Below are 72,089 nucleotides of genomic sequence, written 5' to 3' on the forward strand. Positions count from 1 at the left end.
TCGATAATTATTGTTGCAAGATACACACAAAATTGCAGGGATACTGCAATCATATACAGCTAATTACAACAAAAACACCGAAACAAAAATATTGTTTTTAATAAGAGTTATTTTTACCATAAACTGTGCAAATGTTTTTGAAAACTTTCACAGGATTGGTTAGAATGTGCAGGTGCTTTCTACTGCGCAAACGTCAACTGCCGACAACGTCAACTAAAACCTCATTGTAACGTGCAGATGTATCTTTTCACTACTTTAGAAGTACTAAATTCTGTTCAAGAGAGAGGTGGTGGTTGAATACAATAGAATGAGGTGCAAATGCACACTGATGAAACCACTAGCCGTTCGTCTTCTACTGATGTTGCTCTTGAAATACTGTAAGTAGTATTTCATTAGATCATTTCCTATGGTTGTTCTTAAAACGTTGAGAAACTGTATACGTAAATGGTGTTTTAATATATACATCAGTCGCGCATTATATACTATTATAAGACGATAAATACTATATGTGTTTGTAGCTGCACAATGGGTTATGTTTGTTATTCCGTCCACCACAGCTATCGAAACCCATTTCTAGCGTTGTAAGTCCGCAGATATACCGTTGTGCCACTGGGAAGAGTGGGGGGGGGGGGTAGGTGATAAATATTGTAACTTTCATGAGCTCTTTTTCACTTGTACGATAGATTAAGATATAATTTGATTATTATAAAAGTGGCGTCTGTACATACAAATGTAGATATTATCACCCACAAGATTACCCACAAAAAATTGAACTAAGGCAATTTAAGGATGTTTGCGGTCTTAAGGTTGAAACAGCGTTTGAATCTTAGGACTTATGCAGTAACGTAAAAATATGTGTTGATACAAATTAATGTTGACATAATAACGAAATATTATGTAAATGGCAAAACCAGAAATCTTTTGAGACTTCTGTAGAAATATTTCCTTACATATTCCTTTACAATCCACAATAACTAATATTTCTTTGTAAAATCACAACTAAACATCTAAAGGTTTTTATTCTGACTACAGGAAGACTGGAGTAACGTTTCATGACTGTATGTACAGATTCTAGCTTTTGACAAAATTCGGGATATTACCGCAGGTGTAATAAATGGTGTAATGCCACTGTTATTTTTTTTATGAATAGATATAAACATTCTTACGTTACATTTAAAATAGAAGCTTCATATCTTCTTTAAGTTAACAGAAACAAGGAGACAAAAATATCTTAGATAAAATTACTTATTTTCAATCTTACTTTTAAGGGTTTTTATTGATTTGTACTCACTATAATATTCCCCACTGGGACATTGGTAGGTTTTCGGATTTACAATGCTAAAATCAGAGGTTCGATTCCCTTCGGTGGCCACAGCAGATAGCCTGATGTAGCTTTGTTATAAGAAAAACACGCATACATTATAATAAGTTTAAAGTATATGTTTACGTGTGCTCATCTGTAGGTTTAAAGTACATGTTTACGTATGCTCATCTATAGGTTTAAAGTACATGTTTACGTATGCTCATCTATAGGTTTAAAGTACATGTTTACGTGTGCTCATCTATAGGTTTAAAGTACATGTTTACGTATGCTCATCTGTAGGTTTAAAGTACATGTTTACGTAAGCTCATCTATAGGTTTAAAGTACATGTTTACGTAAGCTCATCTATAGGTTTAAAGTACATGTTTACGTAAGCTCATCTATAGGTTTAAAGTACATGTTTACGTATGCTCATCTGTAGGTTTAAAGTACATGTTTACGTATGCTCATGCTCATCTCTAGGTTTAAAGTACATGTTTACGTAAGCTCATCTATAGGTTTAAAGTACATGTTTACGTTACGTAAGCTCATCTATAGGTTTAAAGTACATGTTTACGTAAGCTCATCTGTAGGTTTAAAGTACATGTTTACGTTGCTCATCTATAGGTTTAAAGTACATCTATATCTATAGGTTTAAAGTACATGTTTACATATGCTCATCTATAGGTTTAAAGTACATGTTTACGTAAGCTCATCTATAGGTTTAAAGTACATGTTTACGTAAGCTCATCTATAGGTTTAAAGTACATGTTTACGTATGCTCATCTATAGGTTTAAAGTACATGTTTACATATGCTCATCTATAGGTTTAAAGTACATGTTTACGTATGCTCATCTATAGGTTTAAAGTACATGTTTACGTAAGCTCATCTATAGGTTTAAAGTACATGTTTACGTAAGCTCATCTATAGGTTTAAAGTACATGTTTACGTAAGCTCATCTATAGGTTTAAAGTACATGTTTACGTATGCTCATCTATAGGTTTAAAGTACATGTTTACGTATGCTCATCTATAGGTTTAAAGTACATGTTTACGTATGCTCATCTGTAGGTTTAAAGTACATGTTTACGTATGCTCATCTATAGGTTTAAAGTACATGTTTACGTATGCTCATCTATAGGTTTAAAGTATATGTTTACGTGTGCTCATCTATAGGTTTAAAGTACATGTTTACGTATGCTCATCTATATTCTCTACTTTTTCTTCTGTCATGTTATGTGTGAAAATTTTTGCGTTTTTGTCACATGTTTTCTGTTTTATCGCAAAGCTGTTTAAAAAGTGGGATATATGAGTTTTTTCTGTAGCGAGGAATCGAACACCAGATTTTAGCATTGTAAGACAGGAAAGTTACTGATGACTTAGCGGGAAACATGTCTGACGTACGTAAGACTGAAGTTAGTAAGTAAGATATTTTTACAGTTATGTTCATTGTAATCACATAGACGATTATTTACCAATTGACTACTGAACACTGACTGGTACTTTAACTCGTAATAACGTAAGCAAGCAGCCATACTTTCGTCTGATGTGTGATTCGCCCACAGGTCAAATCAGAAAGGACAAAAGTCTATAAATTATAAAGAAGATTGAGAATAGGTAAAATACATCTGCAAACAGGCTACAGAAAGAACTATAGTGTAAAACTGAACAAAGATGAAAATATCTTCCATGTTTCAAGTTATGCATATAAATCATTAATATGTGATATGACGAAACAAATGTTTAAGATGCGTAAGTAATAGATGTATTATGTAGTTTCAGGAGATAGAATCCAGTTGTAGTCTTACTACTGGTATGATACAACTAGAATTGTTTTATACAAATCACTAGAGAAATGGTGATGAAACATTCGATCACAGTTAGCTTGATTCGTGTTTTATAAGAGGTCATAATGTAACATATTTTAGTGTTATTTGATAGCTTGAGAAGATGAACGTTTATTTTTGTAATTCTCTTTTACTGTAAAAATCTTTTATTTATTTATTACCAAAATTGTAGCTTATGCGAACTCTTTGTTTCCTTGCGTCTATACGTTATTAAGCAAACACTGTTTCCTTGAGTCTATAAGGTGTTAAGCGAACCCTCTGCTTCCTTAGGTCTATACGCTATCATGCGAACTCTCTGTTTTCTGTAGTCTACAAGGTCTTATGCGATCCTTCTGTTTCCTTGAGTCTATATGGTACTAAGCGAACCCTCTGTTTCCTTGAGTCTATACGATGTTCAGCGAACCCTCTGTTTCCTTGAGTCTAAACGATGTTTAGCGAACTCTCTGTTTCCTTGAGTCCATACGGTATTCAGCGAACCCTCTGTTTTCTTGAGCCTATACAGTGTTCAGCGAACACTCTGTTTCCTTGAGGCTATACGGTGTTCAGCGAACACTCTGTTTCCTGGAGTCTATACGGTGTTCAGTGAACACTCTGTTTCCTTGAGCCTATACAGTGTTATGCTGTTGAAAGATTAGAGAATATTCCAACAAGATACATTCATAAATGTCAACATTTAATCTCAAAATTATTTACGAAGAAGTTTGAAAAGTTTAAAAATTTTAAAGGCGAATTAACCTCAACTACCTCTCCAGTAACTCATTGGTAAGCCTGAGAGTTTATAAATACAAAAATCGTATTTCGAGGACAGATTTTCAACTATGGTTTCATTCTCTTAGGGACAAGAACTAGTAAGTAGGAGTCCTTCTTCCAGCTGCAGTAAATGTGGTGAAGAGGTGCCTGAAAGTAAATTTAAAACCTGAGAGAATGCTCTCAACCATGGTTGTACAAAGTCTTGGTATGATGATCAATCGTCAACAAAACAACGCAGATGAAAAGACATTTGATAGTTACACATTGATAAACTTAACTTAGGATAGAAACAGACGTACTGATCTCATTGAAGCAAATAATCCATAAATTTCTGTTTTTGTTTGTATATATTCTGTAATGATGTACTGTATTAATGGTCACTAAGTTGCAGTCAACAATCGTTTATGAGTTCTTTATGCGTTTCGCCTGTGTATTACCATAACTATTTCGAATAATGCATGTCTGTTTTTTCAAGGTGTCTTATAACACATCATTTATGTCTTGTTTAATTGAATCGTTCAAAGAAAAACTCACAAAATAAGACGAAAGATTGTAACATGAGATTAAAATCCAGCAGTCGTCGTTTCCACTTTCACGGTGAAAGACGTGAAGCTGAGTTATTACTTTTTGTCTTATTTTGTTGTGTTGTTGGCAGGGGCTAATCTTCATTGTACTTTTTATCGTAAGTTTGAGTGGAAGATGAAACATATAAAAGCGTACGTAAATTTTAGAGGTTTTCATTTTTTTTCCATGTTTCACTCTTAAGGTTAATAATTGTTCCATTTCTCCTTATTTCCAGCATCTCTGGTGGAATTGAAAGAAGGCAAAGAATGTGCTGAAGGCTACACATACCATAATAAATACTGCTACAAAATGGCGTTTACTGATATTTTGCCCTGGCTAGAAGCTGTAGAGATCTGTCAGAAAGAAGGGGCTCAACTTGTTGAGATTGACTTTTCAATCGAACAAGAACAAACGTTTCTCTTTTCCAAACTTCAGAAAGCACATTTCACAGATTACTGGATCGGTCTACGCGAGGTCAGATTATATAAAAGTAGTCTTAATTTTTTGAACTAAGTATCAAATTAAAATAATTGAACATAAATGAAACTAGAAGAAAAGTGTGATTGACTTTTGACTTATAAATTTCATGATGTATTAATTCGCTTCGAAAAGTTATTTTGGGTCCAAGTAAGCTAATTGCATTACTTTCCAATAAGCCAGTAAAATTTCTTGCCGAATTAGAGTTTTATAATTCAAAGAATTTTCCTAACTCTTAAGAACAAATATAAATATTGAAAGACACACATACACATATGTCCCCCGCTAGTAGAGCGGTAAGTCTGCGGATTTAAAACACTAAAATTAAAGGTTGGATTCCATTCGGTGGGCTTAGCAGATAGCCCGATGTGGCTTTTCTGTAAGTTTTTTTGTTTTTTTTAATTTCGCACAAAGCTACTCGAGGGCTATCTGTGCTAGCCGTCCCTAATTTAGCAGTGTAAGACTAGAGGGAAGGCAGCTAGTTATCACCACCAACCGCCAACTCTTGGGCTACTCTTTTACCAACGAATAGTGGGATTGACCGTAATATTATAACGCCCCCACGGCTGAAAGGGCGAGCATGTTTGGCGCGAAGGGGATGCGACCCCGCGACCCTCAGATTATGAGTCGCACGCCTTAACACGCTTGGCCATGTCGGGCCTTTTTGTAAGAAAACACACACACATATATTGCTTAATTTTCGCAGAATATAATAGTTTGTTGCACATTACAAATTCTCGTCATTATTTAGATAAACAATATAGTCATAACAACAGAGAAGTGTTCGCAGGAAGCTTTAATTATGGTTATTTTTACTTAATTGTACAGCATCAGAGTAAAGGAAATTGGATGTATAGTGATTCTTCGATACTTCCTAAAGACTTCAATCTGTGGGGTGAAGGTGAACCGAACAGTTTGTTTCTCCTCGAATGTGCACGAATATCAACAAAGTTTAACCTCTATATCGGGGACATGATTTGCTCTTCTGACTACCACGCCATCTGTGAACGGTCTCTAAACAATTCGCTAGGTGAGTGTTTCAACCAATGCAGGTGTGCAGTTTAACAGAATTTATCACATACTCAATATTGTCCTTTTAGCTCACAGCCGCCTTCAGTTATAACGATATGTTAAATTGACTTTTTGTTAATTTGTAGTTCTGATCTTTTTTTTGTATCCAATGTTTTTTAGCTGTTATGTGAGATGTGAAAATGAACTTATCATTATTCCAACAGAATAAATGTAATGTAGAAAAAATAAACGAGTGACAACAGGAGAAAGAATGATACAATGTTCACAGCTGTTTCACGATTACACCACTTATATACGAATGAGTTTGAATGAGTATGCTAATTGCTGAAAAATATTAAAAAATGTAGCTTGTCTTTCTGGATATTGTATTTAGCTGAAATAAACTTCTATAAACGATAAAATGATTTTTCAGGGTATAAACAATACTTTGAAGTATTTCTTTAAAATATCAATTACGATTTTGAATACTTGTGGATATTGAAGAATCAACACTGTCATATTCAATGACGTCAAATCTATCAAGATGGCGTTCCCAGTTGACCTCTAATGAGACATCTGGTGAAGGTTTGACATTGACCTAACCTTGTTCCTAGAATGTTATATCCGTCAAAATAGCTTCGTCTATTTGGTAGAGAGGCCCGGCATGACCAGGTGGATTATGGGGTTCGACTCGTAATCTGAAAACCGCGGGTTCGAATCCCGGTTGCACCAAACATGCTCGCCCTTTCAGCCGCGGGGCGTTATAATGTGACGGTCAATCCCACTATTCGTTGGTAAAAGAGTAGCCCAAGAGTTGGCGGTTGGTGGTGATGCCTAGCTGCCTTTCCTCTAGCCTTACACTGCTAAATTCATCACAAGAAGTAGAAAAATGTTGGATGACCACATAGTACTGACAGAATGCACAGTTTTAACTGATTAATCAGAATTATACGTTAATCACCTATCGTAGTTAACTTGCCAGCACCAGTATTTCATTCAAAGGTCATCTTGGACTCAGTGGATTTGAAAGACCCCTTCAATGGCTGTTGGAAGAGTAGTTTAAAGTCATAGCTTTTGTAACAGATTTAATGTTATACATTCGTTTTAATACCTAAGTTTTTTTTTTCAGTATCGTTGTTTTTATGCATGTGATGTATATTGTCGGAAGTATATTGCGTAAGTCCCGCCTGTTCTCTAATTTTGTAGAAGATTCTCAAGAGCAAGAATTAATAACATGTGGTTTACGAAAATACAAGTGTGTCTTCGAACGTTCGAGGATCTCGTGTGATTGATATATAAAAGCAAGCCATCACAGACGTCACGAGACAGTTTTATATTCTTAGCGTACTATAAGCCTCGGAAGCTATAAATGTGATTAATACTTATTAATCAGAATATTATAATAATTTAACCAGTAGCTTTTATAGGTTTGAACATTGCAAACCGTTCAAATCAAAGATTTAACATCGGACGTTACACTTCCAAGAGAACATTAGATATGTAGCTTCCTGTGTAGAAAGTAAACTTGTAAACCGCGTTCGGCCAAACAAGAATAGAACTAGCTAGCATTCCTGACAAGTGAAGTATATCTGTGTATCAAAATAAAAGTAATTTGCGCCTCGTGAACCTGGACCGTTGGTAAACTATTCAGTTCCAGACTAGATAGAAGACTGAATATTGTTTGAGGGTTTGTAGCTTTTTGTATATAAATAATTATTTGTATTAACTATTTGTAAAAACCCTTATTGTAAATTAAATTGTTGTCTGTATATTAAAATGTTTTTGTGATGAGAAAGAAAATTATATGTATCAATCTTGTTGGCAAAGATCATAAACTTAATGCATATTAACACTCAATTAACTTCTAAATTAAAATTAATATTTTCGGTTAATTGAAATCGTAATACGTAACATAATAAATTTGAGACTTGTCCGAGATAAATTTTAATACGTGACAGTCTAGAGAAAGCTTATTATTTTCATCTACCATTTGTTTATTTAAAGTCGGTTTAAAAGCAAAAATGCTTTGGGTAAAAAATAATCACCAAAGTATACAATGCAACGTAACGAGACCGTTACCTGCGGCAGGACACTTAAATATCCCTATTTCTTTATTAAATTTTTTAACAAGAGAATATTCGTATTTTTATTTTATTCATAACTTACTGAGCGTAACGTCGTTAATTACGTTATCGCTTCAACAAACGACTCAGCAAATGTTTTCTTCTCTTCATAACTGGAACAGCTTCCAGCGCACCATATACACCTACAAACATTAAATATCGTTCAGCTTCTTAGACCGATTTGTGAATGTGTCGCGTTTGAACATTTCTTTATAGAATTTTCACTTTCGTAGGTTTTCTTTTTTTTCACTACTTGGCAAAAATCCTTCGTTTATCAAGCATTCAGTTTTACTCAGCATTTCTTCTTTGTATACCAGCTTGTCAATTTTTATTCCTACTTCTGTTTCGATGTCATAAGCTAAAACCCGGTAACAAGTTTAAAACAAAGGACTATTTTCTAGCTGCTTTTGCATTAGAATTATTATCTTTAGAGAATATATCTTTATTAATTTATTTGGAACTGGCATTACTCAGAGCATTATAAGCAAAACTCTCTTCACGGATTAGCTGCCACTTAAAGCATCAACCTTATCAAAAACAGTTTCATCAGTCTTGACAAAGATGTCTATTTTAGTAGAATTATTTACATTCTGAGTGCCATCCTCAATGGATGTTTATTTCAATCCATGTATCATTAACATTATATATTGTTTATTTAAAGGCTCGTCTTGCAGTCTTGGGATCGTAATAATGTTAGATCAATCCAACGTTTGTAAGAACGTAGCCCAAGAGTTGGCGGTGGACGGTGTTGACTAGTTGCCTTTCCTGTAGTCTTGCACTGCTAAATGAGGTACGGCTAGCACAGATAACCCTCGTGTAGCTTTGCGCGAAATGCAAACCAAACTAACCCTTTCGCTTAAATTTCTGTCTAAAACACTTCATACATACGTATTCAACACTTGGTATGGTTGCAAGATGCCCAATTATTAAGAACAACACCAGATTACTTTTATAGATATGGCATTTATAAGCATGAGCAATTCAATTACAAATGACTAGTATGGATCACATTTATCAAATTAATGTGCTACTCACAACAATCGTTAGTTACTCATAAAAACACACTAAAGTAGGGCTGTTTACCTAGCAGCAACTCCAAAATAGTGTGGAATATATTACTCATCAATAATAACACAAAAAATCACCAACGAATCAATGAAATTATTTTTATTTTTACATTTACGTTAAACAAAATAAAAACTGGATTTCTATACCAAAGAACGATGCCTTTTTATGGCAATATGGTTTTAAACCAGTCTTGCCCAACAGTTTATCCTAATTCGTTGTTTATTAAAATCCAACAAACCTACGATAACATTTTCAGGAAACACAAATACGGGTGTGTAATTAAATAATCATTCTGATTGGTTAACTGACTTAACCTTTTCTGTTACTTGAAAACGTTACTACCCTATAATTACCGATGTCGAGGCAGGTTTGAACTTCTTCTATTGCGAGGTTGTAGTGAAACATTAATAAGTTAGATTTTTGTTAATTAATAACGAATCTTTAATAATATTATGAGTGGCATAACGAAAAAACTGTATAAGGAATAATTAGAAAATTAATGACGTCATTCAACATGGTTGCACTCACTTGGGCCGCCATATTGTGGGGCTTTGCTCCGCTCATTATCTATTAAAATTTACCTTTTCTCCGGAAATAAATATTACTTTCGTTTTGGATCTTACCCATATAAGACATTACTTAACTAACATATTTCAATGCTTTCAAGAGAGAAATTCAGGTTTTGATAACTTCTAGACTGAATGAAGTATCATCAGTTAGGTGGATCTAAACGGCTTTGTTCGTCTTTCTTTTTCTCACGTGTGGTTCATATCCTCTTATTTAGTATTATTCCAGTTCAATGCGTAGTCTTCTTTCCATGGATGATGGACCATTGCTGATAGGTAGGTATTACAGAGACTTGTGTGTTCGTTATGTTCCTGGATTACTTAGTCGTCAACTAATATGTGACTGTATAGGACTATAGGCTATTAAAACCGTGGTAACCTTGCTATAAAAGTTAACTATATGATCTAGTATTTAAAACAATCATTTGACAAAAATGTGTGACAATAGATCAATTGTCACCAAACATGGCATATACCATTAGCGCCTCCAGAGAGTGACATGAAAATATCGGATTGGGGTAAAAGGTCGGCGTTAGGCTCAGACTCATCTATATATTCCAATCATGTTCCTACGTCTTTCCCACGTGTTGAGAGTATACGTCACCTAGTGTAATAATAATTCAAGCCAATTGGGTGTGAATTTATGGCGGGTTTGCAGAGACGATGTAAAACGAAGTATGTCAGACATACTAAATTAACTTCCCATTTAAGCTAAAACATGTCGATCTAATAAAGAATATTTCTAAATGAACTGAACAGTGCATAGTAGGGTCATCTTTGGTAAGTTTTTTTAAGAGATACGAAAGAGAAAACCGAAGTCAGAAGCAGAGGGAGTGAACTGTTTGTTTATTTTCAAGCACAAAACTACACTATGGGTTATCTGAGCTGAGCCCTGAGTTGTAAGTAAAAGGTGTGAATAGATGTGGTTCGAGAACATCACTGCGCAAAAACAAATCAAAACGAGACAGGTGCTAGAAATCCCTAATTTAGCAGTGTGAGACTAGAGGGAAAACAGCTAGTCATCACCACCCACCGTCAACTCTTGGGCCACTCTTTTACTAACAAATAGTGGGACGGAATTTTACGTTATAACGTCCCCACAGTTGAAAGGGCGAGCGTGTTTGGTATGACGAGGATTCGAACCAGCGACCGTCTGATTGCGAGTCCAGTGCCTTAATCACCTGGTTATGCCGGTCCGAGACAGAAATAGATAGACTGAAATATAAGATTTTGATGTTAGACGTATAGATGGACAAACGAAAATAAGGAAATGTAGGCTGATAAATAAGCAAGCAGATACAACATTCTAGTTTTTAACCAGTTAAAAAATCTAGCATTGATAAATTTCAGATGTCCAGCTGTTTGTCTGTTCGAATTTAGTGGCAAAACAAGCAACATAATTCTCTGAAAAACCAAGCTAAGAACTATTTTATCATTTATAGTTTATACTAAAGAAAAAAGAAAAATTTAATTTACTGTCTTTCTTCTTTACATTGATTCTTTAGTTTGTCATTATAATTCTGTTTACTATCGTAAGTTCCTTATTGAAAAGTAATTTCAATATTTGTTATAAAATGTTAACTCGTAATATTGTCCTAGAGTAAATACTTGATTGTATTGTTTCACTTGAAACGTAAACAATTGCTTCTATGTCAGTCTGAAAACCTCTCCGTACTTGCATATTAATCTACAGTATGTTAAACCCCTTTTGTTTAAAAGCTCTATTCTAAATACCAATAAATAATTTTCTCAGTCTCGTTAATGTATTTTTTATTTCAGAATGTTTAGATGGATATGCGGTGGAAAATATGTGTTATACGTTTTGGGACAATGGTATGACATATGACGATGCTGTTCTGTCTTGCGAACAAACGCACTCGATACTTGCCGTGGTAAAGAATAATGAAACACTTCAACTTCTTCAAAATTTAATTAAATATCGACCACCAGGCGGTGGATTGTGGGTAAAGAGAACTCAAACCGATACGTTAGAAGAAATCTGCGAATTTTACATTCCTGGCCTGAAGGAACTGAAAACTGATCATTGTAACGCTAAGAAGGGATACATTTGTCGGTATAGTGTAGGGATTCCTTCAGGTAAGTAAACGTGTTTTTAGTTTCAATGAATGTTTTAAGTTAGGATTAATAAAATTATTAAAACGATTGAAGCTTTGTACGTTTAATTTAAACCAATTTACTAAAATACAGGTTCGACCTTATTTAAACTAAGAAAAAGTAAAACACACACTACTGAACAGACTTATATCTGTATATAATTCTTCTGCTATGACTTACCATACAGTGCACTGATCTATTTTATTTGTCCTATTTTTAAAAACTCATTACCTTTGACCTGGTTATAAGAAATATACATCTGTGTTTGTGTGTTTCATTTTTCAAAATTATCATATATATGTGTATACATTGTGCCGGTTCTCTCCCTTAGCTGCGTAATATTCTGATACATTGAATTTTACTTTAATGTTTACGTACTATTCTAATGTCACACACACCCGTTATTTGTCTTGACTGAACATTTATGGGTTTGACTGCAACCTTTATAATGCTTTGGATATGACTATGTTGTCCACACAGTAAACGTTGAGAAGGGTGTCCGGTGTTTTGTTTGTTTTACCTGGGTAGACTTGGTCCACTGTATGGCTTTTTTTGTATTAAAGTATCCTTGATAATACTGTATTGTTCAGACAGATCACATACTTAAAGCAAAACTTTACCTACTGAGTATTGATTTGAGATAAATAAAAACTCCGAATCTTACTTGGTTGATCTGGAACTCCAACTTGAAGTTTTCTGTTATGCTTTGAACACTCTTAGAACATCGTCTTAGGAACATAAAGGCCGTGATACAAAAACCGATTGGAACTACTTGGCAAACTAAACGGTGACTCATTATAAAATGTTTACAATCAGCTGTTGCAAGTGTTAGTAAAATAAAAATGCACAGGTTGTAAATACTGATAAACAAAGGCTCACTTTTTATTAAATGTGAGCCCCTGAAGTGAAACACGACTTCCCCATTTCTCAAGATGTCCTTTTCTGAGGTTTTTAATTATGAATATGTACATTAATTATGATAAGTAATTTTAATTACTTATGATGCTGTTTAATATAAACTATTTTCTTATTCTTTTAAAATTTTAACATATATTATATATTCAGTTTGGGATTTAATACGAAAACAGTTTTCAAGACCACAATTGAACCAGGTTCCGTAAAACTAGGCTATATTATGCTAATACTATACTATATGTACGTATAGTTTAACTGTTGTTTTTAAAACAGTTTTTCGTCTAGCTATATATATATAAACGCAGCAGTACAGCTTTTAAACAATATTTTCAAATATGTAAAAATTACATTAACAGCTATTAATTGTTCAACTACAACAAATGTATATATGCTTATATAACTTCCAGTTAATTTTTCAATTTGCCATTGAATAATAATAATTAGTGTTATTTGAATGTTTGTTTTTGACTTAGCAATATTAATAAAACGTCTTTAATAATATCTTTTTAATCATTTTACTCAATAAAAATATTATTAGCCACGATAGATAAGAAAAATCAAAGTTGTTCTAGAAGAGACCAAAGGTAAGATGGAACTTACACGAACTGTTTACCACACCAAATGGTCCAAGGTAAGTGTAGAGCATGTTTTGTGAGCAAAGATGTGTATGTGTTTTCTTATAACAAAGCCACATCGGGCTATGGCTGCATACTTATTCTGATAGAAACTGGATTTCTTTCTATACCTGTGGTGGAGAGAGCACAGATAGACCTGACCTTTGTGTAGCTTTGTGCTTAACAGCAAAACCAAATCTAACAACTCTGAGGGGAATCACACCCCTGATTTTAGCGTTGTAACTCCGTAGACTTACCGCTATACCAGCGGGAGACAATGTGACCAAAGAAAAAAGGTATATGTATAATAACTTCATTGAAAAAAATGATAACAGTATGAGCTGAATATGGAAAAAATGAATTCCAAAAGTTATTGTGTGTAAATAGTTCCATATGGTGCCGTGAAGCATATATATATAAAATATAGTTTAATATTAAAAAAGATAAAGTAAGACTATTAATACGAGCTTCTGATCAAGCAAGCTACCTATATTTAGAACTATAATTCTAAACCTAATGACGAGCACACCTAATTAGATATACGAAATATATTAATTATAATAATTAAAATACAATATTTCATCAATTGAATATCCTCTCTGTTAACGATATCTTCAGCCGGGCTCTCCAGTAGCACAACGGTATGTTTACGGACTTACAAAGCTAGAACACGATACTCGTGGTGGGTAAAGCACAGATAGCCCAATCTGTATCTTTGTGCTTAATTACAAATAAATTAACAACGAATTTTCAGCCGCAAACCCAATATCGCACGATGTTTGACAAGCTCCAAAGGTTCACGTTAGTCCTAAATCCCTATACTGAGCTAACAGACTCCCCCCATCCTCTAGTAACACAGCAGTATGGCTGCATACTTATACTGATAGAAACTGGATTTCTTTCTATACCTGTGGTGGGGAGAGCACAGATAGACCTGACCTATGTGTAGCTTTGTGCTTAACAGCAAAACCAAATCTAACAACTCTGAGTAATAATTATGATAAAAATAATAAACATAAACTTAGAGTGGAAATAATAAAAAGGCAAAAGTAGAGGCACTAAATTTACTAATGAAATATCAGAATGTTTGTCAAACCATGAACCTGAGAAAAGACCTTTAATCGGACACTTTTTGCTCAAAGTCGTCCTTTTAAGTATAGTTACATATAATATATATAGTTTAAAATTTTTGTTGTGTGACATATGTTAGACTTATATTGGTTTAGCTTCCTTTGTTTGAGAGCAAAGCTACATTATACTATCTGTTGTATCCACATCAGGGAATCAAACCTTGGATTTTAGCTTTCCAGTTGCACAGACTTACCGCTATCCCACCGGGGAACGATTTGTATTGAAGTATATAAGGTTAGAATAGAGAAAGAAAGTTATATATATAGTTTTTACATATTGAATATATTCATTATGTTATCTGTATTAATATCAATGGTAAACGTTGACCCTGCATAGCTTTTGTTGGAGGTGGATAAAATTATAAAAGTGAAAGGTTAAATGCTTTTGGGCTTATGTATATACACTTACCATGAAGAAAGTTGTTTATATTATGTATTGAATGTGTCAATCACGTGAGTGTGTTCCTTTTTTCTTTTTTTTAATAGTCATCGCCAACATGGCACAACTTAAGTTACTAACGAATAAAATTATAACTTTCACAGTTGCAGTGTTTAGGTTTGTGTTAGATTATTTAACACTAAGATAAATAAAGCTATGCGTAATTTGCAGTTATTGTGCTATTTATAAAATCAGTTTTCTTAATATTGAGAATCGTATATAAAGCTATACATTTTTGTAAGAAATAACGTATTGCTAAACAAATGTAAAAATACGAAAACAACTTAACTTTATGTCATACGCTCAGCACTTGAGTATATACCAAATATATTATCATCTAGCAAACTGCAACACATGTATTACTCTCGTCAGTGAAATTCCAGTCATGAAAACTGCATAATTCGCGTTTGCTTGTAATTTAAAAGTATACAACTAACTCAGTGTGCGATTTCGCCTGTTTGAGCAAATAACTAGCAATCACACGAAAATTACACTACGTAACAAAATTTTTACTTTTTCTTGTTCCTGGGCAAAAAGCGTTATTTCCCAATTGCTTATGCCTAAAGTAAATGAAAAAGACCTATTTTTCTCTTCTAACTTTGCTTTTGTGACCTGGGTAATGAAATTTTCAAATTTACCCATTTTCCAGAACATTCCAGATAGATTCAGTGCTGAGTAGCTGATAAAGAATTTTCTCGAACTTACAAGAATTTTCTAAACGTTGTAGAACTTACGAAAATTTTCTAGAACTTCCCATAGTAATATATCTACAGGAGCTCACCACTCACCACTTCAGTTTAGTTCTAGCTGCCTAAGTGAACACAAAAACCTATATGATTTTATCAGAGATGGCATCAAGAAGCGACAAGCATTCTTCAGACGCATACTGCTATGTATATTGCCAATTTATCAAGACAAGAGTGACAAAGTACACTGTGACAGCATCTGCCACAATGTGTGAAGCCTACATGACATATTTCAACATGCCTGTCAGGGATCAAAACAAACCCTGGGCACCTCACTTTACCTACGAGCACTGTAAAAAAACTCTAGAAGGTAAGATGGACAATTTTTGCTTGCTTGAATAGTAAGATTTTATATTATACAAATTTTAGACCTTATCAAATTTAAATATGTTTTAATTTTATTTAATTTCCAATAGTATGGAAAAAATATCACATATAAAATACTTTGCATGAACCTCTTACACATTAGTTGTGGATGAAATAAATTCATTCTTCATATTAACAATTTTATTTTGCTTTTTTACAGGATGGTACAGAGGGAAAAAGAGAGCCATGAAGTTCGCTGTTCCAAGAATTTGGAGTGAACCCACTGACCACTCAAGCAATTGCTACTTCTAAATGGTAGACCCTTCCTAACATCGGGCTGGCAAAAATGTATCTGCTATCGTGTATCCGGACCTCTTGATAAGGAGTCTGCAGCCTTCAAGTACCTTCAAGACTTCCTCCCTAAGCTGTCTGAGGCAAAGGTCAAAGCTGGTGTCCTCGTTGGACCACAAATAAAGAAGATTCTGGAGTGCACAGAATTCCCCAGGAAGCTTAGTAGGAAGGGAAAGAAAAGCTTGGGACAGCTTTGTCGCAGTAATTTGGGGCTTCTTGGGCAATCACAAGACCAAAAACTGAGGCTCTTGTGAAGAACTACAGCAAAATGGGCTGCAAGATTTCCCTGACGCTCATCTTAATAAATTCAAGAAGAACATGGGAGCATACTTAGAGGAGTAAGGCGAGTGCTTCCCTCAAGATATACTAGACTTTGAACACCGCTACCAAGGAGCGTGTAACGAAAACATGATGGGAGACTATATTTGGGGGCTGATACGTGAAATTGATTTACATTAAAGTCGCAAATCTCGAAAAACTACTCACTTCTAAACATTTTTGTATAACTTTAATATAAATACATGTAACTCTTGATTCATATATTTTATTCAGACCTTATGTAAATGAAAATGTGCAAATTTGCGTTTTTACATAGAAAATAAGTTGATTTCTAAATTTCATTATCCAGGTCGCAAAAGCAAAGTTTGGAGGGAATAATAGCCGTTTTCTGTACTTTTACAACATAAGCAATTAATAAATAACACACACAATCCAGGAACAAAAATTGTGTTGTATTGAGTTATCACTGTCTCCGTGACCCATGTGATTGGAAAACTCTTTTCTAGATGTAAATACCACTGAAAACTAGATTAATCCAGGCTTTTAAAGTTGGTAGATGAAATTGCACATCTCACGATCCTTTGTGGATGTATATTAATGTTATATGTTCTTTATTATTTTTCGAATTTCGACACACGTACCTTCGAACCTTTGAAATTGCAACAAAGTAACAGCTTCTTATGGTGTAATATTCTACGTCACTGTATTCTCAAGACGGTTGGTATGGGTATTAAAACTTTCATAAAAATAAAGTACAGAATAACGTTTCGTCCTTCTTAGGTCATCTTTAGGTTAACCAAGAGGGCACATGTCATAGGGACGAAAGTGTAAACGGGTACGGAATTGTAGGGGGCGTTGCGGTTGAATGTTGGGTTGTTAATTAGTATAGGTATAAAAGTGTTCCTTTATATTGGTTTAATTATGGTTTTATTTCCTGTATAAATAGGGCTTCTTTGATTTTGCGTTTGTTTACATTTTCCCTAATCAGTATCTGAATGTTTTCTCTGGTCATGTTGCGTTTATTTGATTTGCAGTGTTCAAAAACGTGTGAAGGTGTTTTTTGTGTTCTTTGAACCTAGTTTCTATTTTTCTGCTTGCTTCTCCAATACAGAAGTCGTGGCAGTTGTTAAATTGTATTTTATAAATTATGTTGGTGTTGTGTTTGTCAGTGTAGTTTTTACATAGTATAAACTTTAGTTTTATACTTGTTTTCTGAATAAATTTGGTGTTTTCTGGAATGTTCTGTTTTGTTTTAAGTTTTTTCCAAATGCTGGTTATTTTTTCACTGATGTCTGAAACATATGGTATGCAGCAGTATAAGGTTTTGTAGTTTGTTGCATCTTGGGGTTTATTGTTGCTTGTTTGTTGTTGGTCTAGGTGTGTACGAATAATTTTTCCACGGTTTTTTGCGGAAATTTGTTGATGTTGATGAAGTATTGTTTTATTTTGTTAATTTGATCGTTAATTTTATAGGGTGAGCACAGTTTTGTGATTGTGTTTATTTGATTTATTAATATGTTGTGTTTTTATTTTGTTTCATGTGCTGAGTCCCAGAGAAAGTATATTCCAGTATGGATGATATATTTAATATAAACCGATACTAACTAATAACTTAACATCTAACTACAACGCCCCCTACAACCCGTACCCATTTACACTCTCGTCCATAAGACATGAGCCCGGCAACGGTCACTTGCAAACTCTCTTCGTTAACCTGAAAATGACCTAACAAGGTCGAAATGTTGCTCTGCACTTTATTTTAATTAAAGTTTTAATAGTCGTACCAGCCGTTTTAAGAATACAATTTTACTTCAAGTGGGTTTCTAGTCATCACGAATTCCCCGTTACTATCAACTGTTAACTCTATAAAGACTATTCCAAATCAGGTGGAATCACTTTCTCAACACTTTATTTATTATAGCACAACTTTGGAGCTTTTAACGACCAACATGATGTGATCAATATGAGGTTTTGTCATTTTTCATGACAAAGAACAAGCTGAAGATTGCTAACAGCAAATAAGACCACATTCCAATCTCATTTCTTTATTCTCAGGCCCGGCATGGCCAAGCGTGTTAAGGCGTGCGACTCGTAATCTGAGGGTTGCGGGTTCGCATCCCCGTCGCGCCAAACATACTCGCATTTTCAGCCGTGAGGGCGTTATAATATGACGATCAATCCCACTATTCATTGGTAAAAGAGTAGCCCACGAGTTAGCGGTGGGTGGTGATGACTAGCTGCCTTTCCTCTAGTCTTACACTGCTAAATTAGGGACGGCCAGCACAGATAGTCTTCGAGTAGCTTTGTGCGAAATTCAAAAGCAAACAAACAAATCTTTGTTCTATAAACCACTGATCGATATTTAGGCCTATACTTTGATACTACACTTTGAGTTAACTGGAGGACAATATTCTCATATGTACAATTAACACAGATTTTGTTTGTACTATATGTAAAATGAAGAAGGACGTGTTTGAACGTGAATGTAACACTTACATAGGTTTGCGTGAGTGCGTTTTTGAATAATATATGTGCATGTGTCAGCACAGTTACGTGATTGAATTATATATAACCGGACAAAACAAGAGCAGCTGAAAATTTAATTATCATAAATGAAAGATGTGATCATTTATTACCTGTGTGTATTGAATAGTATTGAATATAACTTTAGTATAAATACATATGAATCAAGATTTACATGTATTTATAATAAAGTATAGATTCAACCTAAATTTTTCTTTGACCTGCCCTTAGAAATAGGCCTCTAACAGCACATGTTTGGATGGCTTAAGAAACTGGTGAACTGTTATTATAAATTATCATAAACGAAAGAGGTGATCATTTATTACTCCAGTGTATTGAATAGTTCTTTGAATACAAGATAATACATTTCAAATCTGATTTCCTTTTTTTTATAACTGTGGCTATGTTGTAAATACACAAGTGATCTTCAATACATTCCACGTTCTTTGTTTCTTTTCTTGTACACTGCCATCGGAGAGTAATTTCACAAGTTTCTTCTCCCGACAAAAAAGGAAAATGCTTGTTTTAAATTACGATAATAAACGTTTGCTTGAAACATAAGGGCCTGGCATGGCCAAGCGCGTAACGCGTGCGACTCGTAATCCGAGGGTCGCGGGTTCGCGCCCGCGTTGCGCCAAACATGCTCGCCCTCCCAGCCGTAGAGGCATCATAATGTGACGGTCAATCCCACTATTCGTTGGTAAAAGAGTAGCCCAAGAGTTGGCGGTGGGTGGTGATGACTAGCTGCCTTCCCTCTAGTTTTACACTGCAAAATTAGGGACGGCTAGCACAGATAGCCCTCAAGTAATTTTGTGCGAAATTCCAAAAACCAAACCAAACCAAACCTTAAAACAGGGCCCGGCAAGGCCAAGTGTGTTAAGGCGTGCGACTCGTAATCTGAAGGTCGCGGGTTCGCATCCCCGTCGCGCCAAACATGCTCGCCCTTTCAGCCGTGGAGGCGTTATAATGTGACGGTCAATCCCACTATTCGTTGGTAAAAGAGTAGCCCAAGAGTTGGCGGTGGGTGGTGATGACTAGCTGCCTTCCCTCTAGTCTTACAGTGCAAAATTAGGGATGGCCAGCACAGATAGTCCTCGAGTAGCTTTGTGCGAAATTCCAAAAAACAAACAAACAAACTTGAAACAGCGCAATTTTTTTTTTTTCATTTTAACATAAAAGACAACAATATAAATGTGTAATTAATATTTTTGGCATATATACACATGTATTTGTTTGTATGATTTAGTTATTTTGACGTAATACCTGAAGATTGGTTCAACGGGAGTAAACTGTGCAAATAACTAAACGTTAATGCTCGAAACAATTCGTGGTAGTCTGACTACGCGATTTTTGAATTACACCAAGTGTAAGACATGTGTTGTGTGAATGTGTTTTCAGGAAAATACAGTTATAAAGCAGACAGAAAAGGTGAAGAAATATACACATGTCCATACCGGAGTAAAGGTCGCTCAAGAAAGAAGACAGAAGACATCATGAAGAAAATGACTCATTCAGAGGGGAAACTGTACTCGTCATTGATGTTTTGACATTTACGCTCATCCACACAAGATAACATATGTATGTACATACACACACACACACAAACTCATTTCAAGCCGTCTATATTAACTTCAGAGATGTAATATACAAGAATATATATATTACATACTAGATAGGCGACAGTGAACTATAAAACTATTTAAGATACTTGTTCTGATGTTTTTAAGTCGATGTTTTCATGTGAAGGAATGTTCTCAGAGTCAGGTGTGACATTGAACGATTCATTTATCACGTACGTGAAGCTTACTCGTGAATAAAATATTTTATTGGTACTTGGCAATTCGTTTTTCCCTTACTGAATCTCAAAATAATGTCATTGAAAAGTGAATGTAATTACTGTAACATATCGGAGAAAAGGTCTTGTCGAGAATAGAAACCCCAATGTTGCCCGTCTTCATCAAAGAAAATATTCACACAGTTTAAATAAAACATAAGAGTTGATCCCATAAAAGTTAAAGTTTAAGAATTACATTGGAAAACATAACAGTATAAAATGTAAAAAAATACACAAGTGTCTTGGTATAATCTATATTTAAATAAAAATAAAAACATTACAAACATACCAATAAATTTACTATAAAACTAGCAGAATTAAAAATATACAAATATAACATTTCTAAATTACGTACTACATTTTATTTAACTATCCTTATAAAAAAATTTAAAAAATTAACACTTGTGTAAGTTATATGTTATTACATTGAGTATTAACAGCTAGACCCGGCATGACCAGGTGATTTACATTGAGTATTTTCAGCTAGGCCCGGCATGACCATGTGATTAGTTATTACATTGAGTATTTACAGCTAGGCCCGGCATGACCAGGTGATTTACATTGAGTATTTACAGCTAGGCCCGGCATGACCAAGTGGTTATGGCAATTGACTCGTTATCTGAGGGTCGCGGATTCGAATTCCCGTCACACCAAACGTGCTCACCCATTCAGCCGTGGGGACGTTGTAAGGTGACGGCCAATCCCACTATTCGTTGGTAAAAGTTGGCGGGGGGTGGTGATGACTAGCTGCCTTCCGTCTAGTCTTACATCGCTAAATTAGAGACGACTGGAGCAGATATCCCTCGTGTGGCTCTGCGCAAAATTAAAACCAAAAAAACAAATCAGAATAATAATAATTTTACCACTTTGTGGCTGTTTATTTCTTATAATCTGATGCACATACGAACCTTTCGTTCCTAATTTTTGTAAGAGTATTTAAGTGCTTTCAGAAACATAAGAACAGTGCAGTTGCACCACTATTACCTCTGTGGTAATACCCCGTATTTGGGGGAAAAAAATGGTTAATTGTGTAGTTTTGTGTTTAATAACAAATTAGACTCGCATGATGCGTCCAATGCTAAACCATCTGCCAGTAGACGAAACGAATCAGTTGTTGACCAGCACTGATTGTGTAATTAAAAGGAAATCAAATAACCGTTCAAAACATTTCATGAAATTAATGGAAAAACAACAACGTAATAATCCTTAAGATAACAGTAAAGTGACAATTTTGACAAAGTCAGGGAATTATATTTGATATGATAAATTCTAATGGAAAACTTTTAAAAGTTAAATAAATACGTTGGAGATAACATATGTCCGGATTAGTCTGATACAGAAAAATCGTAGTTGCAATGTATATATAAAGGAAAAATAAAAATATTTTATTGTAATAAAAACTATTTAGGACCGTAATAATCTCCACTGAGCTTTTACAGGGCTAATACTATGGTAGAGTCCGCCCTAGTACAGTGGTAAGTCTACGGATTTACAACGCTAAAATTAGAGGTTCGATTCCCCTCGGTGGGCTCAGCAAGTAGTCCGATGTGGCTTTGCGGTAAGAAAATACACACACATATGATATGGTAGTTATGCATTTATATTTACACGTAATTAAGTTTTATTGTCAGTACTGTTAGTATCTGTAAGGATATAAGACATGGTGGTGCCAGTTAAAACCTTCATCGTGAGACAGTATGTGATGCTCTCCAGCTTTCCATGCTGTCATGTATTGTAAGTTATTGTTATCAACTCTTTCAGGAAGCTCATACTTTCCTATTTTTGCTAAATGCCTCTCTTCAGACGTCTAGAACATACTTTGAATATCGGTTCATAATTCATAGCAAAAGGAATGCATTTTCTGGAATTATATTGTGCAATGTGAAATAGCGTGTGTTATAACTGTGATAAAAGGTAACTAAATTACTCATATAAAAATAATTTAAGTTTAAATGGTAACTGATTATCTAATGTTTAATTCAAGTTTTAAAAATTATATTGGTTAAATTTCTCTTAGACTCTTGTATTTGGTATGTTTGGTGTTTCAAACCTTAACTACGCTTTATACGATACACAGATTAAACTGCCAGGTCGTCAATTCCAAAGTTCAAACATGGCGATTCTTAATTTAAAACTGAAGACGGAAGTATTCATCTTAGAATCCAATAAAAATAAACTTGAATCATCACTTTGTTTTGAGAAATTCTGTATTAGGATGTTGACAAGACACTCTGAGGAAACAGAAGACTGGAACAAGTGTAATATTGAAGCTTACTGATGCCCGCCAGATAAAAACGCAAATTCCGGAAATGAACTACTGAAAATAATTTCGAACTCAGGTAATAAAAGAAACAAACACAAGCAAACAAATAAACAAATCATTCCCAATAACTGTCATTCTGTTAGTTTGTTCTTAGTAGCTGATTTATTATTAATTTGTGCACAAACTGGATGTTAGGGCTAAACAGCTTTTTCTTCGTATACATGAGGTAGATACACAAATGATACCGATTTATTCGATCAAATTCAAACAGAAACGTTAAAGTGTGATATACCAGAATCTAATGATGCATAGTCATCTATTACCACTAGTGCTTCAAATATCATTGATTAAACCATTAACTCATATCAATATGTAAATGTACTTATATAAACACTTCAGATGAGCTCGCCCTTCTCCAGAGGAGATAAACACGTGGCTAAAGTGAGAATAGTTTATTAACGTCGGTAAATGCAACCTTTACCTCTATAAAAGGATTAGTAGACTTTTCAACATTCTGTAACACAAATGAAGAAAACCTGCACTGAAATGTAGCAAAATTAGATAATTATACGTCTGACTGAAAGTATATATATGTATATTCTAAGTTAGTTATGGAAGTAACTGTGAATGATCATCATGTTTAAAATTTAATAAATAATTAAATTCGGCGTTCTATACTTACACAATTAAAAAAAATAAACTTTATTGAAGCCATCAATGGTGTTTACGTTAAAAGAACATTCCACGTGTATATGTTTCGACATTTTCTTCGTTGTCTTCAGGAGTTACTTGTTAGACACAATAATTTACAGTATCGTGCCAAAGTGTTAGGACAAGATAATAGTTTGCCACTTTTTTTCCATTTGATGGTACTAATTTTTCCACGCTCTTACAGAATTAAATTTCAACACTACGGTAATACTTCACTGATCCTGTTGATAAATGAGTGAGCCAGAGTGAGAATACTTATCATTCTTCATAATTCCCATAAGGATTCTGCTTGAATGAACATATTGAGCAACTTTAGGGTCTGAAGTAACTGTATTGGTATCTCATACAGTGTTTTAGTTATCCTAAAAAAAGCTAGCATACGGTACCAGTATATGCTAGAAGAAAGCAATTAAAAAGCACTCCAGAAATAAAACTTTATAAAAAACAGTGTTTAACGCTATATGCTGAGTTTGTTGTCATGTCACTGCACCAAAGGCGTGTAGAATTGTTAGGAGAGCAGCGAGTTCACATAAAAGTTTAATGTGATACTGGTTGGACTTTCCGAGAAACTGCTGCAGACTTGAAATGCTCCCCAAACACTATCAAGTACAAAAAATATCATGAGACCGAGACAGATAAGTTTAAAAATTGGCAAGGAAGGGGCAAAACACTTGAACTCAATTATACTGAGGGACGGAAGGAAAACTCCCAGTGACCTCAAACATGAGATAAACGACCATGTACCAAATGACAGAAAGGTGTCCAGATCTACAGTATTGATAACATTAAACGATAATAGAATATTTAGTCATGTAACAGTTAAAAATCATTTACTTCGATCTCCAAATAGTGTCAAGTGATTGAAATCTGTTAAAAAAGTACAAGAAGTGAACTGTTGATGATTGGAAAAGGGTTATGGACGGTTGAGTCAAAATTTGAAATATTTGGTTCAAAGCATAGGTTGTATGTCTGACAGGGGAATGGTGAAAGATACTCCAATGCATAGCACCTACCATGAAGCATGAGGAAGGTGGTATGATGGTTTGGGTTTTTTTTCTGCTGAAGTGAAAAAAAGATATTTGTAAAATGGGTGTAATAATGGATCAGAGCGAGTACCATTAAATACTAATCAGTCATGGTATACAAAAGTGATTTGCGTGTTCTTCGTAAAGGATTCTACTATCAAGAAAATAATGACCCCCAAACTCTCATCCAACCTATGCAGAGATTACTTAACTAAAAAAAGGTGCTAGAGTCATTCAAATAATGAAAGGCCCCCACAGAGCCCTGATCTTATCCCAACTGACCAAATCTAGGATTCGATAGATCAGAATGTTGGCAAATCAAAGGTTAATTCCAAAGAAAATTTTGACAGTATATTAGAGACATTTGGAGTAACATTCCAAAGGACACTTTGATTAAATATGTTTCAAGAATACCTGAAAGACGGTCTGCAGTTATTGAAGCGAAAGAGGGACACATCACACAAAATATGAACTAGTTACTTAACTCAAACATATCAATTGAGTTTCTGTTGTAATAAATATAAATAAAAATAAAAAGTTGATGTTGTACCTGTGATTTACTTTCCATTGTTCTTTGAAAGTAGCCTGAATTTATTTTTTACTTTGCCTTAACAATATTTCACAGTACTGTATATTTGTTTCCCACATCATGTGATATTACATCTTTATTTGGTTAAACCTATGGTCAAACTTTATAATACATCACATCAAATATCATTGCGCTAACTTGACGGGTTCTGTACCTTTGTTTAAGAGTTGTCGTTGTTTGTTTTTTAGGTTTTATTATTTCTGGTGATTTTCTGATATTTAAAGTTGTAATATTGTGAGGTGGAGCTGAAACTGGATTTTGTTTTCCAATAAAAGTGTCTTATGTTGTTTTTACTTATTCCACTAGAGCCAACTTTTATTATTTCTTATATAACACTTATGTTCCTGTAATCTGAATATTAAACTTATTTCAATTACTCACACGATCACGTTGTCTTATCTAAATCTAAGAATTATCTTCTAATGCCAGTTTTATCGCCGGTATTCCCTAACATTTATCTAATCTCATTTATAAGTTTAAAGATGGGATAAAAGTTTTGTTGTTTCTTAAACGTTTTAAATAATTGATTTGTTAGTTCCTGGAATATAAAGTAAACTTAAACTTTCTTTTCATGTTTTTCATAAATAAATCTTAAAGTAGTATTTTTATCTAACACTGAACCTTTACTAAATTTTGTAAACGCTCTTTTTACCAAACCTGGTTCAAATCCTTATAAAATAATGTTTCCAAGTTATCACATATTCATTTTTTAACTAGTTGGTCTAGAAAATGTAAGCTGTTATTCACTTCAGTTTCATACGTGAATTGTATTGTTTGTGTTTTACTTTTTACATAACTAGAAAATTATTGTAGGTTACTGTCGCCACATGAGGACCCCATGGATAAACCCTCTTTCTGTTTATAATAATTTTAATTTGCTTGTAAAAGTGTGTTTTATACACACACTGTTGTTACATTCAATATATCCATAATTACGACTGCTGGAGATCTGCTTCCTATTCATTTATTTTCAAGGCATCTGATTGCTTCTTCTCCTGGAGCTTAGTAAATAATGATGTTAGATCAAATAACACGCGTAGATCTTTCCTTTTCTAATCGTCTTTGGCCTTACAATGCTACATACTGTGTTTCGATACCTGTGTTGAGCAGATCATATGTAGTCCTTTGTGTAGCTTTGTGCTTAACTACAAAGACACGTTTTCTAACCTTACGTCTTTAATTCACTCTATAAATTCTATTGAATATTTAGCTGTCTATTTGTTCTTATCTCTCAAAAAAAAAACTTTCGTGTTATAACTTTTGCTATTTCATAAGATGATGTACTTACACTTGACTCTACGGATCTAAAATCTATTGTCTCTGCATATTTTGTTATTGCATGAAGCTTTCTCTATTGATAAGCTACAAATAAATCGGCCAGGTGGTAAGGGCGCTCGATTTGTAATTTGACGGTCACGCGTTCGAATCTCTGTCACACAAAACATGTTCGCCATTTTAGCTGTGGGAGCGTTATAATATACAGTCAATCCCACTATTCCTTGGTAAAATAATAGTACAAGAGTGGGCAGCAGATAGTGATGACTAGCTACCTTCCTTCTAGTCTTACACTGCTAAATTAGGGATGGATAGGGCAGATAGCTCTCGTATATCTGTGCGCAAAATTAAAAAACAATTAAAGAAACTATTTTCACTTATATTCGCCCAATTTTCGCTCCAAAACTTAAACTAAGTGTCTGAAAGGCAAGGATTGTAAAGCTGTTTCAGTTTATTTATCACAATGTCTATTCCCCCAATGACACAGTGGTATGTCATTGGACTTACAACGCTAGAAACCGGGCTTCTATACCCGTGGTAGGCAGAGCATAAATAACCCATTGTGTAGCTTTGTGTTTAATTTCAAACAAACACAATCTCTAGTCATTATTAAAAGATTATTATAACCCTAACTTTCTCTAGGAATTTCTTTTACCAGTATTAACTATCCTAGTTCTGTATCTAGCGAGTTTCTTGCAGGCTTCTGGGTGGAAATCGAGTGAGCATCACGAAACACTTGACAAACATCTTGCTACTAAGTATCAGCCCATAGCTTGAAAATGGTCGCAGTACCATTTAAAGTATCAATTGTTCAAACAAAAAACTGTTCTAACTGTAAAATAATCAAGTGGCTATCAATGCAGAATGTATTGAACATACAGAGAATCATCGTCAGACCAGACATTAAAATTTCAGATTATTCACAATCTGATTAGTTTATTCACATATACGAATCTTCAAAATAAAAAATGTAATCACTTACATATATATATATATATATAGTTTACGATCAGAACAGCTGTTTCTTAGAACAAATATGCTCTATGAATACATGATTTAGTAACTTAAACATACCTGACTCCAAGAGAGTCAAGTAGAGGTCGATCAGAAAAGGAAACGTGGAATAACCACTGAGCACAAAACACCTGCACTCGTAGTAGGAACTGGTTTAAAACATTTTTCTGAGAACAACGTTCAATCACAGAGAATACTGGTTTACAGCAGTTTTTCTGAGAACAACTTTCACAGTAGGGATGTAGTATAAGTTGTAACCCGTAACAAGAGGTTATTATATGTTTTAATGCTGTAGTCATCTAGACACAGAATTGAAAAAAAAAGACAGAAATATCAGCATTACTGAAATGTAATGCTTTTTTATGCAAGAAAACAATGCATATTCTGTGTATTTTGTATTCTATAAACAAGTCAACAAAGTGATGATTTATGTGAAGATGGTATAAACAACATAAGTTGTGCAGCCTGTATAGATATTGACTACATATAAAATAATGGACTGAAAGTGTATTGCAGATACACTTGTCTTGTTGTTGTTGTTGACTAGTTGCATGTCCATCCTTTCTAGTTTGCACTATTATAATTTTTCAATTACTCAAGCGTGCTATTAATAGAATGATCATTGTATTCAAAGTAACTTCTTCAATTACACAGATGTCTCAGTAATCTTTGGTCCCAGCATGGCCAGAAGGTCAGGGCGCTCGATTCGTAATCTGAAAGTTGCGGGTTCGAATCCTTGTCACACCAAACATGCTCACCCTTTCAGCAGTGGGGGCGTTATAGTGTGACACTTAGTCCCGCTATTCGAGGGTAAAAGAGTAGCCCAAGAGTTGGCGGTGGTTGGTGATGACTAACTGCTTTCCCTGTAGTCTTATACTGGTAAATAAGGAACGGCTAGCGCAGATAATTCTGGTGTAGCTTTGCGCGATATTCAAAAACAAATAAACAAACAATAATCTAGAGGAACTGCTACGTTAGAAATGCATTTGAATTAATAACATTTCAATATACATCCTGTTGCGAAACATCGTTTGAAAGATTGTAAAGCATAGAATGACATTTCCTTCTGCCATTATCTAATCTTCTGACTTTTATAATTGCTGATTAAACAGTTAATTTAAACCCTCACAATTAGGACGCCAGGTGTCGTGTCTTAGCTGGTCATTAGAAGAAAATGAATCGTTTTTCTGGTTGGATTTTCTTATTTAAGTATGGCTCTTCACAAACAGCTAGATATGCACTAGAAACGTTTTTCTCCTCAGTAACTGAGGTCAGCTCATATAACACAGTACTCTTGTCATCAGAGTCAACTTTCTTTCTCGACTGTCTTTGATTTCAGTTTTCAAAATGTTGTCAATGATGCAGAATTTTAGCTTGTCGACATGATTGATGCGCGTTTATTCACCGTGCAGTTGCTACAACCCATAATTCACTTTATTGAATATCCTATAAACAAGATATGAGCCTGCCTAGTCCGAACTGAATTGTTTTCATACTGCATGTACATGTAATTTTTCTTTATTGTTTTGTCATAACATCACTTTTAACAACTGGTGGCGTTAACCATTTGCTGACATGTGATTTCTCATGTACTGGCTATTACAGAATGCAACCATTCCACATATTCCTGTGATGGGAAATGTACTTCTCATCTGAACATCAGAAGATTTCGAGAACAGCCTGTAGACTTTTATTTCAGTTGTATGGTATGTTGTCATGACATACAGAAGGGGTCATCTCAATTAGTTCAGTTAAGTTTAACAAACTTATCACAAATGTGCTTGGCAATTTGAACCATTTTTAGTCAAACCATCGGAATGAAGGTGATATGGTGAAGCGGATGTTTTCAACACATCCAACATTTAACACAACTCTTCAAGCAATGCTAAATCCTTGATCTGTGTAGATTTATCCAAGGGCACGAAAGTTAACACTTTCTTGACAAACTGTACCAGCACATTCCAGTTATCTCTTCAATGATTTGAAAGAGGATTAGCAATATCCCAAGTGATTCTTTCGAGAGAAGAGTTCATAACTACCTAAAAGAAGTTCCACTGATATGTTCTGTTTTTTCTTCTGGGTAGCACAAATGATATAATGTATATAACATTGCTCAACGTCTTGATATGAATGCAGCCAGAACCACACTTTTAGAAATTAGCAATAATGCGCAACATTTCCTGGTGCCTTCTAATCCTTGCATTATACAAGACTCAAAGTAGTTTTTTGTCTTTGGTTCATCGCAGGCAAGGTACCACATGTAGATAGTTCACAATGCTGGTACAACTTCACTCATACTTAAGCATAAAAATACCAGATACTATTCACATTAGTATTGTGCTTATCGGTTTGTGATGGACATGTGTTACCTTGTCCAATTATATCTGAGCTCTTCACTTTTTCTTTCAAAAGTGCATAACAGATCATTTTTGGTGTCCATTAAAATACAAATTTGTTACTGTTGTTGCTATGATTTTAACTGTTACACAGTGTCCAGCGTCCAGAGATTCAATGAATGGACATGATTCCACACTTCGGCGAGATAATTTGTTGGCATTTCTGTTGGTGTTTTATGAGCAATTATAAATTCGGGTTGTTAAAGTTCATCAGGTGTATTACTGATTGATGAAAGTCATTTCATGCAAGTAATAATAGCAACGATTGACATATATAGCAGTTACTTCTTTGTTGTACAGTAACGACTTTCAAGAGCAATAGGGTACAACTCTTATGCATGACTATGTGCTTCATGCTATCCTGTACTTGTGTCAAAACTGTCTCAATTACTCTAACACTGAAGTCTTTACGCAAGATTAATGGACAATACTGAACAAAGATAGAGAGAAGAGATTAGATGCTGCTGAAATGTGGTTCCTTAGAAGGATGCTAAACATATCATGGACTGAAAGAAAAACAAATGTGGAAGTCATGGAACTGGCAGGATACAAAAGGTCACTCATGAAAACTATAAGAAAGAGACAAATGGAATTTCTAGGACACATCTATAGAAAGAATGGGATAGAGAAACAGATGCTTTGTGGAAAAATATAAGGGAGGAAAAGCAGAAGGTATCAAAGAACTAAATATATCGACAGCCTCAATAACTATGTCACCAAGAACTCAATGAGCAACATCGAGTTGATAAGGAGGATTGACAACAGAGAAGTCTGGCATGCCATGGTCGTCGATGTCTGCCGCAGATTTGACACATGAAGAAGAAGAAGAATGGACAATATTGGCAAGGATAAGATAGCACTGGTGTTTTTACTGAGGCATGTCTCAAGAAATGTAATGCATTTTCACTTCATGCTTCCATACAAGTGCACAGCAACTTTAGCTAGAAAAGACAGTGGTGCAGCTGTTTTGGAGGAGTTAGTACGAACTGATAATAATATAAAATGGAGCTTAAAACCTTTGCTAAGTTGTCGTTTTCTATAAGGATAGCGTTAGGCCTTAACTGTTACGGTATCTTCAGGATCACTGGACACTCGATTTTTATCAGCTTTTTTGACTGAGAAACTGCACTTCTACATTCAAAGTTGTAAACTTTCCCAGTTTAACCTTTACGTCTGCATTCACTCATCGAAGTTCTTAAAATTTAAGTTTGTTTTAATCAGTCAAAAGTGACAGGCAAATTATACAGACTTGCCAATATCTGTAAACCATCACTAATGAACTGAACCAGTAGAAACCTTCCAAAGAATCCAGATATCTAACTGTGCATAGTAAACAAAAAGGCATTGATGTGTGATTCTGTGTTCATTTATTTAAAATCTACATCAAACATAGCACTCTTTCCATCATCTTTTAGACAAACACTACTGGAGACAACAATAATGTTTCCAAGGTTGTATTATTTCTTCCTTTAACATCCACTCGGGCTTTGTTTGAAATGTCCCTAGTACGAGGGCTGTTCAAAAAATACGCGGACTGTTTGAATTGCGCGGCTCCAGTTGGTTCCAGGGGAATCCGCTTGGTGTCGCTAGGTTCGCACAGATCAGCTGATTACGACGCCATTTCCCTATTGCAGATATCTTCATTTGTGTATTAGTTACGCGGTTAAGGGGGAAGTGCGATTTTTTTCGTTTGGCGGATTTCAGAATGAATGACCTGAAGGAGCAACGACTTGCTGTGAAATTTTGTGTTAAACTTGGAAAATCTGCGACTGAAACTTTTGCTATGCTTAACACGGCTTACGGTGATGTTGCTATGAAGCGTACGGCATGTTTCAAGTGGCATGAACGTTTTAAGGATGGTCGACAGTCCATTGAAGATGATGAGCGTCCTGGACGTCCTTCCACGTCAACTGACGACCCACACGTCGACAAAATCAACACCCTGGTGCGGGCAAATCGACGTCTGACTGTCAGGGAGCTTGCTGAAGATTGTGGGATATCAGTTGGATCTTGTTACGAGATTTTGACCGAAAAATTGAAGATGCACCGCGTTGCTGCGAAATTCAGCCCTCAGAACTCGTGAGATTTTGGCCAAACACTCGATCACTGTTCTTCCCCACCCACCCACCCCCTGCTCACCTGACCTTGCTCCTTGCGATTTTTTTTTTGTTCCCCAAACTCAAAAGACCCTTGTAAAAAAGAAGATTTGAGACGATTCCCGAGATTAAGGCAAATGCGACGAAGGAGCTGGAGGACATTACAAAAGAAGCGTACCAGGACTGTTTCAACAATTGGAAACACCGTTGGGATAAGTGTGTGCGTTGGGGAGGAGAGTACTTTGAAGAGGTCCCAGACCTGTAACTTCTAAATAAATTACATTTTGTTTTATGACGTGAGTCCGCGTATTTTTTGAACAGACCTCGTGTTTCAATAAAGCCTGTACAATGGTTGTTTTGTAAGACAACCATCACTTGCATATATATGTGTGTGTGTGTGTGATAATGTATCATTATTATCTAAACGAATTAGTCATCTCGTTCTATAAACTCACCAGGAAACTTTCACTCAAAATACAAAGTTGCCAAGACAAAGTTGGAGACATACTTTCCCACTGATGTCAAGTTTGTCATCTTTTGTCAGAACAAAATTTGCACTAAGTGGCTGAAGTGGTAGAATAATAACAAGCCATTGATGCACAATGTCTTTTACAATGTCAGAATCCATTAAAAGTTCAACCTGGTGTCTAAGTAACATCATTAAAAGTTCATACCATGTAACATCTAATTCATGGTTATTTCAACTAGTTACCATGATGCTTTTATACTAAGTTATATTCTACCGTACAGAAAGTGACTCCCAGAAAAGACATTTATGACAAAGACATCCAGGAAACCCTTAACTTTTAGCAACTTATACAAGTACGTATGTTGCCCCTTGAGATTGGCTCACTTTTTTTTCTAGGTTTGGAAACACAGGACCAAAGTATTAGCTCGTTCGTATATAAGCATAAATCTAAACATTGAGCTCTCTGTCCTGATTTTTACATATCAGCCTCAAGGCACTGTAAGCCTATAGACATACAACTGTGAGACTGGGAGTCAAAAGCAGAAATAAAATAGATAAATAAATTTAAAACTTATTAGCAGAAGAGAGTTGAAGAATACTGGATTTTTTTATAGGATCATTATCTGTTGTTATTTTGCTTTCCAGTATTTTCTTATACACTAACTAAATGACCTTCTTCATCCTTACTTCACCGGTTTCAAATTACTGCTGCAGCAGAAACCCTAAGCACACACCTACACGTGCTTATGATATTTAATGTTTTCTACACTGTATACATTATTCTGCTGAAATATTAGTATTTTGTGGTTTTAAATAGACTCGTACAATGACTTCTGTTGACACTTTGTAATTGGAAATCTGAAACCGTAATGTTACTATCAGGTTTTGTAGGCCGGATTCTTTACAATAGGTGCCTGTTTTTCACAAAATATAAGCGAGCCACACCCTAGCCAGACGTGCATCCACATATTACCTGGCCTTGTGGACGCTTTATAGTGGAATTTAAACATGTTCAAAATGCTTCCCACCAGACCCGTGCAGGTGAAAATGTGATTTATCTAAGAAGATCGGGCCTGGCATGGCCTAGCGCGTTAAGGCGTGCGCTTCGTAATCTGAGGGTGGCGGGTTCGCGCCCGAGTCGCGCCAAACATGTTCGCCCTCCTAGCCGTGGGGGTGTTATAATGTGACGGTCAATCCCACTATTCGTTGGTAAAAGAGTAACCCAAGAGTTGGCGGTGGGTGGTAATGACTAGCTGCCTTCCCTCTAGTCTTACACTGCAAAATTAGGGACGGCTAGCACAGATATCTCTCGAGTAGCTTTGTGCGAAATTCCAAAACAACCAACCAACTCTAAGAAGATCACTTTGCTCCACATTGCTTCACTCCAAGTCAGCATGACCTTTGACCTACTTGAGCCTCATCTTGCTCATCTTGTTGGTGAGAAGTAATGTCTTTCTTGAGCGTCTTACTGAGAGAGTAGCTGAACACAGGCAAGACTAGATGGTGATTGTGGTAACAGTGACACCCCTGAAGTTTCTTTCCATGGTATTTTGAGATTTGTGGACAACAGCCAACTATTCGGTAGGTTTATAGATTTCAGAACATGATCGTTCTTTCTACCTCTTTCCGTCAGTCACTATACACAGCTTGTTTCTCTATATATCTGCATCTAGTAGTTCACAAAGGGATGTCCTTTTTTCTCAAAGAAACAAAGACTGTTTTGCCGTGAAGTTAATTAATTTACGTCCATTGGCCATCGCGAAACCACATACACATTGCAGCAGATAGATTTCTAAACTGATTTTCAGTAAGAACCGATATTTGTAGCCTAGAAATGGCTGATGCGCTAAACAGAATACCGATATGCTGCTGATATAATAAACGTAGTTTGGTATTACTGCATAATCGGTGTAATACATCTACATCCATTAGAACCTCAAAACAGACGATGATTTCGAAGTGTGGAAAAATTGGATGATGCAATACATTTTTCCACAACTATAAAATGTATCGTTTAACCAGTATATCTCAGTTTATTACAACTGACAAATTTTGGAATGAACTATAATGTTTCATTTGATACCATTTCTAAATTCAGTCAGCTTCGAACCAATATCTGTACATACAGATATTGTATGTACAACGCTAACAAAAGAGGTTCAATTCTATTTGGTGAACAAAGCAGATAGCCGGGAAAGGTTCTTCGACCTAATATTAATTGAGAGTTATTAAAACATCGACAATCATTGTATTAGTTTTGGTAATGATGCCTATGTTATTATTATGAAAAAATAAATGATAATTTAAAATTAAGCTTGAATAAGAATGACACATTTAAAAGTCAACTCACACGTTAAGCTGTAGCAATGTTTCTAAGCTAGAAAATAGCTAAAAATTACAGAAGAACATTACATGCGAAAGTACTTTCAAACGTCCAACGGAATATTGTTATTGTGCTATCTAAAGATAAGTGATAAATAAATCGAATTCTTCAGAAAAGTTCGCCCTGGATTAGTAAAATATGCGTTGGGATGTGTGTGTGTGTTTATAGTGAAAACATTACCTTAATTTTGATTTTAAAAAATAATGCCTTTATGATCGTGAAAAACGTAATTTATTAAAATGTATTAAGTGTACTTTCCAAATTTCATTAAAGATGTTCCAGAAAAGCTTTTGAACTGAAAATTACATCGTTTATACGCAATTATGAGCAGATGTGCCCCTTAGCGGGTCAGTGATAAGTCTGAAGGCTCATATCGTAAAAATCGGGGTTTGATACCTATTGTGGCCACAATACAAATATTCTGTTATGTAGTTTTACTCTTAACAATATACGAAAAAGCAAACAAAAACAGTATACTCAACTTGGAGCTTGTTTATTCTTCTTTAAACTAATAGATGGCGCCTAAAGACGTTTAAAGTAACTCAATACTGGAAACATCCAGGCAAAAGTACCATGGTAGATTATTAGGTTCTACCAACCCACAAAATTACCGACTCTTCTAAGTAGCTCTTCGTTTCGTGGAATTACAAAACTGGTTGAAAACAAAATCAGGTTAAAAATAATAAATAGTTACAAAATAAAATCAGTTTGTGAACAAATTACGAGATCAAACGTTGTCAAAGGGCACATCGACAATGTTTTATACACTTAAGAAATTAAGTGTGTTAATCTGTGATATATAATTTGAAAAAGTGTTAAGCATAATGGATTGGCAATAAGTTCAATTAACGCATATACAGTTAATACAAACATAAATTCAATTAATTTATATGTGATTAATACACATACAATTTAAAACAATAGAAAAGATAATAAGCGAAACAATAATTAGGTCTCAAGAAACATTGTATCGTACAATACATTTTAAGTAATACTTCAACTCGTAAATTTCTTTTTACAATAATATATCCAGGTTTAAATGATATTAAAACAATACTGTAATAGTAAGCTATTGACAGCCATATATAGGAATGAGTTACGTTATTTACTGTTTTTATTCACTCAGCTGCTAGTGGACTTCACAAGGTTTGAATCTTTGAATAAGCTTATGAGTTAGTATATATGTGCGCCTCTTACAAAGAACTTAAAACTGTTCATCAATATGTGAAAGACACACAACCTATCTATAGACGCTTACATCATATTGACTGAAAGACACCTAGCTAATCTTATGAATTAATCATAAAGATAAGTTTTGATCACACTGTATGTTTATTACATTTCAACCTTAGCATTTTATCCTCAGCTTTACAACACTCATTCTATACCTTTTATAGGCATGAATCCAGAACCTCAATTAATTAAATAAGGAGCTCTTGATAAGGAGGGGCGAGTAAGTTGCTATGGATGTATGTGTTGAAACGTGTATCTTTGTTATGCATGTTCTTTTGGATTATATGGTGAAAATAATACGAAGTCGATTTCCCTTATAATACGAATTATTTTATTTCTTCAATAATGTTTGCTACAGACTACACTTACTGGTAGGCCTAACTTCACAAACAATATTTCAAACTCTGAAACTGATGTATGTTTAAATCACAAATAACATTAAATTTTCATGAATGTTTTTCTTAATATGCTAATTTTAGTTGTTTTTTGTTTAGAAATAAAGACACCCATTCTGTAGCTTTGTGTTCAACAGCAAACAAATAAAACAAATATTAATATTTAATAGGTTTTGTCTTCAAAAGATTAATTTTTTTGCGTAGAAATTAGCTAGTGATTTTTTTCAAATGTACATCATCAAATTCTTTATCAGGGTTATACGTTCCTTGTAGTATTGACCAATATCACTTGTTTTAATTGTGCTAAATATGTCTACTATTTAGCTCCAAGTCTTTTGAGCTGGAATAGTATGTACCAGAAAACACGAACAACATTTTTGTGAGGATTATTAAAATGATGTTTTATAATAGTGTTACACTTTTTAAGAAGGTTATAAAAAGTAAAATATCAACATGGCTAGCTGAAAGACGAATTTCCACGAATATTTCCAGCTTTCCTATCCGCACAATGTATACTATTAAATTCACTCAACCTAACGTTAGATTTTGTACCTAACGGCTCACCTAAAGAAAATAATACCTTTATATTACAAGTTTAGGATTTTTTTATTATATGTTTAAGGTAACTAGCGTTTCACTATTAAACATATGCAAGGTTAGCTAAAATATTAAAGAAAAAGTCTCTTATCTACCAGTCTGTTAGAGACCACATTGAATATAGGAAGGTGTGTGAAGTTTGTGGGCAGGGCGTATTACAGTGATACATGTGTCGAATTGTGAATTTGGATATCTGTGGTTCACGTTCTATTACCGCAAAAGCGCCCTTCATATTTTGGGTTCGTGGGTTCGTTACAGATGGTGGCGATCATATCCCACTACTAGATTGAAGCAGCTATCCGTGCTAGTCTTTTCTAATTTTGAGTCAATAAACTAAAGGAAAGGCAACTAAACGAGCCAGCAACAACACAACACCCTTAACCTGTTGACTGACAAGTATTTCAGCTGCTACAATACAGCTCTAATGATTCTTCATTTTATAACTTTTTGTGACGCCATTTTGGAACGAAAGTGAAACAATTTGTAAGTAGGTCAAATAATGCATGTATGGTGCCGGCATCTATCGTTGAAGTAAGTATTATTGAGAACGAAATAACTCGTCCGTAGCACTGTTTGTTTTTTGAATTTCGCGCAAAGCTACTCGAGGGCTATCTGTGCTAGTCGTCCCCAATTTAGCAGTGTAAGACTAGAAGGAAGGCAGCTAGTCATTACCACCCACCGCTAACTCTTGGGCTACTCTTTTACCAACGAATAGTGGGATTGATCGTAACATTATAACGCCCCCACAGCTGAACGGGCGGGCATGTTTGGTGCGACCAGGATTCGAACTCGCGACTCTCGGATTACGAGTCAAACGCCTTAACACGCCTGGCCAAGCCAAGCCTCCGTGGCACTGTGTTACTGATCGGCTTGGACGAGTTATCTCGTCTACGGCACTGAACAGGTTAAAGTAGTTCAGCGTAAATTTTCAAAACAAACGTGAAGATTGAGAAAAATGGATTAAAACACTCGCTAACTTCAAGTGAAAATCAACAAAACGTCATAATAGTAACATGTTTAGTGTGTGTATCGTTTAGTATATAAAATGCTTATACATGATAAATTTAACTTTCTCTTTGAAAGAAAATATTTACGACTTGTAATTTTAATATACATTTTACTTTTCCTGTTACTGTTTAAGATATTTTTTGAACGAAAGGCCTGACATGTTGAACTTCGCGCAACGCTACTAGGAGGCTATCTGCTCTAGCTATCCCTAATTTTGAAGTGATGGAAAATAGTGAAGGCATCTAGTCAAAACCACCCATCTTCAACTGTTGGGCTGCTTTGTACCAACGAATAGTGGGATTAACTCTAACATTATATCGCTCCCACGTCTGAAAAAACAACTATGTTCGTTAAAGGGTTTCGATCCCGCGACTTACAGATTATTAATTGAACGCCCTAACCACCAGGTCACGCCAAGTTACTGAACGAAAAGACGTTTTCCAGAACCCTTTGGGATCTTCGTGTAATCCTTCGTGAAGAAAAAAAAAAATAGTGTTCACTTTGAATTTTGCTTTGTTCCATTTGTTCATAAGGACATATTATTAAACGTAGCGTCAGAGTAAAGAAAAGAGCAATGTAATAAGTACCAATAATATTGAGGCACTTCGTTTACTTTCATGATATTGATGTCGGCTTTTATGTATTTGTTTACAAGTAGATAATAAGCCTTTTAAAGATAAAACTCAAGGAACTGTGAATATAGAACAAGCTTGAAGCTTTAACGTGTATCGTCTTTCGTATTTTATATTAAATAAAATTAATCTTCTCGTCCGCCAGTGGAAGCTTTTGTACAATAATACAATAGTTTTTTTCATTTTTTGTTTTTTTATTAAAAAAGATACTCGAGGGTTTGTTTGTTTTGAATTTCACGCAAAGCTAAATTAGGGTTATCTGAGCTAGCCCTCGCTGATATAGTCGTGTAAGACTAAAGGGAAGGCTGAAAGAGCGAGCATGTTTGGTGTGACGGAATTCGAACTAGCGACCCTTAGATTACGAATCGAGTTCCCTAATCACCTAGCCACGTCGAACTCACGATGGTTTGTATGATACCGTCATAATACGTACGGATGCATGTGTTATTTCGTCAAATAAGTGGCGGATCTTCAAAGAATGAGAAGATATTCGAGGACCACAATGACGGATACAGCGAGTCCTCTAGTACAAATGAATAGAATATCAACAAATGTGACCAGTACAGAATATTTCGTATTTTCTATCTTAATGGTACCTTATACGCACGTGGGCTAAACGGGCGGATCAGGCACCCTTAGAATCATGTACGACCGTCTCTAATTTTGAATTAGCGACAAGAAGGATGACAGCCAGTCAACAACATCCGTCGCCATAAGGGATTTATCTGACTCTTTGAACCGAATAACGTAATTAACTTTCACTTGTATAACGTGTCGTCCATAGTTGACAGTGCGGAACGTGTTCAGTCTCACCACGGTTCGAACTTGCTATGCGCAATCAGTAACACTAATTAACATATAATACATCCCTTCCTCTGTCTAGTCCCCCGCTGGTACAAAGGTAAGTTTACGGATTTACAACATTAAAATCAGGGGTTCAATTCCCTTTGGTGGACTCAGCAGATAGCCCGATGTGGCTTTCCTATAAAAAAAAACAACACTAATTAACAACCTAACAATCCTGTACCCGTTTACACTCATGTCCATAAGACACATAACTGGCAACGGTCAGTTGCAAACTCTCTTTGTTAACCTGAAGGTGACCAACGAAGGTTGAGTCGTTGTTCTCTACTTTATTTTAATAAAATTTTAAAGACCCATACCAACCGTTTTGATATACAGATACTATCATAATTCTTACTCAAAAGTCTTGTTTAACTTGCATTGCCAACTTTAGAAAGACAATGGCCATGTTTTTCATTGTCTCGTGGATAATGACAAGAAGAACTATTTATGCGTAGCGATACTATTATAATGAGTTTTTGATTTCTGTTAACAAAGAAAATATTACTCTGATTATAGAGTTCATCATGTCCTAAGCCTAACCAGGAAGAGAAAGCTCTCACAATAATTTCACTTCGGTTACCGCCGAGAAAAAGAAACTGTTGGAAGACACATAAGTGTCTTAGAAACATTGTTTTGGTTTTTCTAGTTATTTCTGAACACTGTTGGAATCTGTTGGTGAGAAATTTTGAACAAAGCACATGCGATCTTACATGCTAGAAACATTATAACTTTAAAACTAACGTGGGTGGAGATTTAGAGAGATGAAATAAATCGTGTTATCATATAATTAAGTTTAGCGTATCGGTGGACGCACAAAGAGGGTCACAGCGGTCAGATATTAGTAAAGATATATAATGTAAGTTTATCAAGTGACGATGATGAGACAAAATACCCAAAAACTATTAATCAGACCTACGTAGTTTCCTGCTATCACGAATACTGCATTAGAGGTTCTGTATACAGTTGGTCTTGAATAATTATGAATAAGATAAGGATAAACAAAAACCTGTCTGATAGCATCATATCAACGCTGTGTAATATCTGTACAGTTTACGGTGATAGCCATAAGGAACTACTCAAAGGCGTACCTCCATCGTGTTCAACATTTGGCCAACCTCACCCCTGCTGAAGGAGGGCAGCATTATGTTTTATAAAAAAGGAGGAAGGGGTCAGTCACCTGCACAGTCTACAGTCACTTGCACAGACTATTAGAGTTAAAATGAAGCCCTTCACATTTCCTCATTCACGTAAAATTTAAAACAAATAATTTGAGTTTTCATAATTTATACAACATTAATTAATCATGCTTTTAAAATTTTTTAACACTTTAAACTTAATAATAATATTTACCTCTGCTGTAAAACCTCACAAAAATGATTTGCTTGAAACCCTGTAAGAAACTAAATTTAATTAGACTTTGATTTTACATTGTTTTTATTTGTACACCACAACAACTGTGGTTTCGTGTGAATATATTGACTGAACTATTGGAACAAATAGTTTTGAAAGGTAACGTATGAATTTCTTTTTTTATAGCGTTATAGGAAACGATCTAATTATTCACATACCAGAAATAGTATTATATTTTTATCTAATTTGACATACTTTACACTCTGGTTTACATACGCGGACTGTTGATGCTTTGAGCTGATAGTGATTTCGAATTTATCTAGAAATACACAATGTGATTACCAAAAACCAATAACTGTAACAATTCAAAACAAGGATTAAATATTTGTTTGGAAATAAATTTGATATTTAAAAAAAAGTCAAAGTTGTACGGCCGGTATAATTAAATAATATTTGGAACCTATTCAAAACAGTGTTTCGCATAGACCAGTTTTTAATGAATGTTGTTTTTGTATAAATGTAGAAATAGACATATAAAGTGTTGCAAGATTTTAAAATAAAAAAATAAAGTTTTCTGTTCTATTACTGACATTTTTTCCCTCTCATACTTTGCATCAGAAGTTCTCGTATGAATATTTTGTATATTTTTGAATGAAGAGGCTATGCTTGAAAACTAATTAAAATGCTTTTTACTCATACTGTATGCCAATACAGTGTTAATCAACTGCATCTATGATAAATAAATTGTTAAATATCAGCGCATATACACTAAATAACATTTTAATATTATCTTACCTTAAAGGGTTTGTTGTTGTTGTTTTCGGTAGCCCCAAAGCATATTTGGAATTGTTTGTTATTTAAGGCTGAAGGATTATCAGAAGAGGATTTAATAAGATTTTTGAAAGTAATTTCTCCATTGTGTACTTCCCTCGGGGAAATCCCGTAAATTATTTGAAAATAAGTGCTTCTGTCCTTTCAAAAGTTATTTCGAAATTATCTGCATTTTTTTGTTTTTGAAATAATGAAGAGCTTAACTGTTTTTCAATGTGAAACATATTAGGTTCATAGTAATAATTAGAGTTTTGTTTTTGAGGCATACCTTCTCTCATAAGCTTTGTTTTGTACGTAGTAAAGAACTTCGCATAAAGGATACTCTTTGTGATTGGTCATAGTGAATATTATTTAGTTAGCACAGTAAGAAAATCCACGTACTGCACTTGCAGACAGTGGGTGCGTCGTAAATGTGACCGTTAAATCCCAATATTCAATTTGAGTAGCCAATGAGTTGGCAATATGTGCTGTTGACTTAGCGTCTTTTCTGTTGTCTATCATTCATGAAGATGGACTTTTAACGCATACAGACCTTTGTGTAATTTTGTGCAAATATTCGAATCAACCAAGCCGTCTTTTGGTTAGAATTTCCAAACAGAGTTCCTATTCAGTTAAGAAGCGATGTAACTCGAAACTTCAGTTTTCAGTTGATGGGATGGTTTCATCACTAAGGAAGATATATATATATCTCACTATTTAAAAAGTTAAAGGTCCGGTATGGCCATGTGACTAGGGCGTTCGACTCGCAATCTGAGGGTTGCAAGTTTGAATATCCGTCTCACCAAATCTTTCAGCCGTGGGATCGTTATAAAATACGGTCCATCCCACTATTCGTTGGTAAACAGCCTACGAGTTGGTAAGGGTTGATGGTGGTAACGACTAGCTGCTTTCCCTTTGGTCTCTCACTGCTAAATTAGGGACGGTTAGCATAGATAGCTCTCGTGTACCTTTACGCGAAATTCAAACCAAACGAAAGCAAAAAACAGTCTTTTGTCAACTGAGAGGTGATGCAGCTCGAAAAACCAGTTTTCAGCTAATGGGGTGGTTGTCAAGTGCTAGGAACTACAATAAATATAATATGTATAAGAAATGTTTTTGCTTCTAGCGAGCTTAGCCCCTTGTATCGAATGTTATTCAACCTAGTCGTTAATGAATTTTATTTTTTTAGATAAAGTTCAGTAATTACAGTTTTCAACAATTTTTTTTGCTGGATTTGTGTTGTACTAAATAATCCACATTTTAAACAATATGTGGTCAAGAAGATATAAAATATAGACTCCAAGTGACACAGTGGTAAGTCTGTGAACATAATAACGCTAACAACCGGGTTTTAATACCTCGTATATCATAACTAGCTTATTTTGTGATTTTTTTGTTAATTACCGTATCCTACTTTTTTGCAGTTTTCACTATTAAAACATTCACATTTCATCATACAGTTAAATATCAAAATGTTTTTGTTTCTTTTTTATTGCATGGTTATCATTATATTAACATTCAATCACCTGATGTGAATACTTGTTTAATGTTGCCAGTTCTTGTTAGATCAAAAACTAGAAGCACGTGAGGTATGTCTCATTTACTCTTGGGTCAAGTAATACTTATATGTGTGTGAGAAATGGGGTTGATAATACAAAGTTACTTAACCACTTGTCACGTGTTTAGTACCTGTATTCACATATGATGAGTGAAACGTAAACAACTTTTACATATTACATTACCAACGTGGGAACGACTTGTTTTTCTTCTCCCTACATTTTCACGTTATGTTATTGCATTTTAGGAGACGTCAAAAGTGACCATTCAAAATGTATTATGAGTATACGGAAATTTCTCAGTCGCAAACAAAACGTTATATGGTAATTTAGAATTATAACGCCCTCCAGCCTTTGAACCTCAGTTGCTCTTTGGTAGTCACAGAAACTTAAATCTAGTGCTGCCAAAAATACAGAACGTGACGCTATAATTTTATATTCATAACCTTGTTTGCTAATGTGTTTCTTCAGTCCGACATGAACTTTGTTATAAACCACATACACTGAACTACTACTAACTTAAGGCTTACTTAGGCCTACATGTGTTATGATTTCGAAACCTACCTAAAAAACAAAATACCTGGCGACGCCTGTGTATATATCATAGAGCATGAATAATAGTTCAAGACTTATCGAGACGATCGTGCTTAAGCTACTTATATGCTAGTAAAGAATTTATTTTCTTATCTTTTGTAAGGAATAACAATAGAAGGTGGTTCTAAAAGAAATGAAATGATTTTCTTACTACAAATAGCAGTAGAACAACAATATTCATTTTCAATGACATATATATAAAGAATTGTACATCCTATGTCAATTCTCCCCATAATTTGTATGGGTTTTTTTACAATTAACGCACGAATAAAGCCTTTCTAGAAACATTTTTTGGGTTTTTGTTTTGTTTATTTATTGTAGTGTAACTACACAAGTGACCATACAGTCAAGAAGTTCATGCCAATTAACTTGGGCAGTCATCAGCTCTGAAGGACTAGGTCTACATCACTTTACACGCTACTTCAATGGTCCTCGTATCACACCCTCACCATCACATACCACTTCAGCGAGCACGATGTGATGTGTTTCACATGAAGGAGACGCCTTCGCTTCTCTTAATATCCTGGGGTGCACACGAGTTCTGGTGTTTTGTTTGATCTTCGATGAGCCTTGAGTGAACGATCGTCTGTGTGACTAGTATGACTAGACGCCTTTTGATGTAATTATGTTTTTTAGGTCTGAGAATCTACTTTTCTGTCTCCGAGCTAGCATTGTACAGTGACTTTAATCGTAAAATTTTAGCTGTGTGATTAAATGGATCTACTGTCGTTAAAATAAAATGTGTTGAATGTCAAGCTAATTGTATTTGAAAATAACATTCCTGGTAGTTCTCTCAAATCTTGACTTTTCTGCTTGTGTTAACTTTCAAAGAGTTGCTAACCTTTGATAACCAATAAACACGACATTTTTACCCACATTTTGTTGACTACACGACTACATTTCACTGTGACCATGGTAATAATGTCAATATAGCTGATATAAGCAGCAGATAACACTAACAATCTATACTACGTTTAAATAAACTGCATTTAACTTCAGGGCCAAATACTGTTGCTTTTTATAAGGTTGGTAGTATTCGAATCCTTTTCTCCCCAACCCACCGGAAAGGGTTAATTTCTAAACTTTCGTTGATTGATTTATTCAAATTTACCTTTACCATATAATTTTAGTTTTTGAATAATTGGCTGCACATTATGACTGTCCAATATCGCCACCGTCTTGTTAGCCTTTTTTTTTTTTTGGCCCGGCATGGCCAGGTGGGTTAAGGCGTTCGACTCTTAATTCGAGGGTCGCGGTTTCGAATATCGGTTGCACCAAACATGCTCGCCCTTTCAGCCGTGGGGGCGTTATAATGTGACGGTCAATCCCACTATTTTGCGCGAAATGCAAAAACAAATAAAAACAAGTTAGCCTTTATTCTTTTTTTTTTGCATTCTAATCAATGGAACAAGTAAGTTGCTTTTAAATACTACGCATGCGAAAATATTTTAAAAAAACATACTTTACAGTATTAACAAAAATGCAATTATATGTCTTTCATTAAAAAAATCTTCAACTAAGATCAATAATTTTGTCTAATCATACGTTATATTCACTAAGGATATTGTGAAAAATCGATATCATATTCTCATTATACCAGTGTGCTGTAAGTTTAGCTCAACCGTGAGTGTATGTATGTATCACAAAGTGAAAATAAATTTACTTAGTTAGAATATAAGGAAAAATACATCTCGGTCGTTGTGATTGTCATGAACAAACTTCAAAACCCAAGAAACACACACACAAATAGGCGCTTTTCTTTATAGTATAATTGCGACTTATCTAAACAATCCGCACTGACTTCTACTTTCGCAAGTCTTTGAAGCATCAAAGAAACGTAATTACGGATACCTTCGTGATCCTTTGAAGAAGGGAAGATAAACGAGTAACTACAAATGAACTGTAACGGCCGAGCGGTGCTTTCGCATTGTTCATTGACAGAGAAAATTCATGATTTACTTTGTCTTGGAATGTTGTGTTTGGAAAATTATTGACAATCAATTTGGTAACGGTAGGTTGTACGTGACATATTTCATTTTCCCAAGACATATACGTACTGATGTACAGCTGAAATCCAGTGAAAAAATAAAAATCAGTCGCATGAGAAGGTCTCATTTAAAGGAAGTTTGTCAACCAGAAATTCCAAAACTTATATCAACCTAATCTGAAAAATGATCCACCCTATCTTATAATCAGAAATATCGTGAGATTAGGTTCTGAGTTTTATTCCCCCGTCTACAGGCACTATAGGTTTCAACCTTACGAAGAGCGCAATCTATGTGGTTTTAATTAAGAGTGTATTTAGAGAATAATTGCAGTCATGGAAAGAAGAAACACTACGATCTGCCCTTTCAGTTTTAAATATCTACATTTCAATTGGATCCTGATCACGTATAATTGAATGTATAAAACGTTTATGAAATCGTTGTTCGTTTCGTGAGAGAAAAAAATCTTAATGAACAGCCTAATGAACAACTATTTTTGTTTTCAAGAGAAAATGAGCACATAACCCTTTCCTCGAACTTCAATATTTTCAAATATTACACATGTTATGAAAAAGGTTGTTATTATTTGTATTTAGAAATACAATAACCGAAACATTATTTATTATTTAATAGATTAACACAGTTATTGTGAAGTTACTTTATCTTAAGTGTTTTGAATAATATTTGTATATTTTGTTGTAAAGCGTATTTTTTCCTAATTGGTCAAACATTTATACTCGTATCAAGTGAGTGAGTGTTCAGAATTAAGTACAAAACTACACAAAATAGATATTTGTTCTCTGCCCACAACGGGTATCGAAACTCGGTTTTTAGCAGTGTGAGTCCGCAGACATAACCGCTTTGTTACTTGCGGGCCCTTATACCGACAACATTACTTTGAACGATTTATGATTTCTAATATTAAAAACAAATTTTTTTCTTAGACAAAGCCCTTAGAACCCACGCACGTGCTTGAAGGGTGTTTAAAATTCATAAGATTGTGACCTTTACTGAATTAACAACACGTTGTTGTTTATAAAATTTATTGTGTTATTTAAACCTCTATTACTTTTACAGTTTAGAACAATATGTTTTATGTTATACTATTCAGTAGAAGAAGCAATTCAAACACGTAACTGTTGTTTGTTAGAAGCACAAAGCTCTACAAAGGATTATTTGTGCTTTGCCCACGACGGGTATCGAAACCGGTTTTTAGCGTTGTAAGTATGCAGATATACCGCTGTACCATTGGGGGAACGAAACGAGTAGCCATAAATGTAAGCATTACCCAAGTAGTAATGACAAGTTTAGTGTTAGAACTAAGTAATGCGTTCCAGGGTAACCTGGTGCTTACCGGTGGCTCAGATTAGTTTTTCAGTTTATAATGACAAACATCAGGTTTCGATACCCGTGATGGGTACAGCACAGGCAGCCCATTGTGTAGCTTCACTCTTAACAACGAACTGACAACTCTAATAAAATAATTCAATCACTTTCATTTCACCAAAGTCTCACATTTTATGTGTTTGTTTTGTGTTGTTTTTTGCTATGTTCCATGTGGCTCTTGCAACCTGAACGTTATGTTCTAAATCAGAGATGGTTAACGTTGTGACATTAAAGGGCCACAAAATCCGCTGAAATATTTTACGGGTCATAAATTTATTAGGTTGTGTAACACAATCGTTCAGTTAAGAAATGTTAAACATTATCGACGTTACACGACGTTGCCGGTGTTTTAAAAAGAATAGAAAAAAACAACTCCTCTCTCTGTTTCCCTATTCCATATTTCGAAAGGTTAAAAAAAAAGCGAACCTATGAAAAATACAAACAACGTTTTGCTGTTTTTATATGTAAATAAACTACGAACCAATTTTAAATCAGGGTTTCCTTATGCACGATGTTGTTTTTTTGTTTTTCCTTTATTGGCAAGTATGAATAGGCCCTTATAGAGAATACTTCGATTGTTTTTCACAGGTATTAGTACCCGTTCCTCTCATCACACGTCATCCCTATTAAAATATTAAAATTTCAAACGAAGACGTATGTAATATTGTGTTGAATTTGTTTTAATGTAAAATGTAAATTTAACATATTTTTTATAAATATTATGACATTGATGTTTGAAGTATACTACAAACAAAATGCAATATTGTACTTTACAATGTGTCAAAAGAAAAAAACAAAAATATTTTGAATCAGGTATGGAACCACCAGGAGAAAAAAGTAGAATAAAATACATTCGGTGACTTGCGTTTAATCTTATTTTACACAGCGAGTTTTATAATTTAACCTTACTCTTTTCATGTAGCCTATTTTAGTTACATTTTTGTGGTAGATAGTATAATTTTATTTTTTAGGCTAGGCCTACTATGTACTTTTACACACATTACATGCTAATACTATATATACTTCGTTTGTGTGTGTGAGGTTAAATATATGACGTATTAGTAGTATGTAATTAATAAACTATAACTAAATAGGCCAGTCTATTCTGACCGTTATAAGAATAACTAAATAAAATACAGTTTGTGGGTTAAACCCTTCTTCCACCTAGTGCGACCACTCTACCAACTGCGACGACTAGAATTTAATTTCATTGTACACAGTAAGTATTATAACTTAAGCCTTACTCTTATGTAGTCTGTTGTACGGCAGACGGCATAAATTTATTTTATAGGCTACGCTTACTGTTTACTTTTTCTCACACAATGTTCTAATTCTGCATATATTTCTCTTGTGTGTGAGGTTAAATATATGATGTATAGTTAATTTATAACTAAGTAGGCCTATAATGCTATATTCTAAATTAAATGTTAAAGCAAACTTACTAAAAATGTCAAGCCAGCATGGACTTCTTTTCATGTATATGTTAACAATAAAATTACAGGATTTGGTAGCAAACGACACGCATATATCATCGAAAAATTTGTCATTTTGCACATCTTTGTGCACACTTTTGCAGTGAACGTGACACACAAACAAGCGAGTACAGTGATTTTGCGTTTTACGTATATATAGATAACATGTTAACAAATGATAATATACCAGTTTATGAGCCTGTTACACGTTGTTAAATTAGAAATAAGGCTGTCTTGAGTCTTCTGTCGAGTTACTGTTAAATTTGAAACGCGTGACCTTTAAGAAATGAACAATTTGTAAATACATGTTTCACGGTTCGTAGACGTAACGAAATTGGAAACATACTTCTTACTGTATTTTTGCAAGTCCTTCGTATACTGCACTCTAAAACCATCAAACAAAGTATTAAATTATTTCTTTTAGTATTTTGCAGTGTGAGAAAGAATGCCATACGTTTTTCTCTCACTCTCATACATATGAATACGATAATGCAATGAAACGTTTTGGTAGAGTAGTATTGGACTTTAGAAATTAACAAAACAAGTCTGTGCCACACTTCTTTTTTATGACTCTCATACAACTAAGACTTTAGAGTGATATTTTAGAAAGCCACAAAATGATTGAGATATATCCGTAAGCAGGGAAAACTTTTTTTTTCAGAAATATTTTAGCGGAAGAGATATTATTTAGTTATTTATGCAGTGCGCTGAAGGTGTAGTAAATCTATGTTTTAACATAGATTCCGTTTTTTTGAAAAAGGTTTTTTTTATATACTTACTAAAACGCGTCAGAGTTAAACTTAATTATCAAAGTCCCAGCTCTTGACTAATAATTATTAAGAGTAAAGTAGATTGCTTAATCATGAATGCTAAAGAAGTTAAGGGTGTTCATTGTGTTCTGGTTGACAAATCTTTTAAGCCATCCAAACAATACATTTGTGTTTGTTTGTTTGTTTGTTTTGAATTTCGCGCAAAGCTACACGAGGGCTATCTGCACTAGCCGTCCATAATTTAGCAATGTAAGACTAGAGGGAAAGCAGCTAGTCATCACCACCCACCGCCAACTCTTGGACTACTCTTTTACCAACGAACAGTGAAATTCACTGTAACTTATAACGCCCTCATGTCTAAAAGGGCGAGCATGTTTGGGGTGACGGGGATTCGAACCCGCGGCTTTCAGAGTACGTGTGCCTTAACCACCTGGCCATGCCGGGCCTCATTTGTGTTAAGAAAGAAAGATAATTTTGTGTATCAATCTAGCTGGCAGGTATCATAAATCTGATACAAATCAATATTTAATTAATTTCTAAATTCAAATTTAAATTTTCAGGTATTTGAAATCGTAATACATTAAGACAGGTAACAATGAATCGGAGATTCGACCGATATAAATTATAATAAGTAATAATACAAATATATTTTAATATACAATTCATAATAACGGTTATTATAAATAATGACAATACTAGCAATCATTAGTGTTTGCATATACACATTGTTGATTCTTACGCTCGAGAATCTTACACAAATTTACGGAATTTTGTAATACACATTTAACTAAAACGAACATTGAAATTAAAATAAATGTTTAATAGTAAATCAGTCACACATCATATTTGGAATATTGTGCTCAGTCTTGGTCTACTTACCTCAGAAAGGACAATGAATTATTAGAAGAAAGTGTATCAGAAGATAACTACTAAGATGATACCTGGTATAGAAAGGTTATCATAGTTCTTTTCTCCTGAATGGTAACAATGGTACGACTAGGGGCCACAAATATATTTTGGAAAGGGTTGTTATCGAATGTGGTGGATGCATTTGATTTAGTTTCATTTAGTAGATAGAACAGTTCAGATAAACCAAAAATTCCCTGTTATCCTTAAGTGTTATATTATGTTTAATATAATTGGATTGCATCTATCTAAACAGGCTTCCTAAATAGAGCACAGACCATTAACAATGTCTTCCAAGAAAACATTTTGGTTTACACTGAGGTAGTAGAATTACTGTGTGATGCATGAAATAATCTTATTCTACGTGCACGATTCTGGAAATCCTGGAGGATAATTTATTTTTCACTTAGTCCACAGATGAGATTCTGTGTATTCTACAGAAATGTTTTTCAACATTAAGTATGGATACGAAATGCTCCGAGATTTATGGACTGATAAATTTAGCATAACTTTCGCTTCCATAATCCATATTAATTGATAGCGTTCGAAAGAGCTCGTAATATGTAAAAATTGTTATACAATAAGTTCATACGAAATGATCTATCGTCAGATGTGACTTATTTTTGACTTATTTTACACTAAAACCATTTATGTTACTTTGTTTTTATTTGTATGGTAATATGCGCTGCATTGAAATCACACTAATTATGCAACATTATGCTTATAAAAATCATTATTTAGTTTTTTCTAGTGTTATCCACTATATTATTAGTAAAGTATTTGTAACTACTTACAAAAATAAGTAAAATAAGACAATCCGTTCATTGGTTACTTTATTATATCTCATGCAGAAATTCATAGACTGTTACACGATCACCGTATACCAATGGAACAGTAAATGATGGATTCGACCAGTCGTATATTTCATTCTCCTTTTATTATAAGTTTCAACTTGCTCCAGCGAAGAGTATTCTGCAAAAATAATAGTATTTATGGTTTGTGAATAGCACGATTATTTAACTGCAATAGGGATAATCTTGTATATATATATATGGAACACAATTACTTTATAAGGTATTTTGATTTTACGTTTTACTAAGTAAAATTGTATTGTTTTTTACTAGATGGCAGGTCCTTACAATTTAGCTTTTATAATTTTTTGCGAATGTCGTTGTGATGTGTGCTAACAAAATAATCGGAAAAGGCTTGTTACCTGCTGTAGTGTAGTATACGTTTAGAACATTTGTCTTCCAATAACTGCACAGGTATCAAAACTTTCACTCTACAGTCTACTTATTGCTTATTTTAATACGGTATCTTACCTGATGATTGTAAAAAAGGTAACTTCGTTAAAGATATGATATACATATATCATATTTATATCTGTACAGTTATCTCGGTATGTTATGCGAGTATCTATACAATTATCTGGGTATATCATATCTGTATCTGTACACATACTTGAGTGTCTTATGCAATTAACTGGATATTTTATGTCTATACAATTATCTGGGTATATTATACCTATATCTATACAATTATCCGGGTATGTTATATCTATATCTGTGCAATTATCTGGGTATGTTATATTTATATCTGTACAATTATCTGCGTATGTTATACCTATATCTGTACAATTAACTGGGTATGTTTTAACTATATCTATACAGTTATCTGGGTATGTTATACCTATATCTGTACAATTTTTTGGGTATGTTTTACCTATATCTATACAATTATCTGGGTATGTTATATCTATATCTATACAATTATATGGGTATGTTATTTTTATATCTGTGCAATAATTTGGTTGTGTTATATCTATATCTACACTTAGTTCAGCATGCTATACCTGTATTTATACAATGATTTGGGTATTTTATATCTATATCTACACAGTTACCTCGGTATGTTGTATCTATATCTGTACACTTACTTGAGCATGCTATACCTGTATTTATACAATTATTTGGGTATATCATATCTATATCTGTAAAATAATCTGGGTATGTTATCCCGATATCTATAAAATTATCTGAGTAAGTTATACCTGTATTTATACAATTATCTGAGTATGTTATACCTATATCTATACAATTATCTGGGTATGTTTTAACTATATCTATACAATTATCTGGGTCTGTTATATCTGTATCAGTTCAATTATGTGGGTATTTTATATCTATACAAATATCTGGGTATGTTATATCTGTATCTTTACAATTAACTGGGTATGTTTTATATGTATATCTCTATAATTATCTGAGAATGTTACGTCTACAATTGTACAGTTATCTGAGCATCTTATGCTCATATCAGTGCACTTAACTTGGCATGCTATGTTTACATCTGTATACTTATCTGGGTACTTGATATCCATACCTGTGCAGTTATCTTGGCAAGTTACATCTGTATCTGTCGCTCTGACAAGATGCTGAAGGACATCACTCATACACAAAACAAAAGGAAAAAAACACATCACCCTTTAGTCCTGCTGAGAAAGCAGAAGAAAGGACAGAATATCACGAGAGACATTTAGGGGAGGTGAAACACCCACAGTGACAGAAGTGAATTTTCCTGTGCGAAAGACTCGAACAAATAAGTTGAAACAAAGAGGTTGAGGTAGAGCGAATTTATTATTGTTTGTACTCAGCAATGCTTGCAGTGTGTGGTGCGTCAGAATAAGAGATAAAGAATGTACATTTCAAGCTTATTACACAAATATTTGCATGTTCTACTGTTAAACCTCTTGCCATCTAAAATTTTTGGTTTTCAGACGTTTTATTTTTCTTTGTGCTATGCTGTTATTGTAACCAGCGTCGTAAGTAGACGAACTATGAATGAGGTACTGGTAACCTTTGTAATCAAAGCAGGAGAACAAGCTTCTGTTCTGAGGAAGAGTGGAGCTAAAACCGGTTGCTGTTACTCCTACGTCTGAGTTTGTGACCAATGACTGTTCAAATTTAAAATAATAATATTTGAAGGTATTAGATGTGGCATAATTCCGTTCTAAAAACAAGCAGCATTTGGAAATTGTGACCGTAATTATTTGTAGTTAAATATAAACATAAAGTTTTTTGTTTGCAAGAGATACGCTAACACTCGTCCCTTATTAGTAATTTTCAGGAAGGTCTGGTTTGTTTGTTTTTAATTTCGCGAAAAGCTACTCGAGGACTATCTGCGCTAGCTGTCCCTAATTTAGCAGTGTAAGACTAGAGGGAAGGCAGCTAGTCATCACCAGCCACCGCCAACTCTTGGGCTACGCTTTTACCAACAAATAGTGGGATTGACCGTAACATTATAACGCCCCCACGGGTGAAAGGGCGAGCATGTTTTGTAAGACGGGGATTCGAACCCGCGAACCTCAGATTACGAGTCGAACGCTTTAACCCTCTGGCCATCCTTGTGAGAGATGTAATACTCACAAACATTCATGTGAAGGAAATCATATGACGTCGCTTGTATGTAAATATTAATGAATACATTTATTATGAGTATGTTTAAACGCAAACACAAATTACGTAATATTACTGATGCTACTCGTGGGTTTAAGGCAAAGGGCGTAAACTTTAAACAAAGACTTTTACTGACTCTTAAACTAACGACTAACTACAGTAAGCATAGTAGGACAGCCACTCTTCCTGTAAATATAAGTATGCGTGTGCATTTATTAAACTTCATGGGCTATAAGAGAAGAGGAGCCCCCAGTGGCGCAGCGGTATTTCTGCGGTTTCTTTGTTTGATTTTTGAATTTCGCGCAATGTTACACGAGGGCTATCTGCGCTAGCCCTCCTTAATTTACCAGTGTAAGACTAGCAGAAAGGCAGCTAGTCATCAACTATCACTTTCTCTAGGGCTACTCTTCTACCAACGAACAGTGTGATTGACTGTGACATTATAACGCCCCATATAAATTTATGAAACTGTGAGTTAGAATAGGCGATTTTTTTAGTGTGTTTTGTGGCGTAGGTTACTTATTTTGGATTTCTGAATAAAGTGCGATTTTAACAAACTCTTATGTTGGAAATGTTGCATACATAAATGTAGAATGTTTTCACATATAAAAAATAATTTTGGAAACATTTTCACTTATTTACGAATCCCCAAAAATGTCTCTTCGACATCTTCCTAGTGTATTGCATATAATGCTTCATATAATAAATATATTTGATCTGAAAATAGATAGATTCATTTTTCTTTTGAAACTATGTAAGGTTATCTAATTAGGCAAAATGCTACTACTCTATGAACTTATAATTCTCGGTAGGCCTAATGTTACTGATATATAAATATTAGCAGTTGAATATTATTCAGAAATTTAGTAACTAAACGGAATGTAAATTGTTATGTTCCTAATATTCCAAACTTGTCTTAGTTAACTCTGTGAAATTCTTTGTTGAATGCTTGTTTGTGTGTTTTTTTTTAAGTTTGCGCAAAGCTAAACGAGGCCTATCTACGCTAGCCGTTCTTAATTTAACAGTGTAAGGCTAGAGGTAAGGCAGATAGTCATCACTACCTGCCGCCAACTTTTGGGCTACTCTTTTACCAATAAATAATGGAATTGACTGTAATATTATAACGCCCCCACCCCTGAAAGAGCGAGTTTTGTGTGTGACGGGAATTCAAATCCGCAACCCTCAGATTACGAGTCGAACGCCCTAACCACCTGGGCTTGTTCAATGTTGATTACTTATTATAGGTTCAATTAATCAGAACAAAACCGAAAATACTTTTCATAAACACATAATATGACTGACGTTTATTGCTGGTAATGTATTCTTATTGTCCATGCCAAAAAATACAGTTTTAGGTCCTCGCCAAAGAAACAAAAGATAAAACAAAAGGCTGAAAGTAAACAAACTAAAATCTGTATCGTATGGAAGAGTTTAGAATTAATAAATCATGGAATACATCGCTTTATCACACGTCTATCAGTGAGTCTCGGACTTACAACGTTAAAATGTGAGGTTCAATTTCTCGCTGTGAACACAGTATATAGCTCACTGTGGCTTTGCTCCCAAACAAACAACCAAAGTTTATCACATATCATACCATATATCACACATATGTTTAATATATTATCTTCTAATTTAATAAGGAAGAAGAAAACTTAGGCCTGTTAATGTAAGTATGAGAATAATAAGGTAAGAAGAAAACTTAGGCCTGTTAATATAAGTATGAGAGTAATAAGGAAGAAGAAAACTTATGCCTGTTAATGTAAGTATGAGAATAATAAGGAAGAAGAAAACTTAGGTTTGTTAATATAAGTATGAGAATAATAATAAGAAGAAAACTTAGACTTGTTAATGTAAGTATGAGAATAATAAGGAAGAAGAAAACTTAGGCCTGTTAACATAAGTATGAGAGTAATAAGGAAGAAGAAAACTTATGCTTGTTAATGTAAGTATGAGAATGATAAGGAAGAAGAAAACGTAGGCCTGTTAACATAAGTATGAGAGTAATAAGGAAGAAGAAAACTTATGCCTGTTAATGTAAGTATGAGAATGATAAGGAAGAAGAAAACGTATTCTTGTTAATGTGAGTATAAGAATAATAAGGAAGAAGAAAACGTAGGCCTGTTAATGTAAGTATGAGAATAATAAGGAAGAAGAAAACTTAGACTTGTTAATGTAAGTATGAGAATAATAAGGGGACAAACAAACTTTTTCACTAACAGGTATTTGATCTTCTTACACTTAGCGATTAAAACTCACGGGAAACCAACGTGAACTACCGACCTAGACACACTCTGTGACCCAGCAGAACATTTAGCAAACGTCTTCCGTTTTTCCTTCCCTTCATTTTAAACCAAAGTTATGTTCCTGTCTGGAAGCAAATCAAATCATAGAGTTTTACCAAGGGGTGTGTGTGTTTTTCTTATAGCAAAGCCACATCGGGCTATCTGCTGAGCCCACCCAGGGGAATCGAAGCCCTGATTTTAGCGTTGTAATTCCGTGGACTTACCGCTGTACCAGCGGGGGGAATTTTACCTAGGGGAGAAAGTAAAACACTGTCAGTAAAACTTGGTTTTTATTACTAGAAACTTGAAAACTTTTTGTTTCAACACCTAAGTAGTATAATTTATTTAGCTTGACGTAAACGATTAGTATTTATTTTAGAGTTGAAATTAAACTTCCTGAATGTAGTAAACTAAGAATGAAATGTTAATCATTTAACAGAATTTTTTTTATTTCGAACTGAGTTACTTCTATCGCTAAACCTGTTTCCCTTGTATTGAAAATTAATTGACTGTTTGTGTAATTGCTGTTCTTGTATCTTAAAGTATAATATAATTAAATAACGGAATTTGTTTTTTTTTATGTTTATATTCTTATGCAGTGGCATTTGATTTATTACTATTAGTTTATTATAATAATTTTAATACGTATTATGTTTTATAAGGTACAAAGTCATTGTTGAATTTTTTAAGTAGTATTACAAGCTTGTCCGATAAACGTGGTCACGTAGGCTATAATTTATGTAAATATTACATCATAGCCTTCAGTGCTTATTTTGGTTAAAATTGTATCGAGTTTAATTTTTACAACTTTGTTTTTAACAGGAGTTCAAAGTTACTCAAACACTTTATTGTTTGGGTAACTAGACAGTACAAACTATTCAGTGTTTTCAGCTGGTCACAAGAATCAGATTGGCTTAAACACAAAATAACTTATTTTTCTTGGCTGAAATATACTTAATTTACAGTTTACAACCAGAATCGTGCGTGTTAAGAAAGGATAAAATTGAGTTTAATTTTAGCCCTGAGGGTGGAGCCACAGTATAAGTAAGTGTGTATAAGTTTGTAACTTTTAACAAACGTAAAATTGGATTTCTCGATGATTCGTCTGTTGGTCCCAAAAAAAGAATCCAGCTGCATACAGCTACTTAACAATATTTAATAGGGATTCTCAAACTGTTTTTATTATAACTGGAGTAGTAATTTACGTTGGTTCTGGCTTTTGAACATATTATATATTTAAACACGTTAATTTATGTTTTAGCAACGTTTACTTTCCACTCCACAAGCTATAGAATTAAATGCATAATCACATTACGTTAACACTATATATAAATGTAGTAAAGTTTGAGCAGAAAACAAGTACACTTGTCAAATATTTATAGCCTTACATTTTATACATGAATCATTCAGTATCTTAGTCGTATAAATGTTTGTAATCATTTTGGGTTCCAGTCATTTTGCGAATATTCGTGTAAAGCTTCTCAAGGATTTTCATCACTAACAATTTCTCATTCGAACTGAGAGACTACAAGGAAGGTACATAATTAACAGCACCCACTATCAAGTAGTTGGATTTGACTGTCATCCTTATAACGCACCCTTAATGTTTGACGCTTCCTACTGACCTGCGTTCAGTCTGATTATAGTCGGGAAACTGAAGCCTGTCTGTTATATGATATATTATAAAATTTTCGCGTATAAAAAAAAAGAGAGAACAAAAAACGGAACGTAATTTTACGCATGGTGATAATCGTGGTATCACTAGTATAACTTCTTTCTTTTTGTAAATAATTTGAATTTTTTTATATATATATATATATTCTTTAATTGTGAACCACAATCATCCTTGTCAGGCCCGGCATGGCCAGGTGGTTAAGGCACTCGACTTGTAATCTGAGGGTCGCGGGTTCGAATCCCCATCACACCAAACATGCTCGTCCTTTCAGCTGTGGGGGCGTTATAATGCAACAATCAATTCCACTATTCATTGGTAAAAGAGTAGCCCAAGAATTGATGGTGGGTGGTGATGACTATCTGCCTTCCCTCTGGTCTTGCATTGTTAAATTAGGGACGGCTAGTGCAGATAGCCCTTATGTAGCGTTGTGCAAAATTCGAAACAAACCAAACCTATCCTTGTCAAGCGTGTTCACATGGTTTATGGTTGATTAGCGCAGTGCTTCCCAAACTTCAGTCACTCGTGTACCCCCCCCCCCTCACGATTTTTGCTACATCTTCGTGACACCTGTATGGTTCTTGGTATGCGATTGTGCAAGTTCTCTGAATAGTGGCTAACCAATTAGCAGACCAAATGATGCGCACGCCCTTTGAATAAAAGCTCCTGTTTAATTGTCGGCAGATAATGTAATAATCGCGTTAAAATATACTGTTTCTTAGAAATATTTACTAATACACAGAAACAAAATATACCTATTAAAAATTTAAAAAATCATCCGCGTACCACCAGATGCAAGTGCACCACACTTTTGGCAACAATGGATTAGTGTATCAGCTTGTTTGTTTGAAGTTATAGTACAAAGCAACACAATACGATATCTGTGCTCTGCCCACCGTAGGTATCGAAACCTGGAAAGATTGGTAGTATTGTTTTTTTGGTATGCTACACAATTGGCTATATGCATACTATCAATCGCAGGAAATCGAGCCTCGGATTTTAGTATTGTAAGCCCGTAAAGTTGCCGGTGACTAATTTTTGTATTTAAATATTTAAAAAGTATCGAGTAACGCAAATAATTATAATATCATTTGTGATTTTAATTTTTATTTTGAAAGTGAGTCAGGTTATAAAAGTTTATATGTAAACGACTCCTATTAAATGAACAGATTACTGTTTTGGACCCAATACAACGCCATTTCCTAAGCCTAGTATTGAACGAAATACGTGACGTCGCCAAAGTTGGAACTAGGAGCATGAATGTTTTATAATAGATTACTTTTATTTTAACAACCGAGAAGAACAAAACTTAAGTGTTGAGTTTGATTTAAAAGACAGTTAGTGTACGTTATTTATTTTTTGTAATTCGTCAGTGAACCATCTGCCAGTTGAAAAATAATTAAAAGTCCATACGTATCAATCTAACCAACCAGTTTTTTTACGTTTATAGCATTTACACAGTTATGGGTTTGTTTGTTTGTTTGTTTTTTGAATTTCGCACAAAGCTACTTGCGGGCTATCTGTGCTAGCCGTCCCTAATTTAGCAGTGTAAGACTAGAGGGAAGGCAGCTAGTCATCACCACCCACCGCCAATTCTTGGGTTACTCTTTTAGCAACGAATAGTGGGATTGACCGTCACGTTATAACGCCCTCACGGCTGAAAGGGCGAGCATGTTTGGCGCGAAGGGGATGCGAACCCGCGACCCTCAGATAACGAGTTGAACGTCTTAACATGTTTGGCCATGCCGGGCCCAGTTATGGGCATATGCCCAAAACAAACAACTCAATATTGGTATAAGGTATCATCTTATTACTAAAACGTTAATGAATAAATTGAAATCCAAATACTGTCGAGTGTTAAACCTAGCATTTTATGGAAAATACTTCTACTGTTTTTTCTATGAGGATATTTGGATGCATACCATTAAATGTCTTGCTTATACCGTTCTAAAACAAATACTTCTCCAAACTATATCGCACTAAATATTTTCAATTCAATTTTGCATTATAAAATTATGCTTTCGAACAGGTGTGATTTATTGACACTATCCAATTTTATTTAAACGTGTTCTGTCAGAATATTCAATATATCACTTCATTTCTATATGAAGTATTGTTTAGATCCCGTTTTCCATCAACAAATGTGTTTACATTGTTTTACTTCTATTGTTTGACTTCTTTAGTAGTTTAATAAGTATTGTTAAAATATAACACTTGTTATACAGTGTCTCCATCTCGCAGAAGTCGGGGTAAAATTTCTAAATAAGACTATTAGATTAAATTAGTTTTATCCTATCGTTAACATCAAACGAGGCCAGCTTACAAATATTCGTAACTCGGTGAGATATGCCAGTATTTATAAACTCAGATTACTGTATCATAATATATGTAAAATCAATTTTTTCGTACACCAAATGTCCCACAACCTCAACGTTAATGCTCTGTTCAACTTTCTTGAAGCATGTGTTTTTATATTTCTTATTTTACGTCTTGGACCCATCCACGACAGGTTTGTTTGTTTGTTTTTTGAATTTCGCGCAAAGCTACTCAAGGGCTATCTGCGATAGCCGTCGCTAATTTATTGGTGTAAGATTAGAGGGAAAGCAGCTAGTCATCACCAGCCACCGCCAACTCTTGGGCTACTTTTTTTTTACCAACGAATAGTGGGATTGGTCGTCATATTATAACGCCCCCACGGCTGAAAGGGCGAGCATGTTTGGTGCGACCGGAATTCGAACCTGCGACCCTTGGATTACGAGTCGAACGCCTGAACCCACCTGGCCATGCCGGGCCTTCCACGAAAGGAAAATCAACTTTGACGAGAGAAAAAATAACACACTTTTTTGTATTTAAATATTTAAGATGTTGTCGAGCAACACTTTTAAAACATTTTGTGGCATAAAAAATATTGAGAATTATTTCCAATAATTAATTATCTTTTAATTTCTTTCATCAAACGAATTTCATTTTGTTTCGAACTATTTATGTTGAATGGGACCAAGGTAAAAGCAAGAAACACTTTCAAGTTGTCTCAGAGGTGGTAAGACCTAACTATGGTTGTCCCTTACACGACGCATCTTTCTATAGTAAAATCTTCCCACTCATGGATACATTCGATATATTTGTCGTGTTGTTAGTAAAACTTGCGTAAGCCATGAATCACGAAAATAAATGCGCATTTTGCGGACTATAACACAGCACAACATATAAACTTTAACAGCAAAAAATAATTTTGGGTTTTATTTACCCTTGAAACAGAACAAGTTCAGCGACCTTATGAAAGTACATCTAATATAATATATATATAATTTGAAACTTTAATTAACTGGATACGTCTGATATTCCAGATTCTGATTTTGTTTTCGGTTATTTTTAAACACAGAGGAAGTGTTAATAACAAAAGACGGCCGGTGTGTTGCAGTAATATCCATGTTGCGTTCTTGAAGAACTGTGCTTTAGTTTTTGCCTTCAAAGTTGTCGTGTGATGTTAAGCACAAAACTGCACAAAGGACTATCTGTGCTCTGTCTACCACGGGTATCGAGACACGGATTCTAGTGGTAGAAGTCCGCTGACTGTGTCACTGAGAGGCATTCCGTTTCCAAACTGACAGCTATTCAAGTAGCCGGTTATTTTTATTACTTGATTTACCCTTTCAAATCTGATGCTTAATTATTTTTTTTTATATGCAGCCCTCATATTTATTTATTTTGTTAAAACACTAATATTCTTTTGAAAACGAAAGCCGCTTTATAATAAAACAAGTTTAATTAATGAACAGTGTTAAAATGGTCTACATTCTACCTTCTTTTTAGGTAGATTTATTTACCAATTAATTTTACGTAATATCTATCATTGTACAAGTTCGACTAACTTTGGATTATTGTCTAGCGATATCATACGTGCATTTTCATGCCCTCTGGAGACTCGTCTTTATTACATAAAACCATAAATATTTGAATAGGGAGAATGTTTCAATGACACTCTATGATGAATTGATATCATTATAAGTATTTTAGGCCTGCAAAGTCAAATGTTTTTGAGAAACCGCTAAGTGAAAAATGGGCAGTTCTAAACCAATAGTTATCAATATTTATGACCAGTCTCGTATTTTACAGATCGTAATCTCCAGACGCTAATGTGTATTTAAGTTTTGTTAATAAGAGTTTAAAAGTTTACAAATAACAATTGTTTTATTGTTGTTGTGTGTTTTTTTTCTACTTATGATGAGATTATGGATATTAATGCTTGATATTGCGCTGTCTTTGCTTTTCAGGGTTACGTCAAAGATCAAATTGAGTCATAATGTGTTCTAATTTTTTGTTATATTTAAAACACTTTATCAAAATGAGTTAAGATGTTAAAAGCATTCCTGTACATAAATTACATTCTAAGTTATATATTAGCTTTTTTGGTGGGAGGCGCAAATTTCCAAGTACAAATGGTTTGTTTGTTTGTTTTGGAATTTCGCACAAAGCAACTCGAGGGCTATCTGCGCTAGCCGTCCCTAGTTTAGTAGTGTAAGACTAGAGGGAAAGCAGCTAGTCGTCACCACCCACCGCCAACTCTTGGGTTACCCTTTTACCAGCAGGAATAGTGGGATTGACCGTCACATTATAACGGCCCCACGGCTAAAAGGCCGATCATGTTTGGCGCGATGGGGATGCGAACCCGCAACCCTCAGATTACGAATCGCACGCCTTAACACGCTTGGCCATGCCGGGGCGGCAGCTATTCATCACCACCCATCACATGATTGATTCCTTAAATAATGTAAATCTCGTTGATTTTAAAACTACAACTTCAGACTTTCCTAAATTTAAATACATTTTACTTGACTTAAACCTTAGAATGAATCTTGTGCAACTGAATATTCTAATCTTATTAAATTTAGAACCACGTCCCCGAGGCTTAGAAAAGGTTGTGGATATGGTTTTAAAGTTAATAAGATTAGAATATTCAGTTATACAAGATTCATTCTAAGGTTTAAGTCAAGTAAAATGTACTTAAACTTAGGAAAGTTTGAATTCGTAGTTTTAAAGTTAACGAGGTGTACATTATTTAAGGAATCAGTCATGTGGTGGGTGGTGATGACTACCTGCCTGTTCACGGTATCTGTTTTAAGAAATAAAAAAGGCAACAGACAATCAGAGCCGCCATTAATAAACATGCTTAATACACTACTGACACTACCGCCGATCCTTTAGGAATGACAAATGTTGAGATGACACGCACAGTGATAATTCTACTCTGTTCTCTTGACTGTTGCCTGGATAGGGGGAGGGGGTATTTAGTATTTACCTGATTGTCTGGCATTATTTATCGTCATGATAGAGAAAAACACAGAGGTGAGGGCGTTGTCTTCCAGCAAACTATTTTCTGTCTCTTATTTATCACCAAATATTAGTTGTAGAAAAAAAAATAATTATGGTATCAAACACTAGGTTGAATGAGCAAATGCTTGTCTTTCTTTGTTTGTTTCTTTGTTTTGGAATTTCGCACAAAGCTACTCGAGGGCTATCTGTGCTAGCCGTCCCTAATTTAGCAGTGTAAGACTAGAGGGAAGGCAGCTAGTTATCACCACCCACCGCCAACTCTTGGGCTACTCTTTTACCAACGAATAGTGGGATTGACGGTCACATTATAACGCCCCTACGGCTGGGAGGGCGAGCATGTTTTGGCGCGACTCGGGCGCGTACCCGCGACCCTCAGATTACGAAGCGCACGCCTTTACGCGCTAGGCCATGCCAGGCCCTCAAATGTTTGTCAATTTATCTGTTAAGACGCTGTCGGTGCTATACAAAGTTAGTATCTATATTGAGTCATATGTAATCTTTACATGTGAGTGAAAATATGTTCATGGATTCGGAGTTTTTCAGTATCTAAACTGTTATTTGACAACAGTCTGTGAGTCCGCTTATAATTCGCGAATCGCTGGATCGATTATCATCAAGTTTGGTATGAATCCTTAGGGTCCGTTAAGGAGTGACATAGGGAGGTCAGCGCTCGAATCTATTCCATATGTCACTCACCCTATGGCTCTCTAAGTCTTCCCTGTGTGATGAACTGGTACATTAACTAGTATAAACAGAGTACATCTGCAACTTATAGTTTCGTAAGTCCGATTGCTGGAAATTCGTGGTATATCTAAAATCTAACGATGTTTAGTAAAGGAATTGACAAAACCTGTATTGTTTTTGTTTTTTGAATTTTGCACAAAGCTACACGAGGGTTACCTGCGCTAGTCGTCCCTAATTATGCAGTGTAAGACTAGAGGGTAGGGAGCTAGTCATCATCACCCACTGCCAACTCTTGGGCTACTCTTCACCAACGAATAGTGGGATTGACCGTAACATTATAACGCTCCCACGGTTGAAAGAGCGAGCATGTTTGGCGCGAAGGGGATGCGAACCCGCGACCCTCAGATTACGAGTCGCACGCCTTAACACGCTTGGCCATGCCGGGCCGAGAAAACCTCTCTCTAATGCTCATGTAGTAACAGCATCTGATTAACTTGTGTGTAACAGTTTACTTATGTCTATATTCAATGTTGTTTTAGAGCAAAATAATCACGATACTTGTAATAATCAAAATTAGTTTGGCACTTTTCTCACCCAGTGGTTCAGCGATAAGTTTGCAGACTAGCGACAATTAATAAACAAGTGTCTGGCTAGGACATTACACCAATATTAATAAACAGTTTATCATAAACCAATAACAATATAATCAGGGAAAAAAGAAACGTAAAGAAACCAAACCCTAATTTAAAAACAAATCCTAATAATATCCTTCAATAACTACCTTGTAATTCTCTCTTTTAGTGAAGCTTCTAGCAGGTTATTCATTTACGGTAGCGAAATTACAACTTCGTGATCATAAATGTAAGCACTTTTCTGTTACATTAACAGTTAAGCACAAAGCTATACAATGGGCTCTCTGTACTATGCCCATTATGGGTATTGAAACTCGGTTTCTTGTGGTATAAGTCTGCAGATATACCACTGTGTCACATGGGGACAACATTGATAGTATCTGTGCATCACCGCTGGGGAAGCAAGTGTCAGTTTCATCAAATACACATATATATTTACTCAAAATACTGATGATAACGATGAAAGTGAGTTAACGTACGATAAACAAAACCAAATAAAATAAAATACAATTTTGTATGTAGTTTTTCCATTACTTTGCTAACGGAAATATGCGTGGCTTGTTGACTGGTTTGTTTTGAATTTCCTGCAAAGCTATACGAGGGCTATCTGCGCTAGCCGTCCCTAATTTAGCAGTGTAAGACTAGAGAGAAGGTAGCTAGTCCTCACCATCCACCGCCAATTCTTGAGCTACTCTTTTACCAACTCATTATAACGCCCTCCACGGCTGAGAGGGCGGGCATGTTTGGTGCGACGGGGATTCGAAGCCGCGACCCTCGGATTAAGAATCGAGTGCCTTAACCACCTGGCCATGCCGGGCCGTGTGGCATGTTAAGTAAGTAGTTTTCTATTATCACGATGTTTCGTTTGTTTAATCAACGAAGCAAGCAAATAAAGGTTAAGCCAGAGGGTAAAGCGCCCCACTGAGCAACGGCCCGCCATGGTCAGGTGGTTAGGGCGCACGACTCGTAATCCGAAGGTCACGGGTTCGAATCCCCGTCACATCAAACATGCTTACCCTTTCAGCTGTGTGGGCATTATAATGTTATAGTCAATCCCATTATTCGTTGGTAAAAGAGTAGCCCACGAGTTGGCGGTTGGTGGGGATGATTAAATGCCTTCCCTCTAGTCTTACACTACTAAATTAGGGACGGCTAGCGCAGATAGCCCTTGTGTAGCTTTTCGCGAAATTCAAAACAAACCAATTTAGCTGACTTCCCTCTTTTGTATCAGGAAAGGCTGACGCAGATTTAGTCTCCGAGTAACTTCGTAGAAAATTTAGAAACAAACAGTGGTTTCAAAAATTAAGAAATTATTTCTATGTGAATTTCTTTCTTTGAAGCAGTTTTATAATACTTCTCTTGTTAAGTTTATAGGTGGCTAAATTTTAATATGGCGTATTAAATAATTAGTAACTCTTTAATTGTTGAAACATCACATAAATAAAAATAAAATAAAACAGCTGAAAACTCAAACTTTTTTTCTGACTAAACTCGTGAAAATATTATTGTTTTCGATTTTGGCGAAATTAATAAAACAAACGACTTAATGCGTTCTATTTGTTTCAGAATTTTTGCGCTAAGCAGCTCAATGCTGTATATGCATTGCTGTCACTAGTTTCAAAATTATATACTAGAGGGAATAACACCAACCGCTTTTGGGGTTCTATTACTTGATCAAATAGTGGTATTTGATTGTCAATCTTACGGTGCATTCGCTATCCACGGTACGAAGCGCTTTTTTTTTTTTTCAGCAACAAGTCGCGAACAGGTACGATAATCAGCAGGCCACGCCTGACCCACGTTTTTCTGGAAATCCAATGACGTTTATTCAGTTTGTGATTTCATTTTTCTGCTATAGTCCATTTTTCAAGACAAATCTGTTTGATAAAGATACGTTTGAACTCTCTAGTCTCTTTAACACAAACATTTCTCCAAACCACCCCAAGAGATGGGAGACAAATTGTGACATTATTAGTCATATATTGGCTCTTTGGCAGTATTGAAACATTAAGCGCATTGTTATTTCTTTGATACAACAAGACAAAAGAAACACTTCTTTTTGTTACAGTTATTTTACCACTAACATCAACACCGCCATACATGCATACATAAACTGTGCTGTGGGTGTAACACTGTCCAAGTTAACCTGTTCCTAACATTCAAAGCTTGTTGCAGACCTCTGGTTATAGGCTGGAGGTAGGAATTGCTGTAAGCTGTAAAAGTAGAAGTGGTGGTTTCTCACAACTGACACGAGGCCGAGGCTTTACAGAGGCTTGGAGAACGTTGCTGGTGTATTAATCGAAATGTTGCTTTGGTGTTCCGTCTACAAACCTACAGTACTTTAGACGGCGCGTGCGCTTGTAAGTATTAACTGGTGGTTAACCTGAAATATGACAGTTATCATTGGATAGACGTATGTATTTCGTGAATACTTTTATGTCTCGATAAGGTGAACGTGGAATATAAAAACTATGGTGTACTAGTCACTACTTGTTATGTTTAAAAGTTGCACACCTTTGTCTAAGAACAACTACAAAGCGTTTAAAAAAAGAAAATTTGTTAATGAATCCAGTCAGATAAAGATTAACCGGCCATATTCGGGTCGAAGGTGGAAATAACTATACCCCAAGGCTTAAGCAATCAAAAGGACTAAGTTTCGAAACATGGAACTGAAGTCTAATAAAAACACGATGCTCCAGGCTTTGAACAGATTTTTAGGACGTAGCAAAAGGTATGCACTTGTAACACATTTTTCTTAGTTTATAAGTAATTAAGCTAATTCATTTATATACTTGGATGAATAGTAGACATCTTCTTTCAGAATTTTGTTATTGAATACTTTTTTGTAGTTTTATAGAATCGTTATTTAAATGTTTAACATAGTATTCTTAAGGTATGATTAATAGTATATTTTTTGGAAGATTATTGAACACTGTATATCATTAATAACTGTGAAAGGTACAATTTTAGGAAGTTATACCCAATCTCGTCCTTTAAAGACCAACGCTCAAGGAGGTTTGTCTTTTAATTTTGCGCATAGCTACACGAGGTCTATCTGCGCTAGCCGTCCCTAATTTTGCAGTGTAAAACTAGAGGGAAAGCAGCTAGTTATCACCATCTACCGCCAATTCTTGGGCTACTCTTTTACCAACGAAGAGTGGGATTAACCGTAACATTATAACGCCCCCACGAGCATGTTTGGCGCGACGCAGATGCGAACCCACGACCCTCAGATTACGAGTCGCACACCTTAACGCTCTTGGCCATGCCGGGCCTACCAAGTAGCTAGCGCACCGGACTGCCGACTGAAGGTTCAAGATTCGAATCACAATACCTCGCATAATATGTTCTGTGCTTTCAGCTATAAAAGCTTGAGAAACGTGAGAGGAAGTATCTCTTTTCGGTTAAAAGTAACTGTCAGCGGTCTGTTCCGATGGCTGAATGTCTTCCCTATGGTCAATAGTTCTAATTTCAGATGGCTATAACTAAATATCTGGGTTTCTGACCTAATCATTTACCTCTTGTGTCGTATATAGTTGAAAATGTCAAAAATCATGTCTTATTTAAATTGGATTTTTAACTAACAAAGAAGAATAAACAGCTCCATTTTTAACTTAACTTATTTAAAAAAATAACAATCACAATTATAATTATTTCTGATTAATTGAAATATGAAAGTATCGCTGTTAAACTTAAGCAACTTTCAAAATTGTCGTTTAATTTAGATATTCTAAAAATGTAAATTCTTTAAGTTGGTTATTTTAATTTTTCAAATTAGACATCCAACGTGGTTTGGTTTGTTTTGAATTTTGCGCGAAGCTACACGAGGGCTATCTGCGCTTGCCGTCCATAATTTTGCAGTGTAAGACAATAGAGAAGGCAGTTAATCATCACCATCCACTGCCAACTCTTGGGCTACTGTTTTACCAACGAATAGTGAGATTGATCGTCACATTATAACGCCCCACACTTGAAAGGGCGAGCATGTTTGGTGCGACAGGGATTCGAATTCGCGACCTTCAGGTTACGAGTCGAGTGCCTTAACCACCTGGCCATGCAGGACCCCATCCAACGTTACAAGAAACATACGAACTACTTTCGCAAATCGTCCTCCGCTGGTACAGCGGTAAATTCGTGGATTTACAACGCTACAATCAGGGGTTCGATTCCCCTCCGTGGACTCAGCAGATAGCCCGATGTGGCTTTGCTTTTAGAAAACACACACACTTACACATATACCTTCACGAATTAGTTGCAAAATACTTAAGTGCTTACTTTGCAATAATGATATCGAAAATGAGGACTAAAATAACAGAACAAAATCAACGTTTCACTACGGTTCATTGTTATCGTATGGTAATTACATGTGACAGCCCTTAAAAAAGGTTGATAACAACGTTTCGTATTTACACAGTTTAAAACTTTATTGGAATCGTACGGTTTCCTTTTTTAAATGACACTCTACATATACACGCTTTAACATGATATACAGTGATAATACAGTTCAGGTTTTGTTTCTGTTTTAATGCCATAATCTGATCGACAGTATTTTGTGATTACATACATGACCAGCTGCATTGTAAGTGCTTGTCCTCGTTATTATTCCAAGGGGCTTCTATCAATCAGGTTATGTGTTGTTGTTGTTTGTTTCCTTCTGAAATATGTTTTCTTACAAATTCAAATGTCTCAGGTATAGATTCTAGCGATCAACTACTTTTTGATAAAGGATATTCAGTAGTAAAAACTGGATATTTATAATCGACGCCCTCCTATTATACCAGCTATTAATGTCAGCAAAAATGTTTAAACCTACAGCTTATATATATATATATATATATATGTGTGTATATATAATACTATTTATACAAAAATAATGCAAAACCAATTTATCTGTACCCACTCCAGTGGTGGATACAGGATTTTTTGGTGGGGGGGATGATCGACTAAGTAACAGTGGGTTAAACCTGACCCCAAGTAAACTTTTCCTTGTTACTGCAACGTAAGTTTCATAGAATTAACTTAGAAACAAATAAAAGAAATATATATGTCTATGAACTCTCATTTATTGATTTTATTCTAAATTATCAAGTTACAAATAATCCTACAGTGCTATACTAAATCACACAACATAGTGCATGTGACAATGAACTTTCATATATTCCTAAATAACATGTTACAAGTAAACATACAGCAAAAATATTCTAATTGAGATGATCAGTACTTTATATTTCTGATTTCCCATTAACATACACAATTTTGGTATGGCCAGGGGGGAATGCATCCCCCCCACTGTATCCATCCCTGACCCTCTCCTACATCTCTACGACGAGGCTTAATGACGTAACGTAAAAAAATATCTTTAATTTTCTCGATCTTATGAACGACGGGAAAATAAATATTTTAATTTACATAAACTGAAACAGTTAAATGTTAATAATTATAAATTTTATACATACATATATATTATATATAATCATACTTAAGTTGTGTTGCATAAACGTAAATATTTCATGTTTTAAAACTGTATAAAACTTTAATTTTGATCCCACCCAGGCATGATGTGACCTGTTAGTAGGCCTGACAGGCTGTTGAATGCAGGGTCCAAGGTTCGAGAGTTGATAATGTCGAATACGTTCGACACGTCCAAATGTGTGTGTGTGTGTGTGCACTAAAACGTGTCAGTCGATCTCATTATTCGGTCTACAGAGTCGGCTGGAACAAGTCCCTGTGATAGCGCACCGGTGTTTAGGGCCAGGCATGGCCAGGTATGTTAAGGCGTTCGACTCGTAATCTGAGGGTCGCGGGTTCGAATCCCCGTTGCACCAAACATGTTCGCCCTTTCAGCCGTGGGGGCGTTGTAAAGTGAGGGTTAATCCCACTATTCGTTAGTGAAAGAGTAGCCCAAGAGTTGGCGGTGGGCGGTGATGACTAGCTGCCTTCCCTCTAGTTTTACACTGGAAAATTAGGGACGGCTAACGCAGATAGCCCACGTGTAGCTTTGCGCGAAATTCAAAAACAAACAAACCAATGGGTAGCTGGTTTTGGTCAATAGTTTAACATTACGAATGGCTTTTCCTGAACAATAATAGCCTTTGTCCTGATCATTTAGACCATGTGTGCATAAAACGCCTTTCAGTTTGAAAATTATAATTTCTTTTCTAAGCCCTAATCACTTGCTTGGATAATAACGGCGTTTCTGTGGAAACTTTTATATAGAACATATGAAGTAAATGTACTTATTATACAGGAATAAACTGTAGTTTACCGAATTGGAACTATAGTTTTAATTCTGCAATGAAGTATATATTCATAACACCGGTTATCATAAGTAAAGTACTGTCGCTTGGAGCCATGTGAAAGAAACGACCGTTTTAGAGGATATTTATTCTAGACAGTGACGTCACTAATTAAACCATACGTAACGACTGTCTACTGCCAGTTACAAAAACTACTTATCTCTACTGCATTTCGAGGCTTTTATGTCTTTACTTTGTTAAGTTTCAACTTTATAGCATGTGTTTACAGGCGTGTGCCTGTAAGCGTGTATGCAATGACAACCCTTTTCTATGTGAAACGTAATTATACTAAGCTGGAAACAAGTTTGAAATTACTTCTGTAGTTTTGCTTATATACTTGTTTTTGTTTTCAGGCTTTTCTACATTGTTTTGTATGTAAGAAGATAAATATTGTAACAAACTCGTAACTTGTCGACTTAAATTTCTGAGCAGGTATACCGATATTAAAATATAGTGTGCAGCGTTTTATCATAAAAGTAAGAATTTTTCCATTAAATGAACTTGGTTTGAAGGCTGAAATGGTTGCGAAAAGCGATATTTTAAATTATTTTGTATCTGGATGAAAACCAAGTTATAAATTAGTCTGTGTTACAGGCAGGTTATAGCCTTTTTATATGAAATATCTAGTTTATAATAGGTGGTATTATACAATCTTAAGTAAGAACAGCCTAGTGCTACCAGGCCTTGACTTTGATAGTAATGACTGAGCAATATTTACTTGTTTTTTTCCTTCCTTTACTACTTTAGTGAATAACGTGTAATATTTAGATTTGTTAAACAACTGTTTATTATAAGTTGCCTGTTTAACGAAAACTTTACGACCTTACCAGTTTTCAAGTACGACGTTGCCTTGTGGGTGATGTGTCATGCTGGACGGATACTGGTCAACAGTTGAATTGGTTATATGTTCTTATTTCACTCTTAAATTTACCGTTTAATTTAAAGACTTAAAAGACTTGCTACGATAATTTCTATTATGCTACACAAGACAGGTTTTGGAAATGTACATT

At 34.9% G+C, this 72,089-nt stretch overlaps 1 protein-coding gene across 3 annotated transcripts; it reads left to right on the plus strand.

The window, feature by feature from the left end:
• Positions 1-243: 243 nt before the first annotated feature.
• On the plus strand, positions 244-45,180 carry LOC143231049 (lymphocyte antigen 75-like). Of its 3 annotated transcripts, none has more exons than XR_013016761.1 (5): positions 244-377; positions 4,699-4,937; positions 5,769-5,970; positions 11,488-15,977; positions 16,194-17,269. XR_013016761.1 is itself a non-coding variant. In XM_076465554.1 (5 exons), the coding sequence occupies exons 1-5, from the start codon at positions 308-310 to the stop codon at positions 44,526-44,528; spliced, it is 834 nt and encodes a 277-aa protein (XP_076321669.1). In that variant the 5' UTR covers positions 244-307; the 3' UTR covers positions 44,529-45,180. The 3 variants fall into 3 exon arrangements, 2 of the variants coding, with proteins under 2 accessions (XP_076321669.1, XP_076321668.1); XM_076465554.1 differs by lacking the exon at positions 16,194-17,269 and adding an exon at positions 44,524-45,180 and having other exon boundaries at positions 11,488-11,805; XM_076465553.1 differs by having other exon boundaries at positions 11,488-17,269.
• The last annotated feature ends 26,909 nt before the right edge of the window (positions 45,181-72,089 follow it).

Source organism: Tachypleus tridentatus, chromosome 10 (assembly GCF_004210375.1).
Source record: "Tachypleus tridentatus isolate NWPU-2018 chromosome 10, ASM421037v1, whole genome shotgun sequence".
NCBI lineage: Eukaryota > Metazoa > Arthropoda > Merostomata > Xiphosura > Limulidae > Tachypleus > Tachypleus tridentatus.

What these genes read in the sequence shown, in the direction of transcription:
- LOC143231049 (XM_076465553.1), top strand. Translation starts at nt 308, where the DNA reads ATGAGGTGCAAATGCACACTGATGAAACCACTAGCCGTTCGTCTTCTA. An exon ending in GATGTTGCTCTTGAAATACT is followed by an intron (nt 378 to 4,698) that starts GTAAGTAGTATT and finishes CCTTATTTCCAG; the next exon opens with CATCTCTGGTGGAATTGAAA. An exon ending in GTCTCTAAACAATTCGCTAG is followed by an intron (nt 5,971 to 11,487) that starts GTGAGTGTTTCA and finishes TTTTTATTTCAG; the next exon opens with AATGTTTAGATGGATATGCG.